The sequence below is a fragment of the Miscanthus floridulus genome, chromosome 15, assembly GCF_019320115.1.
Source record: "Miscanthus floridulus cultivar M001 chromosome 15, ASM1932011v1, whole genome shotgun sequence".
Lineage (NCBI taxonomy): Eukaryota > Viridiplantae > Streptophyta > Magnoliopsida > Poales > Poaceae > Miscanthus > Miscanthus floridulus.
This window is the reverse complement of record NC_089594.1, coordinates 41,207,723-41,279,811: the sequence shown is the minus strand read 5'-3', so window position 1 is coordinate 41,279,811 and position 72,089 is coordinate 41,207,723. Positions and strand designations below refer to the sequence as shown.

At 43.7% G+C, this 72,089-nt stretch overlaps 3 protein-coding genes and 1 pseudogene across 3 annotated transcripts in view; 2 read left to right on the top strand and 2 right to left on the bottom strand.

Moving 5' to 3' along the window:
• The first annotated feature begins 12,311 nt into the window (after nt 1-12,311).
• Nucleotides 12,312-12,838, top strand: LOC136509578 (histone H3.2-like; annotated as a pseudogene).
• An 854-nt stretch (nt 12,839-13,692) lies between these two features.
• Nucleotides 13,693-16,959, top strand: LOC136507403 (probable xyloglucan galactosyltransferase GT14). Its single transcript, XM_066502137.1, has 3 exons — nt 13,693-13,828; nt 15,332-15,758; nt 15,861-16,959. The coding sequence occupies exons 1-3, from the start codon at nt 13,693-13,695 to the stop codon at nt 16,957-16,959; spliced, it is 1,662 nt and encodes a 553-aa protein (XP_066358234.1).
• Nucleotides 16,960-35,481: 18,522 nt separating this feature from the next.
• On the bottom strand, nt 35,482-39,765 carry LOC136508774 (GDSL esterase/lipase APG-like). The gene is made up of 5 exons (XM_066503554.1): nt 39,353-39,765; nt 37,614-37,744; nt 37,141-37,365; nt 36,365-36,617; nt 35,482-36,210 (listed from the first exon to the last, which is right to left on the bottom strand). The coding sequence occupies exons 1-5, from the start codon at nt 39,627-39,629 to the stop codon at nt 35,942-35,944; spliced, it is 1,155 nt and encodes a 384-aa protein (XP_066359651.1). The 5' UTR covers nt 39,630-39,765; the 3' UTR covers nt 35,482-35,941.
• Nucleotides 39,766-70,810: 31,045 nt separating this feature from the next.
• The window catches only part of LOC136508655 (transcription initiation factor TFIID subunit 8-like), a 3,139-nt gene continuing 1,860 nt past the window's right edge, over nt 70,811-72,089 (bottom strand). The window contains exon 2 of the mRNA XM_066503395.1: nt 70,811-71,469. The gene's annotated coding sequence lies outside the window, so the exon portion shown is untranslated. The remainder of the gene's footprint in view (nt 71,470-72,089) is intronic.

Below are 72,089 nucleotides of genomic sequence, written 5' to 3'. Positions count from 1 at the left end.
CCTTGTCCTATGCTACCCTTTGGTAGGGCAATAGAAAAGGCCATGTGATACACTTTCTAGATCTGACTGGTCTGTACCTTCTTCTGAGGTGGTCTATACTTTAGAGCAGGTGGGCAGAACTGGAATCTCACAGCAATAGGAACTTTTGACTAAGATGCACCTGCTTCATAAGCTCTCTTATGACTTTTAGATGCTGAATAGATATTCTTCTGGTTCTCTTGAGTTAAAGCATTGCTAACAAACTCATTGAAAGTGGCACACTTGCTGTTAGCTAGAGTTTTCATCAGCTTTGGACTAAGCCCTCTCTTGAAACTAGCAATCTTCTTTGCATCAGTGTCAACAAACTCTATGGCATACCTTGATAGATTGTTAAAGGCTTGTAGATACTCAGTTAGGCTCTTGGTACCCTGTGTCAGCCTCATGAATTATGTATGCTTCATGCTCATAAGACCTAGGGGAATATAATATCCCCTAAATGCAGCCTTAAACTGGTTTAGGTAATTTGAGCATTCTTAGGCAAAGTGGATCAATGATGACTCCACCAAATGTATGCAGGCTCTTGCAACTGGTGTGATGTGTATTCTGCCTTCAGGTGCTCTATGACCCTTAAGAGATGAAACTTCTGTTCAATTGTATTCAGCCATTCATCTGCCGGTAATGGCTCCTCTGCTTCCTTAAAGGTAGGAGGCTTGGTGTCAAGAAAGTCCTTAAAAGTGCTAAACTGGTTAGGTTTAGTTCCTTGGTGTTGGTCCCTTCCTCGTCCATGGCCAGCATTCTGTGCAAGACCACACAACACTTCTCCCATGGAACGTTGGGTTTCCATGAGTAGGGCCATCATCTTCACTGGCGTGGGATGCGGTGCTGGTGGGAGGTCCTCATTACCATTGCCATGGGAATCACTACCACCTGCATCATCTCCACTAGCTCCCCTATGAGTGTGCATCATCTGTAGAATTGCAACCACAAGTAATTATTGATGATGCCAGAAAAATTGTAGAGGAATTATATAATTATGTCAAACTGAATTTACTGGAGAGAATTTACATTCATACAATAAAATAGAGGCATAATAATTCAATTCCACAACACAACATCACTAATTATATTACTTAGCGATCACGCAATGCATTCCCATACATGTCAATACTTGCTAGCACACAATTTGTACATTTATGAAGGTTCAACAACAACATAGATTAAACATGCAAGGTTCTGAGATTACATCAAAGGAGTACATCATGAGATCGAAACCTACATTACAAGTTCATTCCATAAAGGATCGAAGATAAGGAGCTAGCACATCTAGCTAGATACTATAGCTAAGCTACTCCTCGGGGTGGTCGCTATCGATGTCAGACACATCATCACCGTGGTCGTCCTCAAAAGGCTCGATCTCCTCCTTAGGCTCAGCCTCAGCGTCCACTTCCATGCCATCGTCCTTAGTAATCTACACATTGGGATCTTCTTCTACCGCTGGAGCTAGAGGAAGAATTGGGTTCACCAAGCTGTTTAGGCGATGAACATCCAGCTGAAGCTCCTCAATCTGGCATATGAGTTCCTGCTCTCTACGATCAAACTCCGTTGCCTACCTAGCAGCCTGAAACATAGTCTAGATTCTAGCTCCCTCCCTAGTTTTAGCAAGCCGAATGACCTTGTCCCTCTCAGCATGGACATCCTATAACTCTGCCCTAGCTGCATCTCTTTTTACAACAGCATTTACCAACTGCACCCGATGAGCTTCTAAAGTTGTAATAGCATTATTGGTTTCTCGCTGAGGCTCTTTAGCTGCCCTTCGATGCCTGCACACATGCCCTCGCAGCTGGTGTTGTGCGGCCTATGCTCGCTAGAGCTCTAGCATGCAGCTGACGTAGCTGTCTTGGCAGGAGTAGAACATCTTTAGGATGGTGAACATAGCGCTCATAGCAGCACTAGAGCTCTCTGCTCTCTCATCATGGTCCCTCACCAGTGCATTACCGCCCGGCTGCATCCAAGCGGTCACCGACGGATCCACCCGGTTAAAGGTTCTGGTGAGACTGTTGACAAGCTCGTCACTAAACTCCTAACATATCTCACTTAGTGCTTCAAAAGCTACCACTTGGACACCTTCCCAAGGAGACTGCCCATCTGACTCGATACTCCAACCCTGCCACTGTGGATTGTCTGCATGGGCTGGAATGGTCACCTGTACATCATACCACGACTGCCGCTTAGCTGCCACTTCCCTCCAGAAGTAGCAGGGCGGCTCAGCGTACCCAACTGAGTTTAGCACCCTCCACAGCAAGGTAGGAGTGCCAAACACAGCCAGGAACGTGTCACTGTGAGGCAAGGCTCCTGGTGCTGCCATATGTAGCAAAGTGTGTAACTCTTGTGAGAGGATATCATACGTGAGACAAAATTTAATGAATGGGGTAAGCAATTATAAGTAAGGGAGGGATGCAAAAATGTAAATGCATGAGTCAACATGATGCATGCACATTTCGTACATCCACACGAATCTTAGGAAAAAATTAAAATTCTAACAACATGCACGGTGGCATACATACGTTCTCTCAATATACGTAACTAATCGGTCTACACGTTTCGCTGTTAGTGTACCTGCACAAGAATTTCATTTCAGCCCATCCTAACAATTATATATGCAAAAATGTAAATCCGGGCTCTAGGTTGCAACTAAATACTTTCATATATGTATACCCATACATATACTTCCGTATCAAAGCTACCCGATGACAATTTATTACGCACAATTAAATACGCACCATACACACATGTAAGCATGCATATACAGCCATATCAAAGCTAGCTCTCCCCGACCACACGCTCACATCTTGCGGTCATGCCACTTATCAACTTACCTTCTTACCTAGGCGTAGAGGCATTCGATCCATTCATTACCACTCAAGTGAATGGCATCCATACAATAGCACGTCGTACGGACAATGAAAGTAAAAAAACCCCATGTTAGTACTTAATTACCCACCTGATAGTCCTTAACTGGGCATAAAGGATATGGGGTAATTAAGTACTAACATGGGGTTTTTTACTTAATTACCCACCTGATACAATAGCATGTCGTATGGACCACTATCACACTCTAAATTTAAAATTTAGGTTTTTAACACGCCTATATATATAGCTATAAGTTGTCAAATAGATTTTATAAAACAAAACCTTTGTTTTAAATACCATATGACAAGTTTAGTGTTGAATCTTGCTCCGATGCCAGCTGTAATAGAACCGTCCAATTTATAAGAGCACAAGTGCAACAGCAATCACTGAAGTGATCAAACTATCATACTTGAGCCCATATAAACCCGGTAGTCCGATGAAATCACAAAGGATCTCAAACAAACCAACATACAAACCAAGATCATACATGATTCAACACAACCAGTCACATATTACATCACAGTTCACAAATAGTTCACAAGTATCTCACATACATCGAAGTTCACATAGTTATTACAAACCAAGTTCAAATAGCGGAAGCAAAGTAGCTTGACATCAACAACACACTTAGATCAAATACATGTCAGTCCATGGTCATTTCCAGCAAAAGCAGAACAGAAGGGAATAACTCAAGAGTACCATGCCCTATGGTTTAGTCCTCATCCACAACAGGATGAAGGCAGTTCTTACAATACCCATGATACATCATGTCATCTGTAACAAGAGAGAATAAACCCTGAGTACGAGAATGTACTCAGCTAGACTTACCCATCATAAACCATAAATAATATGACACAAAGGAGTATGCAAGGCTTTATCAGTGGAGTTAGCTTGACAACATTTTGCATAAAAGCTTAAGTAACATAACTTGGAGATTTAATATCTCTAGCATCAATTTGAATACCTATTCAATTAAACATCTCTATATCAGCACCTGTACTTGAGCAATCACTTGATTAAGCTAACAAGCATTAGTCACCATATCCGATTATAATTATAATTTGAGTATCATCCTAACCATCAAGTTTCCATTAAGTTACTCTACGTTGCCGCTGCTCAGTCAAGTTCTCACTATCTAGGAGAGACGGCGATTCGAATCGATTCCTACCCAGCTGAGGAATTATTCCTAACATAAACCCATACTTTACCCGTTGGGGTCACATTGGGTCACCTTTGGTACAACTCAGGAACCAACTTTGTGGGTCCAATCAGCGCCGCACCCTTAGACATTCTACCAATCTGCCAGGAAGATTGGGACTCAAACCCGCCCTTGGACTCATGCCATTAGCTCTCCACACATCCTTACTGCCTCCAGTGTGCGCACTTTCACTTACCGGGGCCTGGCCTGAATTGAACTACTCGGCTTCGTGGTCAGAACGATTTATCCGGCCAACTAAGTGCTAGGCATGCGTTCAACATGACATGAGGAAGTACAATGAATCGGTCCTTAACCGACACAAACGGGGATAAATAGGCACCAAGACCTCCATGTCTTGTGCTTCTCTATCACAATCCCGTCCGATCTCCTTTTCATTCATCAATACATGGTTATTTCCACGATAGCAATTATAGCCAACCGTGATCAGATATCTACCTATATCTTGCAGGTGACAGGAAATCACCTGACTTCTACCGGACTAAGCAAGGCTAAGCATATATTCAATCCTAGACCTACAAAGGATTCAAGATATATTTATCTGGACAAGGTAATTCTATGCATCAAGTGGTTCCAATCAACTCCTATAACATAATGCATCAAACATAAAGGACGCAAGTGATATTTGTAAAAACATAGGAGGCCTATAATGCTCCAGGGCTTGCCTTTCAAGAATGAAGAAGGTTGGTGGTTAGGACACTTTAGGAGATTTTCTATGTTGACTCCTCCTTCCACCTAAACTTCTTGCTCCTAGGCTACCTGCTGCTCCTCCTGATGCTCGGGTTTGAACTCGAGAAGCATCACTCCTTTTGAGGAACCTATTGCATGCATATGCACAAATGAGTATCATGAATGCATAATAGATGAGATGATAAATTGCATATGCTGGATTAGGGTTATCCGCAAGGTGTATGATAAGTTTAACATTTGTTGACCAAGTAGATGTATGACTTTCTTCTAGTTGGTCTTCACTGAGTAGGTGCATATCTCTTCTATAATACAAGAAACATGCACTCACCAACTTCTAGCAACATAAGGTAAAGTTGTTCATCATATGTAAGAGGCCTAGAACCTGCAGCTAACAACTAATCTCAATTAGCCTAAGCATCTACACAAGCATCACATAAGACAAACAACTACAACTGACTTAGTCATTTCCTGCTATAAACAGCAGCTACTTATTTTGGCTATATACGAAGTTCTACTCAACCAAATACTATGATCTTAGACTTTCTAGAAAGCTTATGAAATTTCCTATAACTTTTATTTAATCACCAAAAGGTTATTCAACTATTATCCTAGTCCAAATAGGTAAACTTACCAGGTCTATCCAGAAATTTCCAGAGAATAAGCATTTCTAGAGACCAACTTCTAACAGCTATAACTCTCAAACCATTTAGCCTATTGCCATAAAATTTTGACACAATCAAGATAAGTAAGTTATCTACCACTTTATTATTGACAAGATTTACAGAAACATCGTTTTACCCATGCAATTTACTTCACAACCGAAACTGTCCAAACTGTCATTAAAATTGAATTATAGATCAATTAATATTTCACTGCATACAAGCAATCAAATTTGGGCACAACCAATGGTACCAAAAGTTCATAGGAATCATATACACTCTAGAAAACATGATGGTCAAGCCCAAATAAATTATTTAAATGCGTTTATTAATTTATTTGGACACTAAGGTGAAATAAGGAAAATATATCAAAAGTGGACCATAAATTCAAAGAAAATTATAGTAGCCTACTTATGTCCCCAAAAGTCTACTGTACAAATTTCATGTTATTTGGGTAAGTAAATCCATCTCTACAAAAATAAAAAGTTGCATAGGCTCATTTTTGCCAAAGATAGTTTAGCCTAGTGAAAAGTGTCAAACAATAGATTTTATATTTTTCTTACATGCATCCTAGTACCATAACACTGTGTAAAAATTTGCATGATCATTAGTTATGTATTTTTGCCCCATTTATTTTCACTAGAAACTAGCAATTATTTAAGATTAAATAGGAAGATCATATTCCAATTATGCTTACTGTAGGTTTAGTATTTTTCTTAGCTAGAGCATGTCAACATAAGATCAACAAAATTGGAATCATGATTTTATCACTTTCCTAGCTGAAGTTATGCATTTTACAAGATTGAAAACATTTAAAAGCATTTATCTAGCTCTATTTTATTCTCCTAGAAAAATATCAGATACAGTACATTTCATATTTTTATCAAATACTATACTTCATGAGGAATCCAACAAAATTTGGTTACACCAAAATTGGACACTCCTAGCTTGAGATATGAAATTTTGAATCATACATTCAAATCTAGAAAATAAATCAGAAAATCAAAACACACACAGGTTGATAGCTGGGGCCCACGATCAATGGGACCCACACATCAGCAAAACAGAATAGAGGACGACATTTGACTGGCGATAGCTCGACGATGGCGAGGTCTTCGGCAGTAGCGTCTTCACCGTTGCATTCCCCGTGATCCCCCGCACCCAATGGTACCCCTCGTTGGACCAGCGGTGCACTAGAGTACCCTCACCGGCGGCGATGGCGGATGGCGAAGGTAGTGTGGTGGTACACCGGCATTCTCTAGCCATGGCGTTCTCAGGCGAGGCGCGTTAAGGCTTCACGGTAACCTAACGAAGCTAACTAGGGTTGGTTAGGGTTCCAACGAGGCGGCGGTGAACTCCGACCTCGTGAAGGTCTCAGCGGTGGCAATGGCACGGCGGTGCGCTGCCGCGTGCCAACGAACACATGGTGGTAGAGGCTAATTGGTCACCGGCATGAGTTACTAGGGTTAGAGGGGAAGACAATACTAGAGAGAGAGCGGTGAGCCGAGAGCACGGCGGCGCTCCGATGATGGCACGGTAGCGGCGAGGCAAAATAGGGCCTTACCAAGGCGCGATGTGAGGTACTAGTGGTTCGGGGAGGTAGAGGTGGAGGTGGCGGAGCTATTGGTGCGAGGAATCGAGCGGTGGAGCGGCGACGACGGTGAGCAGGCACGGCGGAGCGACGGCGATGGTGTGGCGGTGCGGTGCTCCGCTTTGTTCTGGTGTGGGCGAGAGAGAGCGAGGTGCGAGAGCAAAATGGGGCGAGCAGTAGAGGTGCACGCCTTTTCTCCCTACGCTGGCCTGACCGGCCAGGCTGGCGCCGGTGTACGGCCACCACATAGCGTGCCTGGCCTGCCCCCAGTCGGCCACTGACGACGCGGTGTCCGCGGCCATCAGGCCCGCAATCAGTGACTGACAACGCAAGTTCATCCACCTCTATCTCTGAATCCGTTTGTTATTTGCAAAAACTTCATTAACAAGAATTGTAGAGCTACACAAGATCTACAACTTTGATTTAGAAAGTTTCCTATAATTCGCCATGGTTTTCAAGTTGCAAAGCTTCAAAGTAGGGTACATTGAAACCAAAACTCAGTTCATGACAGCAAATTTTTCTAAGTTGAAAACAATATTTTGTTGATTCTTGTGATCCCTATTTGACCATGTTAGGCACTGAATTAGCTCTTGACCCAAAACTAAAAGTTGTTACTCTAGTCAAGTACTACAACTTTGCTTAAGGGTGCACTACCATGCAAACATTCTATGCTATAGTTCAACTTTGGTCAAAGTGGTAACACGAAAATAGTAGCTTACACTATAATCATGACTTAGAGGCCAAAATGGTCCAAGTCATGAATACCAAAGTTGTTCCATGTGACATTCTAAACATGTTTAAGGTACTCCTAAGGTCCCACAAGCATTTTATCCATTGGTCACATGTAAACCCTAACATATGTAAAGCATTTAGTGACAAATACATGTGATATAAGCAATCATAGAGATAAAATTTGAGATGCTCATGCTCATGAATGATCAATGATGCTTGTGCTCATGCAATGCCAATGCCAAATGCATGCTTACCACCTAGGGTGTTACATTGTGTTCCACAAAAAGGAGAATGCCCCTTTGTGTATTGCAAGTTTACCTTGATTACTCGCATTTCGCATTGCTTGTTCAACATTGTCAAAGATTTTAACAAATATGTGGTCCGACATATGTAGGCACACTGAATGCTAAAAGAGTTTGAGGCCCTTACTCTTGATGGCCACAACTTCCCCAATTGGGCAATGGATCTCAAAGTGAGTCTATCGTTGTACGGAATGTACTAGGCATTTGCAACTCCCAAGAGGGTGTAGCTCCTTTGGATGAGCCTCTCAAGTACAATACATTATTTATAATAATGAACCACATCCATCCTGATCTCAAGGCTGACTATCTGATGGAAGAAGACCCATGCGCTCTGTGGCTGGTTCTTTAAAAATGGCATGAATAGTAGAAAGTAGTCATCCTACCGGAGGCTGTCAATGAGTGGAACCAACTTCATCTACTAGATTTTAAATATGTGGGAGAGTTCAACCATGTTGTTCATAAAATCAGTTCCAAAGTAAAGTTTTGCGAATAATGCCCTTTTGAAGCTCTGCATAGTATTTATGTATAGACATATCTCCCTACTCTAAGCGCAATAATTTCTTACACAAATCATGTTTATAAGGAGGACTAAGATCACACATTGCTTCTTTAAGTTTATCCCATGAATCAGGTTGTCGATGCAAATTAGCTAATTCTTGCCACCAGATTATAGCAAAATCTATAAATTCACTAGTAACTTGTCTAACCATATGGTGATCAGGTGATCAGGTACATGGTGGAAAGCAAATTTTTGTTCTACTGTTATCTTCTGGTCAAGATATTCCTGAGCATCATATGCACCATATCCTAGCTCCTGATGCAAGAAAAGGCACGCGCATTAAATCGGATTCTTGTAGGAGCACATAGGGCCTTGGTAGTCAGACCACCACATGGTCTGATGAAACCACTTGCCGCAATAAGCCAGGCCAAGGCCCAACACTATTTCCTAGATGCGTTCCGCATGACCAATGATCAGACTGACTGGAAGCCCACAGTTAGACCGCGCCCTAATTAGACTGGCCATCTCGGCCCTGCCCTAGTCCACAGTCACATGACAATCAGGCCTGGCCGAACTTGGGCCAGCAGTCCGACCAGCTGAGGAGAAAACAACCCACCAAACATGTCTCTCAAAGCACTTTCCAAATTTTTCAAAAGTTGCTAACTCCATATATCATCCCGCAGGATAATCATCACCATTAGCACTTGGTTAACATTTTCAAAAATGTTTCGAACGGTTTTTCACGTGCATTTCAAATCGCCACTCGACTCTAAATGCAATGCACAAGAATGATCTCACAAAGTGGCAAATAGTCAACAGTATTTGCAATAGAAAAATCCCCTGTTTATAGTACGGCTATATATCCTGAAACTTGGCCATTTTACTTATAACCACCGTAGGCTGGTGAAACGTATAAACTCTATGTTGTGTACCTTTGCCTTGAGCTCCTTTCATTTCATTCATGCCGTCTTCCACCATGACACCATGTTTTGCTCAAAGCATTCTTGTGGGCCTAACTTAAGACCTTTATTTCTTATATGAGTTGTAACAAGTATTGTCGTTAACTACCAAAACCCAAATAGGGGCTAGACGCTTTCTTCATGCAATCCTAGATATGAAAAAGCAAACTAGATGCTAATTAAAATACATGAATTTAAATCTAGTTACCTAACATGGGGTTAAAATTTAGGTCCATAATCTTCACTAGCTCATTTGGCTTTGACATGATCCAATGTGATGTATCCTCTTGATATACATTGTAAGTATGCTAAGTCTCTGAATTCTCCGAGTTCCATGGAATCTACTTCTTCTTTAGGATCCAAACCTTTTTAGTGCCTTTCATGGTTGATATAGAATCTTTGGGCACCCAAATTAGCTTGGTTTACTTCTTTTTTATCTTGCTTCTTGACATTGTGAGCCACTACCTTATTATTTTTCTTGTCGACACTGATTCCCCTAAACCCTATTACGAAACGGTGTGATAACTTATAAAAGGTCCATGGTGCTTATACACACTTTGATGCATGCAGGTCAACCAGCTACATTCAGCAAGAGGATCAGGAAAATCCAAGACATTGTGTCTTGAACTCTCGAGCATGGTCACATCCTGAGCCCATCGAATCCTCCACAGTATTCAGTCAAATAGCAGGCCCCTTATGTATGGAAACAAGAACTTTTAAGCAGTTTCTCTAATCTTCGTCCTAAGAGCCACTGGAATCTTGACACTGATCCTCGGGAGGCTCACTGGGAATCTCAATGACCAAATCTGATTGACAACTCACTACTGGTAATAGAGCCTTTGCCGAGTGTCAAAAATCGGGCACTCGGCAAAGACCTTTTTTGACGAGTGCTGCACTCGGCAAAGAGTTATTTGCCGAGTGCCGGACACTCGACAAAAAAAGGCACTCGACAAAGGACTTCTTTGCCAAGTAACAGACTCTCGACAAAATCGCGGCACTCGGCATAGGCTACCCCGCGTAACGGCCGAGTACCTGCTGTTAGGCACTCGGCAAAGTTTTTTTTGGAAAATACTTTGCCGAGTGCCCCTGACACGGCACTCGGCAAAGATTTAATTTTTTTTTGAAATGTCTTTACCGAGTGTTCCAGATCTGACGCTCGGCAAAGTATTTTTTTTTTTGAAAAATACTTTGCCGAGTGCCCCTGCCCCGGCACTTAGCAAAGATTTTTTTTTTGTGAAATGTCTTTGCCGAGTGCCCCTGTTGAGGCACTCGGCAAAGAGGAAATTTCTAAAAAAAATAAAAAAAATTTTTGCCGAGCGCCTTATTCTTGGCACTCGGCAAAGACCCCCTTTGCCAAGTTCCATGCCCCGGCACTCGGCAAAGTTTTTTTTTGTTTTTTGGCCTCCAAATTTTTTGTGCAGCCCTTTTAAAGTACCAGGAACTCCTAATTAGAATTTGGGGATTTTTTGTGGCTTTTTTATATATTTAGTTACTTTATTTCGTTTATTTGATTTTTTTTTAAAAATATAAATTTGAACTGCACGTGGTACGAATAATGGAATTTAATGATTCAAAAAATGATAGTCATGTTAGTGAGTGTAGTGTGAGGTCGTATTCAGGAACGGACCCGAAATTTCGGACATCTTGTTCACGAAACATGACCGCGAACTTGTGTGCAAAGTGTTTTTAAATTCTATAAAAAGCAAACGAAGTGCGAAAATCATGAAACTTGTTGAGATGTCGTGATATCATATGTGGAGGCTATGATAAAAATTTAAGAAGGTTTGGTGCACGTTGTCACGTACGATGCTTACAAACCAGAATATTTCTTCATATGATATCAGATATCACATGTGGAGATATCCTGGTTTGTAAGCAACGTACGTGATAACGTGCACCAAACCTTCTCAAATTTTTATCACATCTTCCACATACGATATCATGACATCTTAACAAGTTTCATGATTTTCGGACTTCGTTTGCATTTTATAGAATTTAAAAATGATTCGTCCGCAAGTTCGTGGTCATGTTTCGTGAACAAGATGTTCGAAATTTCAGATCCGTTCCTGGATACGACCACACATTATACTCAGTAACATGACTATCATTTTTTGAATCATTAAATTCCATTATTCGTACCACATGCAATTCAAATTTATATTTTTCGAAAAAAATTAAGTAAACGAAATAAAGTAACTAAATATAGCAAACAGTTCGGAAAATGTATCAAATTTCAACATGGAGTAACAAGTACTTAAGAGGACTACATAAAAAGTTTGGAGGTCAAAATACAAAAAAAATATTAGTTTGCCGAGTGTCATCTTTTGACACTCGGCAAACATGCTCTTTGCCGAGTGTCCACTGATTTGGCACTCGGCGAAGAGAGGAATTAAAAAAATTATATATAATTTTTTAAATACCTTTGCCGAGTAGCCTGGTTGGGCGTACTGTAGGCACGTGTACTGAAGGTTCCAGCTGTGCGGCCGCATGCAGCCGTGAACAACCAGCAAAACCAGTCCGATGCGGAGCTGCCAGATGGTGATCTCCCATTTGCTACCATTCACCACCCACGGATCGCGATCCGCGTGAGGCCTGACAAATCAATCGGAGCCCTCCATTCACACGCGATCCGACGGCGCCCGTCCCACCTCATTCCCCACTCGGCCCCAAAATTTTCCGCGCTCCGAGCGCCAAATTCTGCCCGGCTCCTATTGATACCACCTCGTCTCGCTCCAATTCCCCACAGCAAATCCAGAGTCCCATCTCCGTTTTAAACACCCGAGCAAACCCCCTTCTCCCCAGTCCCCCGCGATGGCCCGCACGAAGCAGACGGCGTGCAAGTCCATCGGCGGCAAGGCGCCGAGGAAGCAGCTGGCGACGAAGGCGGCGCGGAAGTCGGCCCCGGCTACCGGCGGCGTGGAGAAGCCGCACCGCTTCCGCCCGGGCACCGTCGCGCTGCGCGAGATCCGTAAGTACCAGAAGAGCACGGAGCTGCTCATCCGCAAGCTCCCGTTCCAGCGCCTGGTCCGCGGGACTTCAAGACGGACCTCCGGTTCCAGTCCTCCGCCGTCGCTGTGCTGCAGGAGGCCGCGGAGGCCTAACTCGTCGGGCTCTTTGAGGACACCAACCTCTGCGCCATCCACGCCAAGCGCGTCACCATCATGCCCAAGGACATCCAGCTCGCCCACCGCATCCATGGCGAGCGCGCCTAGGCGGCCGGCCGGATAGGTGGTGCCGCCGTCGTGACTCGGTAGCCTGTAGTTTGTGGTGTTGTGGAAAGAATGGTGTAGCAATCTGCATTCTACAATGTCTACACGTTAAAAATTTCAGAAGAATTTAAAAAAAAAAATCAAACTTTGTCGAGTGCCGGCCAGAGGGCACTCGGCAAAGAAAATTTTTTAAGAAAAAATTCAAACAAAGAATTTTTAGAAAAAAATAAAACATCTTAACCGAGGGTCGGATAGAAGGTACTCGGCAAAGAAATTTTTTAAAAAAGTAATAAAATTTTTTTGTTGAGTGTCTGCAGGGTTGACACTTGGCAAAGTGACCGTCAACGGGGTCGGCGTTGTAATGGTCGCTTTTCTTTGCCGAGTGTTCGATAAAAGACACTTGGCAAAGAGGGTTTTGCCGATCAATTTTTTGTCGTGTGTTCTTTGCCGAGTACCTCACTCTGCAAAGACTTTGCCGAGTACAATTTGCCCTTTGTGGGAACCCTGGACTTTACTCAAATCAACCAAGCCCGTAAATGTAACTTCGTGTGTCTGGCTATTTTACAAAGTGAACACGTTAAAAAGTTTCTATTTACGATCAGACCCTTCTTCTTCCTATTCACCGAGTCGGAGCAGAGGCTTGGCCGGCCGGCTCGGCCAGCGAGAGCCTGGCAGCGGCGGCGAGCGGCGGCGCTGCGCTCTGACCAAGGCCCGCACGCGCACAGCTTGGCCCACGGTGGCTTGAGACAGCACAGCCGCGTACTACAGTGGCAGCAACGACGGGCGCACCGGCGGTGGACGGCGACGGCGCTGCTCGCTTGGGCCTGACCAGCTGGCTGCGAAGGGGAGCTGTGGTCGTGCCGGGGCCCTGGCTCAGCCAGCCGCGTGTAGCAGCGGCCTAGCTACAGCCTAAGTGAGCAGCAGCAGGAGCTGGCCGGCGGCATCAATGGCAGCCGCGCCCTGGAGCTCAAGTGCGATGCCAGAGAGCGAGGAAGAGGCAGAGAGGGTGCGAGTGAGAGAGGGAACAAGCTCGGCATTCACTTCTGGAGGGCGCAGCGGTGCAAGGACGTGCATCGCACGTGGTAGCGAGTAGGGCACGCGACAGCAATGGCGAGCGCGCTCTATGCATGGCGGCCACGCCCTGGACACGCGCCGCCCATTGAGGCGTTTTACCGAGCACGTGGCGGGCAGCGGCGTGGGCAAGGTGGAACGCCGTTTTGGGCCGCTTCGAGGCCGAATTAGACATTGGGCCATAAACGAAGTTTGTTCACCTCGGCCTGCTCTACGTTTCTTATTTAAGGTGCCCGGCCATTTGAGCTCTGTAACAGCGGATAATTAAGCTCCAAGATGATAGTGTCAATATGTTAACAGCGATCACGGAAACTCGCTTTCGGAGGTCAAAACTCGATCAAACTTAGTGCAACTTTTTGCATTCTCTTCTCCATAACATAACCTTGAACTTTTATTTTTGGACCAACTCATGTTGCTTAACAAAATTTGGAGAACGTGGGATGTCAACGTCGATGTCGGTGAAATCCGGACTGCAAACACGGTCGGGTTGATTTCAGCTTTTCTCTTATACTTTGAGCACTGTTTTGATCTATTTCGAAGCTAAATCATGACTTGGTCCTTTAACAAAGTTTGTTATACTCAAACTTTTCTTCAACTTTCATTTTTGGTCAAACCTCATATCTGGTCCAGAAGTCAACTTTATTTCTCGATCAACGCAAAGTCCTTTCTGCTACAAAATATAGGGTTTTCATTATTTTCGGACATTTTCTCCACCTTCGCTCAACACGAACCCTTCATAACTTTTGTTGTAGAGTTAAATTAGAGTTGTTTGAGCAAGGTTACAAGGTTTGGTTGACTTCATATGTTTCCATTCACTTGATAAAGCAATTCAGGCAAAGATATGACTTATCATTTCATGTGACTTTTTGATTCCAAACTTCATGAAACTTTTCCAATGTTCAAGAGAGCTTGATACTAAGGTGATGCACATGAGAGAGGTATGTTTAACATTATTCTTGCATGAACTTAACAAGGGTTCACATGTAAGTAAGGGTGTGTCGTCCAAGTTTAAGTTGGAGCTCACTCTTGTAGATTTGATCTTTCATCTTCATCACCACTTAACATGTCATGTTTGTGCTCAAACCCATTGCTTAACTGGTGACAAACACCTGGGGTGTTACATTTTCCTTTGCCGAGTGTCCTAGATCTGGGCACTCGGCAAAGTTTTTTTTCATTTTTTGTCTTCTCCTTTTTTTCCAGAATTTTTTTTATTTCTTTGCCAAGTGTCATAGATCTGGGCACTCGGCAAAGTTTTTTTTTATTTTTTTTCTTCTCCTTCTTTCCCAGAAAAAAGATTTTATTTATTTGCCGAGTGCAAAAAAAAAAAAAACACTCGGCAAACCTCTTTTTACCGAGTATTTTTTTTGACACTCGGCACACCTCATCTTTGCCGAGTGTTTTTTTTCTGTCGAGTGTTTTTAGCGCAGCACTCAACAAATAGCTTATTTGTCGAGTGACTGAGAGAATACACTCGACAAACATAAAACACTCGGCAAATTTAACGTTTCCGGCAGTGCTCCTCGTACTCAGCTCATGGCTCCTCTCCTGTCTTCTCCACTTCCAGTACTTCCACCTGTCGCTCTCCTCCTTTATAGCACCCCGCTCCGCTGCTCTCGTCGTACTCCCCATCGCGCTGGATGCAAGCTTCCTTCCCTCCCCGACCGTCGAGGCTGACAACAGACGGCGGTCAGCATCGTCGTCGGTGGTGGCGGCGTCACCTTCGCCGTCGTCACCACCATCGTGCGAGGGACGGTATGTCTACATGCTGGACGTGCCATCACGGTTCGATATGCTCAGGGACTGCGTTGCCGGCTCGCCGTTGTTCGACGACATGTGGGGCTGGTGTGCAATCAAGGTCAATGCCGGGCTTGGCCCCAAGATTGGCCCCGCCGGCGGCCATGGCAGCGACGGTGACACAGATATCATCCCCAGCACCGGATGGTAAGCTAGCACACACATCAGTGTCCGGTGATATGTTGGTTTTAAGTTTGTGAGACCGGACAAAGTGGTTGTGCTCACGGATGTGTGTTGCCGGCGCCGCAGGTACAGCACGGACCAGTACTCGCTGGAGGTGATCTTCCGCAACTGGATGCGGCGGTACGAGTGCCTCACCGACGACCCCGCAGCGGCGACGGCGGTGTACGTGCAGTACTACCCCGCGCTGGAGCTGCAGCAGCACCTGTGCGGGTTCAACACCACGGTACGCGACGGCCGGTCGGAGGCGTTCCTGCGGTGGCTGTCTTCGCAGCGCACGTGGGCGGCGCTCGGCGGGCGCGACCACTTCATGGTGGCCGCCAAGACAACGTGGATGTTCCGGCGGGAGCCTGGCGGCAGCGACGAAGGGTGCGGCAACAACTTCCTCGGCCAGCCGGAGTCCCGGAACATGACGGTGCTCACGTACGAGTCCAACATCGCCGTGCCGTACCAGAGCTACTTCCACCCGTCGTCGGCCGGCGAGGTGGCCGCGTGGCAGGCGCACGCGGGGGCTGCTCCGCGCCCGTTCCTGTTGGCGTTCGCGGGCGCGCGGCGTATGAAGGGGCAGCTGGCCATCCGCGACCGCGTCTTCGACGTGTGCGAGGCCGCGGCGCGGCGCAGCCGGTGCGGGATGCTGGACTGCAGCCACGGCCTCGAGGGCAGCATCACCTGCCGGTCGCCGCGGAAGCTCGTCTCCCTCTTCACCTCCGCGCGCTTCTGCCTGCAGCCGCGTGGGGACTCCTTCGCGCGCCGCTCGTCCATTGACAGCGTCATGGCCGGTTGCATCCCCGTCTTCTTCCACCGGCCCTCCACGCTCAAGGCGCAGTACCGCTGGCACGAGCCAGAGCCGGGCAGAAGCAACGACGGCGACCGCCGGTACTACGTGCTCATCAACTCCAAAGACGTGCTGGAAGGGAGAGTCGACATCGAGGAGGAGCTGAGTAGGTACACGGATGAGGGGGTGGCCGCCATGAGGGAGGAGGTGATCAAGATGATCCCGAGGTTCCTGTACAAGGACCCCAGGGTGGGGTTCCAGGGGGAGATGAGGGACGCGTTCGACATCACTATTGACGAGATGATAGCCAGGATGAGGAGGATCGAGAATGGAGAGAATTTGATATGGAAGGGCGACGACAGGGATGAGGATTTCGCTGCGAACGATTCGTGACATTGGCTGAAACTTCTCTCTTTTGTGTTTATGTGACGGTACTAGACTAGTGGTTTTGTTGTTCTTGTTTTGTTGTTATGTGTTGGTATTAATCAAAGCGTACAGTTGCAGTGTAATAAGATAACAAAATTAGGAGAAGTTTAAAATGAATTCAAGTACTTGTTAATCAAGGAATGAACCAACAAGGTTAGAGCTAGGGATTTGGGGGTATGAGGCTAGGTTCTTATTGGAGTTCTCCCAACGGTTAGAGGGATGCCCAAGGAAAAGGCCAATTCAGACTTGACATGAATGCATTTCCTCCCCCATCTTGCTGCTTGTGTTGTATTCTAATTGCTCCCAATAATTTCTTCATAAGTGCTACACATTGAAAGATAATCTCTTGTTGCCTTGCCATGGCATAAAGTTGTCAATTCTCTCGGAATTTCTATCTTCAAAGAATAAATGGATCTCATATCACTTTAATTCCCAAGAAAGATGATGCAGCAAAGGTTTCAGATTTCAGACCCATCTCATTGCTCCACACCTCCATTAAAATAATCACCAAGATTGTGGCCAATAGACTTCACGTGGTAATGCCCGCCCTGATTCATAAGAACCAATATGGTTTTATAAAACATTGAACCATCCAAGATGAAAGAATTGATCATTCTTAAGCTTGATTTTGAAAAGACTTTTGACAAAGTTGAGCATGAACTAATACCGCAAATTATGCAAAGAAAGGGATTCCCACCTAAATTACTAACTTGGATGAAACTTATTTTTCGTTCAGGGACATTAGCTATCCTACTTAATGGGGTGCCGGGGTAAAGTTTTTCTTTGCCGTAGAGGATTTCGGCAAGGATATCCACTGCCACCTCTGTTTTTCATGTTGGTTGATGACTTCCTTCAAACTTTACTGAACTCATCCAACAACCATGGCCATCTGCATCTTCTAATTCCTTACTAGAGCGACCAGGACTTCCACATCCTGCAATACGCAGAGGACACCCTCATTTTTATGCAAGAGGATGTTGATCACACTATCCCAGATCTAGACATCACTGTCGGTTCAAAAAACCCCTTCACTACCGGATTTTGAACCGACAGTGGCATACCGGCAGTGATGGGGGTTGACATCACTATCGGTCCTTAAAAACCGACACTGATCTACAAGCAACAGTGTCGATTCCTGGCTCCACCCGGCAGTGTCCAGTTGAACAACACTGCCGGTTTATAGTCCCAACCGACAGTGAAGGTTGCTTCAAGAGTGTTAGTTCTTGGCTCAAGCTAGCAGTGTTGAGCAAGCCTACACTGCCGGTTCATGGATTAAACCGGTAGTGTTATCGTAACCATCACTGTCGGTTCATGGTTCAAGCCTGTAGTGTTGAGCAAGCCAACACTGTCAGTTTGTTTCTAACCGGCAGTGATGGTTACGACAACACTGTCGGTTTATTGCTAACCGGCAGTGATGGTTACGACACCACTGTCGGTTTGTTGCTAACCGGCACTGATGGCCTGTTCGTATTTTATTGTTTTATAATTTATTTTAATTTGTATTTTTTTGTGGAATCGAGTTTCACTTTATATACGCTACGTAGACGATAGGTCCATCAATATTAAACATTACAAATGTTACGGTTATAGTTCAAATGTTCTTATCAAGATCTCGATTCCTCAAAATAAAAAAAAATATTCGATAAGATGAAGCATGCTTTTCGGACTTCTTACAATAATCTAGCGAGCCGCTCTGGGCCATACTGGTCCTTGAACTTCACGGATTGTGTAATGGAAAATACTCCATCTTTTTCCAATACCTCGGCTAAGATGAATTTTGCCAGCTCCGATTGCAGTGCAATGATCTCCATGTCTAACAGTCTTTCGTGGTTATATTTCTTGCGCTGTCGTTCAAAATAGATGATATCCAAAGAGGAATCAGTAAATCATTTTGTTGAATTATTAACAGACATAAATGAAATAGGGATTATACACACCAACTTATCTGCTTCTTCCGATTTCCCGCCGATATAGCGAAGCATTGCCCACATTACATAAAACCCGCATTCATTGTTTCCCGCCGTCTATTTTAGGTACTTCCCCTCCATTTCGATAACCTTGAATGGGACCTGCGTCCCACCAATATATCTTCTTCGGACACTGTGCAACATTAAAAGGAGAAACATTAGAAAGTGGCATGTGTAACTAGAAAATAATATGTTATTATGATCGCTTACTAATTCAGCACTGCCACCGGTGACTCAAGATGATGAAATGGTTTTTTCTTCGAGTTCCACACCTCGATTAGATTTTTAGCAAGATTGACATAAATAAAGATGAAATAGTTGCTGCAATCATAGAATCCTAATTATCGAATAATCTTAACAAAAAACGAGGCATAAAATTAAAAGCCGAGAACACATACTCGCAGTTGTAGGCTAGAAGTATGTAGATTTTGTTCTTCATCTTGAATTCATCAAAAACAGCAATCAATCTATCTTTCAAGTCTTCCACATCACATCTACAGAGGCCTAAACATGTCTTCTCATTGACTCGCAAGGGGTCCAGGAAGCCTATGTTATCCTATTTGCTTTTTAGTATGCAAAATTTTGTTATACACCTACATAAAATCATGGGAATTAGTCAAAAGTTAACAATTTGTGTCTCGAGAGAGTAGTTAATTATAATATCATGTGTGTAGGGTACTTACATAGTCCACAACGTCAACATTTGTGAATCGAGAGAGCGTTTCTGGTATAGCTGGAACAAGCACTCCCACTCGACATCAAACTTCTCTTCTTCAGGATAATGAAAAACATATGGCAAACGGATAAGAACCACAAAACCAAAGTCGCTTGACCCATGTAATATTCATGCAACTGGTCCATATATGTTGTCAAATTTTTATACTCGTCATCGGGAACCAAAAGATTACCCCTTTCATACTTCATTGCCGGTGTTCCCATCCCTTGTACATCATAATAGATGTCCGCAACCTCTTCCATGGTTAATTCAGGGTTGTCTTTGACATACTTCTGTATCTTTCTTAAATCTTCATTGTGTATTTCATCGGCTCTTATTGTAGCGTACTAATTCTGTGTTTGCCTTTCGAATTCAGACTTCAACAAACACGGAGGCAGTGAGGCACAGAGATTGAAGAAACTAACATAATCTTCCTTCGAGATGTGTGCTGTAAATTTTCCTTCCATCAAGTTTGTAACGCTGCCACTGAACGGCCTTTTCTTTTTTGTTGGTCCACTTTGGGAGCATTAGCGACTAAATTGAAGGACCTTTTCTACGACTGCGAGGATACCTTTGATCTTGTTTTGGGCTGAGGTGGAGGAGGAGGATGACGACGAGAATTCTATTTTCCCGGGGCTGATGAAGATGGAGGAGGAGGAGTCTTCTCTTTTCTCGGGGCTGATGAAGATGGAGTCAGATAAGAAGGAATAGAAGGAGACCTCTATCTTCTCAGGGGTGATGGCAAGGGATGAGGAGGGGAGTGATCTCTGTTGGGAGATGGTGAGTGATCATCGTGGGTGGGCGAAGACTCACAGTCATCCTCATCATCAGAGGACAATTGGTGGTTAAGCTTAATGAAGCGCTTGCGCCATGCCACTTGAGAGCCCTTGTTATGACCAAGTTTTGGCATGTCTTCCACTACGGGGTACTTAATGTGTATCTTGTTATACTTCTTATCAAGTATTCTATCAATGGTGACGCGAGCGTACCCTAGTGGAATTGGGCGGCCATCAATGGTCCCATCTCCCGTAGGCTAGGCCTAGCCGAGCTCCACCTTGTCCTTTGTCCATTCCTGACGGATGTACAACTTGACATTGATGGGTTCAGTGATGCCGTCCACCGGATGAGGCACATTCGCATCTTCTTCGTTGAGCGGGGTCGATCCATAGCTGCTGCGACCCCTAAATTGTGGGCTAAAAGCAGTAGGAGTAGGGTTTTGGGGTACTCCTGACCCCTTGGACAGCAAAATTTGCTGGACTCGTGCTTTAACAGTCTCCTCAATCCATGCATCCATTCTGTCTTCCATCTCTTTTAGTTGCCTCAAACACTCTGCCTCCTGATCTGCTTTACCCCTCGAGCAGCTCTGGTAAGTGTGAGATTCTTCGGGGAATGCTAGTTTCTAAGGAACAACACTGGTTCCTCTAGTGCGACCAGGGTGCTCCTTGGTTCCGAGTGCTTGGGTGAGCACGTCTTTCTCCCTATTAGAAGTGTGAGTCCCTTGCCACACCTCCTCAGTTACCTGGGAGATCCTTTAGATGAGTTCGCTCATGGGTGGATTTGTGGAGCTAAAGCTCCCATCCTTGGCGTGGCATACATTCCTCCTCATACAGTATAATACCGATCTTGGCTCCCAATGGGCGGTCTCAACCTGAATGCCTTCCTTAGTAAGGCGATCCATCTTTTCAAGTTCTACTTCAAATTCTGGTATCTTTTTGGCGTAGCCACGAGAGCCGAGATGATGAGGATTCGTCGCTTTCTGTGAGTTCTCCTTATTCTTCCTGCTCAGTTCTAAGTACTCCTTGGATAACCTATATTCCTTGAAATCCTACCAGAAGTCCTTCTGCTTGCTAAACTGTCCACCATCAAAATCTGGCTCTTTATTTTGGAGGACAAAATTCTTGTACAATGTCCCCTTGAAATTCTTGAAGCATGTCCCCATGATTTCTTTTGCTTTTTTCTTGACTACCTCCTTATCATACTCCATTGGGAAAGTGAAATACTCTGGGATCTTGATATCCCATATGTAATCCTTCTCACTTTCGGGAACCCTCCATGGGTCATTATTTTTCCCATTCCACTTCCTGTACCTAATCGGGATGAAGTCCCTTACAAGTAACCTAAGGATGGTCTTGTATTTGGTCAAAGCTATAGGCGGTGAGAGTGGATCCCCGAATTCATCAAACTCAGTGATGTGCTAGTGTGCATTCCTACCAACAGGAATCTTTGACATGCCTCACTTGGATCTGGCCTTCCTGCTAACCGAACCCTCTGGCTCCTCGGCCGGCGGAGGCTCCTACTGGAAACACCAAGTAAGCTATGACCCTCTCAATTGATTAGAGTGTGTGGCTACATAGTCACATGATACCAAAGTTACCTGGCCATCTTGGTCATTTTTACCCAGCTCAAGCAGGCCGGACGGGGTCCATGGCTGCTCGTTCTCACCGTCCTGATTGACACTGTCACCATTTGTCGAATCATGCGGCTCTCCCATCCCAGCGATATCAGCCGCTTCTTGTTGCCGATCTGTTCTTCGGTGATGGGGTAACAGGCAACGGCGAGTCATGGCTGTGACACGATCATGGTTAGTTTTGACTGCGGACAACTAATAATATCATATGTTCATATTATATATATACATATAATATGTTTAATGCAAAGTCTAATAATAAGTCCACATACAACAAAGTCCAATAATATCATATGTTCACCTAGAACAAATTTATTGTTTGATTGACCACATACAACAAAGTCCACCTATTATTCTATGAAACTAAGCCTACATCAACTTCCAAATAAGAAAAGCAATGACCATAGCTACAAATAAAAGCATGACATCTTTCCAAGACCAAGGAGCAATTCTCCTAATCTTCACATCTCCGGCGGGTGGCTTCTCTTCAATCTCTAGTGCCAGCGGATGGCCATGGTTTGCATTCATTGGACCATAGTAGGCCAGTTGCCCATGGCTTACAAGGTAGGCCGGATGACTATAGTAGGCCCTCAAAGCTTTAGCTTCTGTGTTGTATTTTTTGTGCAAATTACCAGGGTAGTGATTGACTTGAGCATAGCAATCTTCCCAGGTTCGATAAATCCCAGGCACGTGACCAACATGCACTACATACCATACCATGGTTGCCTATATATTTAAGTAAATTAGGTTGTCATTCAAACATGATGTATAAGAATATTAAGTTCACATACAGCTAATGAACAAATATTATCTAGATAAAGAGGCATGGAGCAAGCTACATTGTGAGAGGAGGTACTTGTAGCATCTAACAAATTAAATTATTCTTCATGATTTTAGCATGAAAAAGCTTGTCCAACACCGGTTGAGATGGTTTGGACATGTCCAACGAAGACCTCTAGAGGCACTGGTGCGTAGTGGAATCCTAAGCTAGGATAGTAACGTGAAGAGAGGTAGAGGAAGACTGAAGTTGACTTGGGTAGAGGCAATAAAAGGAGACTTGAAAGGATGAAATATACCCAAAGACTTAGCCTTAGATAGGAGTTCTTCGAAAATAGCTATTCACGTGCCTGGACCTTGATAGCTTCTGCTGGGTTTCAACTCTAGCCTACCCCAACTTGTTTGGGACTTAAAGGCTTTGTTGTTGTTGTAACAAAGACTTTCTCGTCTAAAAAGTTAAAACAATTGTTTAAAATGCCAACATTCAACACAAAACCAAAATTATATAGGAACCATGGAGTGGACCAACATCTGGTTAAGCTCATTCTAATTGCAAGCCTTTATAGGCTGTATACTGATGCATAATACCAAAATTATATAGGAACCATGGAGGATCATGCAAGCCGAATGATTTTGATAGCCATGGTTATATAGCACACAGAACAGGTAGGATTTACACACCTATCGATTTTTGGTATAGTTGACCTTGAACAAAAACACACGATGTGCCTCAACAGTCAATATCATTTCATGGTGAATTAATTTAAAGAAAATCCCATATCATAGTGGACAGCAGCAGCTATAACCAAGAAGAATAATAGAATAGACATGTTCCTACATTGCACAATTGCGGTTTTTTGGGTGCTGCCACCTGACCCTATAAATGCAAAACACAAAGTAATGGCTATCCTCAATTCCTCATCATAGACAGAACTGATAGTTGCTAGAGGCAGCGAGCATGGTGCAGATACAATATCTAGTGCAGTCCTTATAGTTTGGTTTTAGTGACCTATCTTCAATTATGTGCAAGATTTAACTTACCTGAATGTATTTCTCAAGAGCGTACATTCATTTTCTAGAAAACAGGAGCTTCCATATAGCCTCTAGCCCATGCGTGAAGGCAAAGGCGGACGCAAGCATCATAAGCAAGTACAGAATCCAGGGCCCTTGCACTCACCATGGGGCATTTCATCAAACACATAGCGGACAGTGAGCCACGCACTCACCATCGGGGTGGGAAACCAGCTGTCAGCGCGCTCTTGAAGGCCTCAGCGGTGGGAGTGCAGGCGTGGAGGAGGAGGGGCACGGCTGTAATTGTGGACGAGGAACGAGGGCACATACTACATGGTGCTCCGACGTGGGGCGGTGGATGGTGAGGGGCGGTGCTCCGGTGTGGGGCGGTGCACGGGTGTCGACGTCAAAGAAGAGGAGCGCGGGGCTAGGAATGGCGACGCGGGGGCGGTGGATGGGTGCGCGGGGAACGGTGGTGCCCGTGGGCGTGGGGTGGTGCTCCGGTGGCGCGGGGGGAGGGGTTGGCGTGGGGTTGAAATGAATTTAAAAAATTTCAACCCGTGCCTTGCTTTTATACCAATGGTTCATCACTGCCGATTCTAATTATCAACCGACAGTGATGGGGAAACATCACTACCGGGCCATTCCTCGAACCGGCAGTGATGGGGGTGTAGCAGTTAGGGGTTAAGTAGGATATCTTTTCCCTTTCTTTTGAATTCCTCCGAGTGGCTCAATGGTTAAGACACCGCAATTTAGCCCCCGAGACCTGTGTTCGAGTCCCAGGCGGCCAAAATTTTTTGGTTTAATTTTATAAATTATTAAATGACTTTGGGAAATGGTTTATCACTGTCGGTTGTAAGACTAAACTAACAGTGATGAAGAAATATCACTGCCGGGCTATTCTTTGAACCGACAGTGATTGCGGTGTAGCAGTTACCACTTAAGTAGGATATCTTTTCCCTTTCTTTTTAATTTCTCCAACTGGTTTAATGGTTAAGACCTCGTAATTTAGCCCCCGAGACCCGTGTTCGAGTCCCAGGCGGCCCAAATTTTTTGGTTTAATTTTCTTATTTATTAAGCGCACTAAAAGGTCAAAAATAAAAAATAAATTAGCCTTGACACACATCATATTCTAGCGCAGTGGTTACGTCTCAGAACTCTGCTGCCTAAGACCCGAGCTCGAACCCGAGGGCTGGCATAATTTTTTATTTTTTTATATATCACTGCGGGTTTTCAAAATAAACCAATAGTGATAACCAGCATCGCTGTTAGTTTCGTCTCATCACTATCGGTTTTTTGAAACCGACGGTGATGTTTATATATATTAAAAAAATTTATATATTGAATAAATAGAAGCATGTGTATTCCTATGTTAAAATGACTTAAAATTTTTTTGGCAAGCATGTACACCCAAATTAAGACCCCACACAGTTTCTCAGGTTTTTCTGATCAGTTTTTTTATTTATTATATTTTTTTGTTTGCTGAATCAGACAAAAGAGGGTGATTTACATCTTGGATCCAATAGATTTTTTCATCAACCTCCATAAAATTCTTATCCCTAGGGCACATTAGATCTTGTATAAAAGTTTGGCACCATTCTAGATCTTTTCGTGGGTAGACTCAGTTCAACCTATAATTAATCGGTGTCGTCGTGCGGAAATTCAATTAAACCTCAGAAAGTAGCAAACCATCTCCGGAAAATCCCAAACTAGGTGTTTCCTTCACACATGGAACGTGCAAGCCTAAGAAAAAGTTTGAGACCAATATGACACCGGAATGCGTATGAACCACAGAAACCTTGATAACCTATGTGTATAGTCATGGTTCGATGAAAGGGCTCATGTACCTCTGTGAAGCATGTACTCCACCTATGTCGAAATGGCTTGAAATGTTTTTGGCAAACATGTACACCCAAATTAAGACCACACACATGATCTTAGGGTTTTCAGATCAGTTTTTTTATTTATTATATTTTTCTGTGTGCTGAATCAGACAAAAGAGGGTGAATTACATCTTAGACCCAATAGATTTTTTCATCGACCTCCAGAAAATTCTTATCCCTAGGGCACATTAGAGCCTATGTAAAAGTTTGACACTATTTCAGATCTTTTCGTGGGTAGACTCAGTTCAACCTATAATTAATCGGTGTCGTCGTGTGAAAATTTAATTAAACCTCAGAAAGTAGCAAACCATCTTCGGAAAATCCCAAACTAGGTGTTTCCTTCACACGTAGCACATGCAAGCCTAAAAAAAAGTTTGAGATCAATACAACACCAGAATGCGTATGAACCATAGAAACCTTAATAACCTATGTGTATAGTCATTGGTCGATGAAAGGGCTCATGTACCTCTATGAAGCATGTATACTCTGCCTATGTTGACATGGCTTGAAATTTGTTTGGCAAGCATGTATACCAAAATTAAGGCCCCAAACAAGATCTGAGGTTTTTCTAACATTTTTTTATTAATATATTTTTTCTGTGTGCTGAATCAGACAAAAGAGGGTGAATTACATCTTGGACCCAAAAGATTTTTTCATCGACCTCCATAAAATTCTTATCTCTTGGGCACATTAGAGCCTGTGTAAAAGTTTGGGACCATTCCGGATCTTTTCGTGGGTAGACTCAGTTCAACCTATAATTAATCGGTGTTGTCGCGCAGAAATTCAATTAAACCTCATAAAGTAGCAAACCATCTTCGAAAAATCCAAAACTAGGTGTTTCCTTCAAACGTGACACGTGCAAGTCTAAGAAAAAGTTTGAGACCAATATGACACCGGAATGCATATGAACCACAGAAACCTTGATAACCTATGTGTATAGTCATGGTTCGATGAAAGGGCTCATGTACCTCTGTGAAACATATATACTCCGCCTATGTCAAAATGACTTGAAATTTTTTGGCAAGCATGTATACAAAAATTAAGGCCCCAAACAAGATCTGAGGTTTTTCTGATCATTTTTTTATTAATATATTTTTCTCTGTGCTGAATGAGACAAAAGATGGTGAATCACATCTTGGACGCAATAGATGTTTTTATCGACCTCCACAAAATTCTTATCCCTAGGGCACATTAGAGCCTATGTAAAAGTTTGGCACCATTCTGGATCTTTTTATGGGTAGATTCAGTTCAACCTATAATTAATCGGTGTCATTGCGCGAAAATTTAATTAAACCTCAGAAAGTAGCAAACCATCTCCGGAAAATCTCAAACTTGGTGTTTCCTTCACCTGTGTCACGTGCAAGCCTGAGAATAATTTTGAGACTAATACGACCCAGAATTTATATTTCTAGTTGCCCAACAAATGTTACACGAATTACATGCATGACAATAATTAAATACACAAGCTGTACAAATTAAAATTAGAACTCAATTAAACTACGACCTTGAAAACCTAGCTAAATAAACATTAATTACTATCAGAATCACTGCCGGGATCGACCGAGACATGAACACTAACATGCCTCTGTAGCCATATATGGTAATTGATGTCATGGATTATGTATCCGCTTGTATCGATGAAGGTCAATGACCGTATGAGTGCACTCTCTCGTGCCTCACAATACCAAAAGAATGGTCGGCCATAGATGTAACCTACTAAATGACCATTGCCCCTGTTAGTAATCCTTATGCAATACTGGCGTCCTTCTATAGTGAGCTGGCCGAGGTTTCCATTGCAGAAGTCCCAATCGTACCCGAGTTGCTCCGTAGCTTGGTCTAGAACGGCCCACAATCCACATGCAGCATAGGTAAGGTCCTAGAGCGCAATCTGCATGCAGATAAAAAGAAAAAAATTAGAGAATGTTATTACAATAATAAACAATAAATAACCATGACTCAGGTATAAGTAACCATTTTACCACATTCGCACGGTTGTAGCTCGCAAACCATTCGCTTGCTTGCGGGACGGGGATATCACCAGCATTTAAAGCAAGTACCTTGAAGTGCGAGAAATCAGGCACATCATAGCAAACACGGTGAAGTGCCTCTAAGCAGATACACATGGCACTGAATTGGGCACTTATCACGTCCAGGCTCTGTCTGCCCATCTCATGGATATGGTTCCGATGATTTGCAGCCCTCAAAGGGATGGAAAAACTGAGTTCACACGTCCATAGCCGACCACTTGCATTAGATGCCATGTTCTCGATGATGTCCGAGATAAAGAACCAGCTAAGTGTTGTTCATAGCCAATCTATTGGGGATATAGTCTGCGACATATATGTATGCAACAATGACATTAAACTAATTACACTTATTTTTTAGCATCAAAAAACAAAAGATATTGGAAAATATTTCATACAATAGCTAGAACAGGGAATCGTGGAATGGCCACATTAGGAGCAAATGGCTCATCGCCAGGGTGGAAACCTGGTTCTTGTGGTGGGGGAGGTCCGTTGTTCATACCACCTGATCGATAAAATGCAAAAAAAATATGAACATAAAATATATGCACAAAAAATTCTTCCAAGTAAAATATGGCAACATAATTAAATATAGATCGAATGCAAGGAATAAGAATATATATAAATATAGAATGCAAAGAAAGATGAATATAAATATAGATCAAATGAATATAGATAGAATATTGGAGAAGACAACATGTCAATACCATTAAAAATGAAGGAGCCATGACCAAATCACGTAGAGAGAGAGTGGATTTCTTGAGAAGTGAGAGTGAAACGTGAGAAATGAGACTGTGAGAGTTCATGGGTGGGTGGGATCAATGTATGTGGCTGGCGGTTTGATTTATATAGGGGGGCATGGACATCACTGTCGGTATTTAAATAGAACCGATAGTGAAAGTTAATATCAATGCCGGTTTTTAAATAGAACCGACAGTGAAAGTGAATATCACTATCGGTTTGTAAATAGAACCGACAATGAATGTGCATATATGTAAAGGATATATTTATTTAAATAGTACAGTGGGAAAGTTTTAACAACAACGATATATTTATTTAGATAGTAATGAAATACATCAAAAAATAACAAAAATATTAGAAATAAATTACATATACAATAACAGAGACCTTACACTAAAATTCCATATATGATAACAAAGACCTATTTGCATATAGGTCAATGTTACAATTAATGTGTATCAACATATTATAATTTAACCACCTCAGTAGCATTCTTCTAGCACCAACTAGGGTCAAACAGCAGCACCGAGGTGGTCTACGAGCTATACCGGTTGGAGATGACAAGGTGGCATCGATGAATCCGCCTTGTCTGTACATGGCCTTTTTCTAGATGCGCACCGCAGTGGATGGCTCTGTGAATCTCGTGGCATCTCCAATCTTCGGCAATGCTCTATCTTCAATAGCATTCTTCTAGTACCTCTTGTGTGCACCATTTTGGTGGACTACAACGCATAACGATATCTGTGGTTTGTTGTGAGAGGAAAACACTGTATCATGGCTAATAAGCCCTGGCTGAAACCATGCATGGAGAGGCTCCCTAGCAGGGCGCCATTTTATACGCTAGCTATCGTGGTAGGTGGGAGCAGTGCTCTTGCTATGGTAATCAGAGGGAGCATTGCTGGTCCATGAGGGAATATTCATATCACTACCGGTTTTGTTAAAAAACCGGTAGTGATAGGGGATATTAGTGCTGATTTTTAGAACCTACAGTGATTCCATGTATCACTGTCACAATAGGCCTGACAAACTGACAGTTTTTTTTCTTTGAAATCAGAGCCACTGCCGTATCACTATTGGTTTTGTTAAAAAATTGGCAGTGATATGAGTCATTAGTGCCGGTTTTTAGAACCGGCAGTGATTCCATGTATCACTGTCGCGATGGACCTGACAAACCAATAGCTTTTTTTTTGAAATCAAAGCCACTGTCGTATCACTGTCGGTTTTGTTAAAAAATCGGCAGTGATAGTGGTCATTAGTGCCGGTTTTTAGAACCGGTAGTGATAGGCTTGACAAACCGACAGCTTTTATTTTTTTGAAATAAGAGCCACTGCTGTGGGCTCTAGATAAAAAAATTTTGTCCTGCCTGGGTTTCGAACTGAGGGAGCGAGAAAGATGGATTAGTGGCTTAACTGCTGCGTTCAAGGAGGATTTACGTTAGGAAACATTTTGTTATCATTTTTATAGTTTAAGTTGAGGTTCATTTAATTCTGTAAAAATATAAAAAAAGTTTGCCACACCTAGGATTCAAACCAAGGGCGCGGGCTTCACAGTAGCTGACTTTTACTGCTGCGCTATGATAGGGAGTATGTCAAGGTACGTTTTGTTTTTTGTTTTATCCTCTGAACGGGAGTAAATACATATAATTTATTGTAAAATAACACAAATATTTGTGTCTCAATTATTTAATTCCATGATAATTAATTAATGGTCTATAATTATCAAATAATAGTGTTTCTGAACATCATCTCAATATTTGATTACATAGTCAATTATTTAATTTTAGAGAAGCGCACAAAATATAAATTAGATTACATAGTTGGTGAACAACGTCCGAATAATGATTACATAGTTAATAATAATCTAACTATCTTTAGGTGCATCAACAATGAGGGCCTTATTGTGATCAAGCCATACGTAAGCAGGTTCATCACCCTCTTGAAGGATAGGTAGGGGTACGTTCGCCCCGAATGGAGGCATTTCCTGATAGCCCCTGTAGTCTTCTTCATCCGTCACTCCATCGACACCGATAATCTTCCTTTTCCCTTCTAGGACTACTTTTAGGCTTCCTTTTATCTTGTTGTCCCTTACATAGAAGACTTGCATAACATCTCTTGCAAGGGCGAAGGGGTCGTCTCTATATGCGGTCTTAGTGAGATCAATGTTAGTGAACCCTTCGCTATCAGTGTTGATTTCCTCGAGCCGGACCCACTGGCAGCGAAAAAGAGCTATCTTCAATGGACCATAGGCTAGCTCCCATATCTCCTCTATGAAACCATAGTATGTCGCCTGCACGTTGCCGTTTTTGTCGTGAGCATCAAAACGAACACCACAATTTTGGTATGTGCTCTTTCCATCTTGCTTTTTTGTGTAAAATGTGAATCCATTGATCTCATACCCTTGGTAATTAAGATATGTACTCGAAGGTCCCTTAGCTAAGGCATCCAGTTGATTACCCAACTTTATTCCAAGCAAGCGACGTCGCAACCAGTTGACAGATTCCTCCTTATGTTTTTTCTCTAGCCAAGCCTGTGACCTGCTCGGATACAGAGTTTGCAGCGATTGCCTGTGCTCGTTAATGTATGGCATCACACCCTCAGCTTGTTGGAGAACAGCAAATTGTGCCTGTCTGAAAGAAACAGGGATGTCTACTATAATAGATTTCTCCCCGATCGTTCCTTTACCACATAGTCTTCCCTCGTGACGAAATTCTAGAACTCCAACCCTTTTTATGTCCAGATAATATGTGCAGAACTCAATGGCCTCCTCCGTTGACCATCCTTCAACCATGCCCCCTTCTGTCCCGAATCTATTCCTAACATACCTCCTGAAAACTTTCATCAATCTTTTGAAAGGGAACATCTGATGCAGGTACATTGGGCCAAGGGCTCTAATTTGGTCAACAAGATGAATGAGCAGATGCAATGAGATATCAAAGTAAGTCGGAGGGAAATGCATCGCAAGCCTAATGAGAGTTTTGGCTATGTCCCACTGCAGCTATTCTAGCATGGACACATAAATGACCTTTTTTGAGATCGCGTTGAAGAACGAGCAAAGCTTTATGATTGGGGTGCAACCTTTGGGGGGAGGATACCACGTAGGGCAATAGGGAGCAGCTGAGTCATAATGACATGATAGTCATAGGCCTTCATAGGGCCATAGTTGAACTTGAGTTCTGTCATGTGCACTAGCCTCTTTGGGTTCGCACAGTAGCCCATTAGGACTTTGAGTTCATTGAAGAAAGAAATAAGCGCACGCTTTTCTTCCTTCTTCAATGTCCATGACACAACTGGAAGTTCAAACTGGCCATTCTCTAGCTCCATGGGATGCAACTCCTTCCTGATTCCCAAGTGTTGCATGTCCAGGTGTGTGGCTAGTGAATCTTTCAATGTCCCCCTGGTGTCCATCAAGGTATTAAGAGTGTTAGCGCACACGTTTTAGTGATGTGCATGGGATCAAGACAGTGGCGTACACTTAGAAATGGCCAATAAGGTAGTTTCTAGAAAACCAATTTTTTTCTTCCAAATGCTCCCATCAGGCGCTACTACTGCATTGTCCCCCTTCCTAAGGACAACCTCCAGTTTGTTGAGTTCTCGAAGTATCGTAGGCCTGTCTCGATATTTTGGAGCTAAGCGTTTCTCAATAGTACCGTTGAAATCTTTTCTATTCCTACGGTAAGGGTGATCCTTAGGTAGGAACCTATGGTGTCTCATATAAACTATCTTTGAGTTATTTGGCAGATTTACCGCATCGGTGTCGTCCAAGCACTCGACACATCCAGTATAGCCTTTTGTCTTCTCTCTGGACAATGAACCTCGACCTGGTAGGTCAGTGATTATAGCGATAAGTACTCCCTTGATCGTGACATGTTCCTTTTTGTACTTGTCCCAAACATCCGGCACACCCATTTCAAACATCTCCACTAGTTCATCGATCACTGGTTCCAGAAATATATCGATGCCATTCCTAGGTTGTCTTGGCCCTTGGATCAGTAGTGGCATCTGGATGTACGACCGCTTCATACAGACCCAAGGTGGAAGGTTGTATATACAGAGCGTCACTAGCCAGGTGCTATGATTGCTTCTAACCTAGTCGAAAGGATTCATCCCATCTGTGCTCAAAGCAAACCAAAGGTGCCTTACCTCTCCACCGATGTCCTTATAGAACATAGTATTGACAGTCCTCCAGTCATGCCCATCGGTGGGGTGCCTCATCATTGTATCTTTCTTACACTCTTCGCCATGCCAGCGCAACAGCTTGGCTGACTTTGCACATGCAAACAGCCTATGCACCTGGAGAGCTATAGGGAAATACCAAACGACCTTTACGGGACCTCCTTTGGTCTTGGTACCCTCATCTGATGGCCCTTCCTTGTACCATGGAGCTTCACACTTGGGGCACTTGTCTAAGTCTTTATATTTTTCTCCATGGTACAATATCCAATCATTGGAACATGCGTGGATTTTTTCAACCTCGAGGCCGATGGGGCAAATCGTTTGCTTGGCTAAGTATGTCTTTTCTGGCAACTCATTTTTTTATGGGAGCATTTTCCTTGTTATACCTAACAACTGATCGAATCCTTTATCGCTCAATCCGTTTGTCGATTTGAACTCTAACGGCATGATGTCGGCTTCCAGTTTGCTAATTGGATAATTCCTATACAATGGTGTTGTGCCATATTGTCTTATTTTCTCTAGCTTTCTCAGTTGTCTTTCACTAAGACATCCGGTCTCTACGTTATCCTCGGTGTCATCAGCTAGCGTGTTCCTAAACACATTATTAACTGTGGCCATAGGTTCCGTGTTGACACCGGATTCCTCGTCAGCATCATGGATGGCTACGTCAGGCATGTCCACATCATCATCGTTTTACTACAGAACATTCACACCAACCTCGCCATGCATAGTCCATATCGTATGGTTTGGCATGAACCCTCTGGTAATCAAGTGCGATCGTATAGACTCAATTTGACGAAAGTTCCTTTGATTCTTGCAATCTTTGCATGGGCAGAAGACAGGGTTCCTATTCCTAGCATGGGCTTTGGCATCGGTGATAAACTGGCTAACGCCATGCATGTACCGCTTGTCCGTTCAGGACAGATGCATCCACTCTTGATCCATCTCTGCATAAAAAAATACTAAGACAGTAATTACAAAGAATTAATAAGAAATCGAGCTTCATGAACAACAATTATAGCTCGAAAGTACCATTTTTGGAAAACATTATTGTACACTAATTATTGGAAAATTGAAATTGGTAGCCCCGACCCTGTAAATTGAAAATCATAGTAAAAAACAATTATTGCACAATAATAAAGAACATCTATTCTACTCTACTTCTAAGAACTAATTATAGCATCACATACTAACAATGATGATCTTGACCACCATGGAATAATTAGCTAGGAATTTAAATGTGTTCATAGACACCAACCTTTTGGATGATGGATTCACCATAATTTGAGCCTTGCACAAATGTCCAATTGGAAAAGTGCTCTCTAGAATGGAGAAAGAACTAGAATGAGAATCAAGCAATGTAGCCATCAAAACGAAGCTAATTAAGCAACAAAATCAAAGGAGTGGACGTTTGTTACTAACCTTAAAGCAAAAAGATCAAGCCATTCTTCAAAATCCAAGCGCTAGCTTCATGGTGAAGAGCAGCCGCAATAATGGAGGGAAGGGCCCAAACGCGTGCCTCTGTTCTCAGGATGGAAGAGAGGAGGAAGAAGAGGACAGCTGCAGCCTTTTTGTGCTGTAGGCTTATCACCGTCGGTTGTTAGCTAGAATCGACAGTGATAGATCAAAATCACTGTCGGCTCTTGGCTTAAACCGGCAGTGATAAGTGGCCGCCAAAACATTGTTGATTCAAGTCACAAACCGGCAGTGATGTGGTCTTTCACTGCCGGTTAGTGATGTGGTCTTTCACTGCCGGTTTTAGCCCAGCCCCAATCATTTTCTCATTTTCAAGCTCATAACCGATAGTGAAGGTACATCACTGCCGGTTGTCATAAATTCAGCAGTGATGAGGCCGGCAGTGATGTCCAAATCTGGGGTAGTGTCAGTTGAGATACCTAAAAGACTTGCTCATCTCCTTTGCTGAATTATTGGTCTTAAAGTGAATTTTGATAAATCAATTATGGATCAATGTCCCAGAAGATAAGTTCAATCATTTGGTGATCACTTTTGGATGTTCAAAGGGATCTTTGCCATTATATGTCTTAAAGTCATGTTTTTTATTTTGTTTGTGTTAATTAATTGTAGATTTTTAATTAATGTTAATTGTAGATTTTATACATGATGCCACCATCCATCTCATTTTGATGTGTCTTAATATATTTTTTCCGCTACGTACAAGGTTAATGGGTATAGAAAGGTTAGAATGGATGTACCAGATATTGAGGCGGATGTCATAGCGCGGCTGCCTCCGTTAAAGGTTTAACGGAGACGAGCGCCTTCTGACAACCGCCTCTGTTAAGAATATTAACGCAAGATGATGCCAAAATGTTTAGTCAATAGATGTTCAAAGAAAAATTAGAGCTCGATGCACAACTCTTAGAATAGAAAGACGAGGAACCACTCTACTTGACTCTCTTTGATCTAGGCTGGTTTAGTTGGAAGTCAAAGTTGAGTGGAGCTAAGCTGTGGTTTGTTTTTTAAAATTTATTTCTAGAGGTGTGCATTATATAACACCTCTGAAAATCCTGGTTAATATTGACCTTTAAATGGAGGCAGGAGAGCGCCCCCCTCTGGAAATCTCATTTGGCCGACTCTGAAAATGAATTTTGTAGTATTGTTATCTAAAATCCTTTTTATATAAGAACAACATATGAATTCTATACTATGAAAGTATTTCTCATACTAAATCTAAAAACATAAATTTTATGTCATGTACCTATATAATTTTTGTAAAAACATCGATGGTTAATGATACAAATATTTGACTTATGGTAAAGCTTATATGACATGTAAAAAATCCGAGGGGAGTATGTGGAATACAAAAGTCAAACTAGTTCAAGCTGCAAGCGGGTAGGGAGTCTACTTATAAGAACTAGAACATCCGGCTTCATCCTCGAAGAAGAGGAATCAGACCACTTTATTACAACAATAACTCCACGATGACTGCATGAACGAGTTTACAAAACAAAACCGACTCAAAACACAATTCTAGAAATAAAAAACCATCCATAAGACGCGAAGAAATACATTGCTGCAGTCTCCAGCTACTTTCCATGCATATGCAGCTAATTAACACTTGTTGGCCTGGTCCTTATTTTCCCACATATATATAGATAGAGACTGCCATCATACTGATGATACACACAACGTACATTATTTCAACTGAATTACTTCTTCTCAAATAATGCCTGCCAAAAGCTGATAGTATTCTGCTAGTGATACGTTGCAGTTGCAGGCCGAGATAGAAGTTTATTATATGGCAGAGACGCTGGGAGTCATAGTAGTATTTATATCTGTGGCGTTGTTGACTAATCCTGCAAAGTTGATGGGATCCGCATACTCCTGCAGGCCGTAGAAGATTGCGAGCACCCCTCGTTCATATGTAGCCTGTGTAGGATGCAACATATCCCAGAACATGTAGTCATCGCGATGCGAACAATAAGTCGTGTTTGGCTTGCTGCACATTACCACCGCGTTCAATTTTCCTGATCCGCAGCATGCCATCTCGACCACCGGGATCCCTGAATATGATCATAGAAATGCACAGCTAATTGTGTTAAGAACAGTTCATTAGTTACTGCAAAATACTAGCTAGTACTAAATAATTGATCTTGATGAATTAATCAACCTAAAGATAAGATTTTTGCACAAATTAAACGATGGCCTTGAACATACCAGCCACGAGATGATTGTCCATCAAGTCAGTGAGAAAATTGTAGGTGCTTGCTATGGAGTATTTCATGTCGGGCATGGAGGTTGCGACGGCTGTTGCCACCTCAAGCCTTAGGAGTTTGTTGAAGTTCTGTGCCATAGAGTTAGCGGCGTCGTTGCAGCCGCCGTTGGCCATGGGGACTCTCGAACCTGGAGTACAACCGATTGCTGGCACGTCTAGGATCCCCAACCTCCGTGCTCCCAACTTGTACAACGCCTGCATTCACGAAGTATGTGCGTGGCGGTTTATTTAGAAAGAATGTAGCCACCATGTCATTGTTGCATTCTTTTTGTGAAAACTTTTTTCATGGGGTGTTCTTCTGTTATATTTTTCCCTACACATATATTGTACAACAAAATTGAGTTATACTTGGAGTTGTTCTGGATAAAGAAATTTTGTAATGATGTCTATGTAAGAAATAATGTCACAGGCTACATTAAAAGTGTGCAACAATAGATGGATGTGGTAAACGTATCTAAACTTTGACCATCAATTACTTTGCTTTACATTGAGATTGAACATTTCAAAGTGTAATCCACAGAGTTAGTCTCTTAATCATACATTTTCTACGGTCTGTCAATGTGTTCTAATAGAAAGTAATAGTAACAAAATATTTGATAGACCTTGCCAATGTCCAAAATAATAACCCCATTGTGACATATTATATTTTTTTGGTTGCATTCTTTTGATGCGCAATAATGAACTTGTATCATAGATATATGGTCCCTCACGTACGTACGTTGATATGCTCGACATAGGTTGAGACCATGCTACTGATGTAGGCTGGGGCATCTTCTTCGCCCATGCCCATTTCACTGAAGGCAGAGAAGTCATTGCCTCCGGCGCTAATAAGGAAGAACGACTTTGATATCATATAGTTGAGCTTCCGGCCACACCGCCACATTCTTGCTTTAGTTTTGGAGAATAACATGATCTGTTTTTGCAGCGTGAGTGTCCCATTTCCCTGCATATACATATTTGCCGACAGCCATAGATATGAAATTAGTTTATCAAATATATGTAATGTAATTCTCCTTGTCCACTTTTACACAATATATGATTGAATTTAATTACCAGTAATTATTAGCTAGTGTGGTGATCGGGATATATTTGTGTACTCATCGTGAGAAGCAATAATATGTATGTGTAATGTATACACAGGTTATGAGCAGCATCTCTCAATCTAAAAAAACAGCTTATATATGAGCATACCGTGGTGTTAAGAATGCCGGATCCGCCAGACGCGTAATTGGCACCAACTCGGCACTTCAATAGGTCAAGGTTTGTTAACGGTGTCAACGAGAGGTAAGCAGGTGGACTCTTCATGAACCCCAGACGTCGCGCTGTACATATAATAAACTTTGATGAATTGCTATACTATACCTGTTTATTGCTCATGGGCTCATGCATGGCAACTGTATAGCAGTATAGGAGCTAACCATGTGTATACCCACAAATATCCAAATTGTTGTTGTAATAGCCATCAACATTGCAATAATTTATATATGTTTCACTACTATAGGGAGTATTTTCAGCGATGAGCAAGGCGGACAGTCCGACCGCCTTTGTATCGCACAAAGAAAAATGTGCTTCTCAATACTCAAACTTGCAACCTTCAACTCACACAACGACGTCCCTACCATTGCACCTTTTGTAAGGATATATACGATGCTATATTTTGTATCAACATTTCATAATCTTTGAATATTTTAGCTACTAAAAAACTCAAATAAAAAGTTTTAACTACAAAGTTTTAAATCTTGGCATACAACAACTTTGGTATAGGACATGTCTCCATCAGATATTGTTTGAAAAATTCAAAAATTTGAATCTCAAAATATGTGAATTTAAAACAGATATTTGAAACTCTAAACAACTTCGAATCAAAAAATTATCAACAGTAAACTTGTAGATCTGGTCGGCCACCACAACTTTAGTATTAGCTATGTGAACATTCAAAGTTGTTTTGAAATTCTAAAATTGGATTTCAAAATCTAAGAACGTCCGAAAAAATTTGTGACTTTAAACAACATCAAATTAAAAAAATCAACTACAAATTTGTAGATTGTATTGAGAACTAGAACTTTGTTATAGACCATGTCAACATTGAGGTTGTTTAAAATTTTTAATTGTAACATTTAAGAACTTAAAACAACATTTTAGCACTTTAAACAGTTTCAAATAAAAAACTTATTTCCAACTACGAAGTTGTAGATTGGATCAAGAACTATAATTTCCGTATAATGTTTGTCTTCATCAGATTTAATATGAAAAGGTTGTGAATTATTTTTTGATGTAACTATTTCTAGAGACGAGTCTCTTAATAAGATGTATGTCTCTGTTAATACTTAATCGATTTCTAGAGACAAGTTTAGAATGCTCATCTGTGTTAGTAGTTACTTTCAACCACCTCTATTAACCAATTCAATTAACAGAGGCAGACGTTTTAAGACACTCGCCTCTGTTAATAGTCTCTGAACAGATGTGGTGGTCACCTTAAAATTCTTGCCTTTGAAAACGATTAAGTGAGGCAGACGTTTGTCTAGAGACTATGTAACAATTTACAAATGCGATCTCTAGATGTATCCATCTCTATTAATTAATTAGGGAATATAAATGTGATTCTTTACTGTGCTGTGTCTTGGATCTGTGAAGTCTCAAATGTACTATAGTATTACCTAAACATCCCTACATATGAAAATAACAATCAAGATACATGTATGGAAGCTATATATATTGCATGATCGATGTGCTGAAAAAGTAATGTTGCTACATATAATTTTATAGTTACACACGAAATATAAAAACAATATATGATTGAGGACTTGAAAGTCACGATTTGAAAAGCCATTAGAGTGGAGTTTCTTTAGCCTCTGTAAAGAATATCCACATATAACAAAATACAAGCATGCATATATATATATATATATATATAGTAAATAAATATATACCGACTAAATCGGCAAGGTTGTAGCCATTCGTGAACCGCCCTGTCATGCCGGTGCCGGCGAAGTCGATGCCGTATGGAAATCGCGCACGGGGCGCAGGTGGCGGCAGGAAATCATTATTTCCCACATCGACAATGGAATCACCAAACACATAGATGGATGGGACTAATGAGCGGCTCTGCTCAACCACGGCTTCAGTTTCAGTGGTACCCAAGGAGCGGCTAGCCATGCACACAAGGAACAATACTAGAGAAATGACCGCTCTATCATTAGTACCCATGGGAACGAAAATGATGCTATATATCTTAAATGCTTTCTTTTTCCCTCCAAAGCAAATACACGTAGCTAGTAGTAGCTTGCTGCTAAGGGATGCTTTTAGAAATGGAGCTCGGTTTGATGGATTTGGAGTGAGGAGAGATGTTTGTAGCCTGGTGGTATTTATAGTGTTTAGATCCAACGTGATACACGCTGCTTCACATACACGTAGGATGATTGGAATGTATTACTGCGTTCCATTCGGTGCGTGGTAGGTAGCATGGTAGTTGGGAGAGTACTGAGCATGGTAGTTGGGAGAGTACGTGCCAGTTAATGCATGATAACAACGTGCACATAGTGTGGGAGTGGACACCATGGAATAGAATTATTCTACCTTCTATATGTATTTATTTTGAAGTTAAAAGATAAGTTGAAAAGTGGATTGATCTCATCTATGTGTGATGACTGATGAATGATTGACACAAGAGCTGACATGCTTGAGGTTTTTCTGGTTGAGTTCATATTGATACATGTTCGATTATGCTAATGGCAAACCAGATGTGCCGTGCCGAGTTATGTCGTGTGTGTTGCACAACATGTCTATTCGCTTGTGAATGTGAAAGTATTCGGTGCCCACAAGACGATCGACAGTGAAGAAAAAGGTTAAAGCCCCGTTTGGCACAGCTTAGCTTCACTAGTGAAGCTATTTTTTAAGATGGTTTAGCTTCACGAGCAGCTTACTCGGTGAAGCTGAGCTGTTTTTAGCCCCGTTTAGCAAAACAACTTCACAAAGTAGACTAAAAATTAAATGCCCAGAATGCCCTTAACTTTTTGTCTCCTCTCATGTTTCTCTCACCTCTTTCCTTCTTCCCGGCGCGTCCTCCTTGATTCTCCGCACATCCGATGGCCCCCGACGCGTCCTTCTTCCCTGCACGTCTGATGGCTCCCGGTGTCCGGCCCTGTAACACCCCAGCCCGTAGAAGCCTATAGTAGTTGTGTTGTTGGCCCATGTGGCCCATATGGCACATGAGGAGTTGTAGTTGGTGGGTTTAGTACAACCTTGAAAGTTTAGAAGGGTGAGGGCCAACTTATAATCTTTATCGCTCCAAATGTAGCACCTCCGGGCTAACCCTTTTACATGAAGCAAGGACGAAAATGTAAGCTAGGGCGTATGCAGGCTTGTTCTATGTGAGGAACTGGGCCATATAAGCAGATTTTGGACAGGGGTGTTACAGATGGTATTCAGAGCGTCAACCCTTACTGCATGTGCTCGTGGAGGGTTGTACCAAGGGGTGATCCTAGACATCTGCTTCGTATGGGGTGAATGTAACACCCCATCCCGCTAGAACCCTATAGTAGTTGTGTTGTTGGCCCATGTAGCCCATGTGGTACATGAGGAGTTCTGCACTACTATAGGAACTTTAATCACCCTCGGGGCTTTCACCAACGATTTTAAGACAACTGGTGGTGATAAGTATCACCGCCAGCCCATGACCTGAGGGCCCCTTTCTAGTTGATTAACCGACAGTGATAAAAGTTTTTACCGCCGTCTTGCCGTATGATCTGGTAGCGAACAAATTGCTAGACCTCTCCACTGTATCGTACGCCGAACCGGCAATAGAACGTTTAGCACCGCCGGTTGTTCATCTGATGCATGAAGCGCTAAGAAATCAGCATAGGTAAGAAGTTTTCACCAATAGTTTGAAGATGGATGGATGCACCACCATTACATACGGTGGTGAAAGAATCTAGCACCATCAGTTGGTCTTATGATTCGGTAGAGGAAATCACAATAATTTGCGATGTCTTCCCGCCTGCCATGCCAGCGGTGATAAGAAATTTTACCGCCGGTTTGTTCGGACATCGAATACCATAGGTTGTGATCCGGCGGTAAAAATGGGTATTGCCATCGGCTGTCGAGTTAACCCGGCGGTGGTAAATGGCTGTAAGAGCAATGAAAACCCCATTTCCCTCCTCTTCTTCTTCACTCGGTCAACTTTTCTTCAGCCATGGCTCCCTCCACCATTTTTGGCGACCGTTTGCTAGTAAAGGCTGTCAATTTTTAAGGATGTTCTATGGTTGGTAAGTAACAACCCTTTTCGTGTAGCTACCTTAGTTCTTGTGGTTAAATTGTGACAAAAAAACATCCTTCTTCATTTTAGAGTGCTTCTTGATTTCAGAGGCAGCTAGCTTCTAATTCTTCATTGTTGCATGCACACCAAATTACCCTACAGTCAATATGTGTCATATAGTTTGATTGTATTAAATTGAATGACACATTAGTTAGTTGACCTATGTTGATCACTAAAGTTGCATTGTGTTATTCATAGATGGATCGTGGATGGATGTACTTGGAAACTATGTTTGCCCCATTCATGGAAGGCATTGACTCTTTTGTGAATGCGGCCCCTGTGGTTAAATTATGACAGAAAATCATCCTTCTTCCTTTTAAAGCGCTTCTTGATTTTGGATGCGGCTTCTTATTCTTGATTGTTGCATGCCCACCAAATTACCCTATGCCCAGTGTGTATCCTATAGTTTGATTGTTTCAAATTGAATGACTAGTTGACCTATGTCACTAAAGTTGTGTTATTCACAGATGGATCGTGGGTGGATGTACTTGGACACTATGTATGCCCCGTTCATGGAAGGCACTGACTCTTTTATGAAAGCCGCCAAGGTGTATGTAGCAAATAATGTTCGAAGTAAAGGATACATACATGGCCCATGTGTTGATTGCAAGAATGAAAAGACATATAGGAGCATCGAGCATAGACGATTTCATCTAATACATAGGGGTTCCATGGAAAACTATAAGGTTTGGAACATGCATGGCGAGGAGGGTGAGATCTTACCTGAGGAAACCATCTAGGCACCCTTGCAGGAGACAGCGGTGAATGAAACTTTACAGGAAACCATCCATGAAACAATCAGTGAAATCATGCAGGAAACCATCCATGAAACGGTGAGTGAAACCATGCAGGAAACCATCAATGAAACAGGCCATGACACTTTGCTGGATACTAAAGTCTTGATGCTACGTGATGGGGAGCCAAAGTTCCTTGATGAAATTTTTTTGAAGAAGTTGGAGCAAATGAGAAAGGATGCAAAAACATCGTTGTACAATGGTTCTACTATGACCAAGTTAGAAGCCGACCTTTTGCTACTTGAGGTCAAATCAAGTAATGGTCTATCCAACAAAGGATTGGATGATTTGCTAACTCATTTGAGGAAGATGATTCCATGGTCAAATGAGCTGCCGGAGAACACATATCAAGCGAAGCAAATGATCTGTCCAATAGCGATGGAAGTACAAAAAATCCATGCTTTCTTCAATGATTGCATATTGTACGTGGCAAATATGTAGAGTTGGATCAGTGTCCGATGTGCGAAACCTCATGCTACAAGTCTGACTCTACTGAGGCGATGATAGGTGACCGGATCAAAAGACCATCAAGAAGGTTGTGTGGAATTTTCCTATAATTCCACGCTTGAAGAGATTATTTGCGAATGGAAAGACAACATAGCTGATGAGGTGGCATGCCAAAAAACGCATGAATGATGGAAAGGTCAAACACCTAGCAGATGGATCACAGTGGAGGGCTAGTGATTCAAGAATCAAGGTACAAGTCATTTAAAAGGGAAATAAGGAACATAAGGTTCGGGTTGAGTACTGACGGGATGAATCCTTTCAACATGGTCAGCAGCAATCACAGCACCTGGCCCGTGACTCTGTGTATATACAACCTACTGCCTTGGTTGTGCATGAAGCGCACCTACATTATGATATCGTTACTAATCCAAGGGCCAAAGCAACCTGGCAACAATATTGATGTGTACCTAGAACCAGTGGTGGACAAGCTAATGGAAATGTTGTCATCAAAGGAGGTCAAGGTGTGGGACGAGTACAAGCAAAAACACTTATATCTGAGAGTCGTAACAATCACTGACCTACCAGGCCTTGGTTCCTTGTCTGGACAAGTTATGAAAGGATACAAAGGATGTGTGGTTTGCTCAGAGGACACTGATGCTAAATGGCTGAGCAATAGTAAGAAGATGATGTATCTAGGTTGTAGCAGAACCAACCAATTTATAAGAGCACAAGTACAATGGCAGCCCGCAAGCGGTCGCATTGTCATACTTGAGCCCATATAAACCCGGTAGTCCGTCGAGTACCGTGAAGGGTCTCGATTCAACCAACATACAACCAAGATCATACATGATTCAACATACATGTCACACATTACATAAAGTTTACAAATACAGTTCATCCATCAGAGTACAAATTAAAGTTATTACAAACCACGTTCAGGTAAGATAGTAGTGGAAGCAAATTAAAAGTTTGAAACCAACATCTGCAACATTGTTTAAATATAGTACCAGCTCATGATCACACTTCCACAAAAGCATAAGAGAGGGATTAATAAGAGATGCCTGTCCAGGGCTTATTCCTCGTCCATGGCGGGACAGAAGCAGATCTTGCAATAGCCATGATAAACTGTACCACCTACAACAATGGGAATAAAACCCTGAGTATGAGAAGGTACTCAGCTAGACTTACCCGTCATAAACCAAAAATAAAGTAACTCCAAGGATTATGCAAGGCTTTATAAGTGGAGCTAGCTTGACAATATTTGGCATAAAAAGCGACTAATTCAGTTGTACATTCATAATTCGGTCACCAAGTTAATTATAGCTATTCATCTCTAGATTAGCAACTAACATATACCAAACATGTGGTATATCATTTAATAGCATAACAATAGTAACCATAGCCAGTATAATAATTTCATGTTCATCATAACCATCATTCCATAATACAGTTACTACGATGTTGGTACTAGCCAAATTTCTCACTGTTTGGGAGAGATGGCAATTCGAATCGATTTCAGCCAGCTGGGAATTTATTCCTAACACAAACCTAGGCAGACCAGATCAACGGTCACCTTAGGTCACCTTTGGTACAACTCAGGTCCATATTTTATGGGTTCGACCAGTGCTGCACAATTAGGGACAACCAACTGCTAGGACGTTCAGGCCTGGCCTACCCTTGGGCTCACGTTTGGCTCCCCGCACATCTTTACTACCATCCAGAGTGCGCACTCTAACAGAATAGGGCCTGGCCTAAGTTGAGCTACTCGACTTCGCTATCAGAACTATTTATCCGGCTAGCTAAGTGAGAGGTATGCTTTCAATCTTATCAGAAGCGCCCAACAACGGTACGATCCTTAATTGGCATAGACGGATTCACATGAGTCAACCTACACATAGACTCCACCCGACCTCCATTTATATCACCCCATGGTTCTTTTCCATGATAGCAAATATAGCCAACCGTGCTTCAGTATCCACCTATATCTCGCAGGTGATAGGAAATCACCTGACTTCTACCGGTCTAAGCAAGGCTAAGCATGTATTCGATCCTGGACCTACACAGGATAAAAGGTGTATATATCTAGACAAGGTAGTTCTATGCATCAAGTGGTTTCAACTCAACTATTATCACCTAATGCATCAAACATAAAAGGACTCAAGTGATATGTTGTAAAACATGGGAGACTTAGAATGCTTCGGGGCTTGCCTTTGAGAAAAGTGGTTGGCCAATGATCCGAGCACTCAGGGAGGTCATGAGGTGTCTCTTGTTGTTCCTCCTCTTCTTCTTCGTTGAACTCCAAAAGAGTTATCCCCTCAGACGATCCTATATGCATGATCATGGAATAAGATATCGTGGATGCATATATAACGACATGTATAATGTGATATGATGTGATAAATGCATCCTCATAAGTGTTCTCAGCAGCATTGTATTAAGGTGATAGCAAGTTACATTTTCTTTTACTAAGTAGGTGCATATCTCTTCTCTAGTAACTTAAACAAACACTTATGTAAATTATTTTCTGGACTACAAGACAACAACCACTTGTTTTGATCATAATTGGAGTTATACACATCAAAATAACATGGTTGTGGACTTTATGGAAATCTTACGAAATTGCCTACAACTTTATTTTAATCATCCTATTATGACTCAGCAGTTATCTAGGTCAAACAATTCAATCTTTCAGATCTGTCTAGAGAGCATGCATTTCTGGCAGTAGATTTCTAATAGCTATAATTCTTAAACCATAAGGCCTATGACTATGAAAATTTAATAACAGGTAGATAAGTAAGTTATCTACAACTTTGTTATTAACAAGTTTTACAGAAAAGACAATTATCATCATGAAATTATCACCACAACAGAAACTATACATGCAGCCATCTAGTTGAATTATAAAGCAATAATTAACTAGTTGCATACAATCAATTACTTCCAAGCCTAACTAATAACATCAACAGATCATATGCATCACAAGCACCACAAAAAACATCATGGTTAAACATAACTAATTTATTTATATTCATTTATTAATTTCTTTAGATAATAAGGTGGTTTAAAGGATAACTATTTCCAGTGCTCAATAAATTCCTAGAAAATTACAGTAGGTAAACATGACCCCAATAGTCTACTGTACATATTTTATGTCATTTAGATAAGTATAGCTACCCCTACAAAAATAACAAGTTACATATGCTTATTTTAGCAAAAAATAGTTTAGCATAGTGAAACGTGTCAAGCAATAGATTTAATATTTTTCTCACTTTCCTCCTAGTATGAAAATACTGTGTAAAAATTTGTATGATCATATGTTATGTATTTTTATCCCAATTAATTTTACTAGAAACTAGCAATTAATTAGGATTAAATATGAAGACCATATTTCAAGTATGCCTACTATAGATTTAGTATTTTTCCTAGCTAGAGCATGTCAACACAAGACCCGCAAAATAGGAATCACAATCTTATCACCTTCCTAGCTGAAGTTATGAAATTTAAAAGATAGAAACTATTTTAAAAGCACTTATCTTGATTAATTTAATTCTCCCAAAAAATACCCTAAACAGTATATTTCATATTTTTATCAAATAGTGCACTTCAAGATGAATCCAACAAAATTTGGTTCACCCCATTTGGATATTCCCAGCTCCAGTTATAAATTTTTGAAGTTTGCATTCAAATTTGTGAGAATAAATCAGGAAAAACATTTCAAATACTGACTGACAGCTGGGACCCATGGGTCAACGGGACCCACATGTCAGCGACACATAGAGCAGGGGCGCGGCTTGACCAGTGACAAACTCGTTGACGGTGAGGTCACCGATGGTGAGGTCACCGGAGTCATGTTCCCCTCACTCTTGCGCACCTACTGGCAAACTCGTTGGCGGTGAGCTCCAACCACGTGCATGGCGGCACGGTGGCGCGTAGAGCACATCGGTGGTGTCACTGTTCTAACGAGATGGTGGTTGAAGGTAGGTCTTCATCATCGGGGAATGTGCTACATCTCTAGGCGACATGGTAATGGGTACTAGAGCGGGCTAAGGGTGGCCGGTGAAGTCGGCGACGACGAGCGCGTGCTTGCAGCCATGGCGGACGTGCACAGCGGCGTCGCGCATTCCCACGTGATGGTGGCAGTAGCAGTTAAATAAATGACAACATGAGCATCTGTTACCTAAGATGATGACAGAACTAGGGATAAAGAGGTAGGAGGAGCGGTGGATAGGGCAGACCATGGTAGCTCAGAGCTCGGTGGCGCTCTGTGGCCATGGCGGCGACGACAACGTCACGTAGGCCTTTACCTTGGCTCGAGCTAAGGCAATGGCGGGTCAGCGAGGTGGAGGAGGTGATGTCCGAGCGATGTGCATGAGCAATCGCACAATGGTATGGTGGCGGTGGCATGCGAGCTTGGCGAAGGTCGGTGGTAATGGCACAGCGCGCTACGGCTTCGCTCGGGCGTGGCGAGGGCGAGAGAGAGGCAGAGAGAGGCTAGTGAGAGCGAGTGAGGAGGGAGGGTGTGTCGCTACCGTTTTGCTGCCAGCATCGGCCTAATGCGTGGGCCTGATGCCTGCAAATAGCCTCCGCGTGGCGGCCACGACGCGCGCGCGCGGCGTCGATTCAGCCCACCCTGAACCCGACTAACAGCGCATCTTCAAGCGATTAGTACTCCTAATCCATGGCGATTTTGCAAAAACTTACTTAATAAAAATTGTAGAGATATGTGAGTACTACAAGATTTCTTAAAGGAGTTTTGTCTAATTCACAATGGTTTTTAGACTACAAAGCTCTAAAGTGAGCTACATTGAAACTAGAAACAGCTTCAAGACTTAGCGAAATTTCAAGTTCTAAAAACAGCATTTTATTGATACTTGTGAGCTCTATTTGACCATGTTAGACACTGAATTAGCTCATGACCCTTAAATAAAGTTTGTTACCCTTGATGTGAACTACACCTTTTATTTAGGTCACATAGCCATGCAAACAATCTAAGCTATTGTTCAACTTTGGTCAAACTAGTATCATGAAAATGACATTTCAAAGTACACCAACACTTAGAAGCAAAATTGGTCCATGGCATGAATACAAAAGTTGTTCCATTCATCATTCTAGATGTGTCTAAGGTATATTGGTGCCCTTACTACCATTTCATACATTGGTCACATGTGATTTCAAGCATAAGCATATATATAAAATCAACATTTCATGTGATAAGGTATAAGAATGAAATGAAATTTTATATGCTCATGCTCATGAATGCCTGGATGATGATTATGATCATGAAATGCAAATGCCAAATGCAATGCTTAACACTAGGGTGTTACATCCCCTCCCCCTTATAGGAATCTCATCCCAAGATTTGAAAGACCTACCATTCCTCATAAAAGGCGGGATAAACCTCACGTAAATAATCCTCCCGTTTCCACATGGCATCTTGTTCACTGTGGTTATTCCACACCACCTTATAGAACTTAATGACCTCGCTCCGTGTTACTCTTTCCAATTCTTCTAGCACTCAGATTGGTTTCTCTTCATATGTCAAATCTGATTAGATCTTAATGTTGGTGGGTGCAATGGCTTCCTCAGGTATGCGAATGTTGTAGAACCGCCCAAAATAGCACACTTCCAGGGGCGCTCGCCTTCGACCAGACACTAAGCACCCCAAAAATGAGATACTTCGAGCAGTTCTGTCGAGCACACACCAAGGGAGAACTCGAATAATCCACAATTTTCCTCTAGGATTCAATAATGAGAACGAGTTTACAATACTTAGTCCATTTCATACAATCAGAGTTCTTAGAAATACATTATTACAGTACCAAGTTCAGAATGCGGAAATTAAACAGTGGAATTAAAATAAACATCTAACGGTAGAATACAAGGATCCGTCTGTGTCCACCAGAAGAATCCTCCACACAACAGCTACTCTTCAAGCTGCACCTACAATAGGGGTAAATAAACCCTGAGTACACAATGTACTCGCAAGACTTACCTGACTAGTGGGAATAACTTTCCGACTCCAAAGGATATGATAAGGTTTTTGGGTTGCTGGTTTTCCTTTTTGCGGAAAGCAATACTAGTAGTGAATCCTTATGTATGTTTCATATTAGCAGTCATGATTAGTTCATTATCTAACCATTCAAGGTAAGCATCTTTTCTACTTTCAAGTAAGAGTTGAGCAAACAGATCCATGTCACCATCTTTCATCTCTCAGTTCTTACTATGGTGCTAGAGTGTAGACAAGTCATACCGAATTACCCAGTGATTCGCGAATCAATGTGCCCAGCTGGGTACCCCGAAACACACGCCCCACTTGTACCCCAGGCACAAGCAGGACCAACCCACCACTCTCCTATTAAGGGGTACATGTCCCCATCCAAACTTGGACTCCAAGCCCCCACACCTGAGTCTTGGACTCAGTGTGGTGCTTAGACCTCCACGATCCCCACCTCTAATCAGTTGGTCTGGAAAGAGCCAGAACCCATGACAAGACAACAACGAGCCTCCCCTGCTCCCATAAACAAGTATGTGCTTAGGATAATAAGTTTGTGACTCGACTATAACCCAATGCAACGGCATGTCATTAACCAACACGGACAGGGAAAATAGTGTAACCAAGCTATGCCCCGTTGGCCGTGGGACACAACATCTTACACCCACCAATACCCATACCACATCCCTACCCGATCTCCATTTTCCTTTCACCATTTTATCATAAGGGTGATAATAATAATCATCTATTGTGAGTAACGGCAGGTTACTCACGCTACCAAAAATCCTAAGCATAGCAGCTACTCGCACCTGTACTAGTAGGACTCATAGGATAGATATATTTATGCAGGTGGTTTCCATAAAATGCCTGTAACATAAATGCACATCACATATATATATATTCAGTGCTTATTCAAAATAAGGGCTATGCACATCATAGACATAAATGCACGAACTCCACCAACTCGTTCTCTACATGCATGCAATGACGATGCAACACTCAATAGTATGGCAACAACAGTTCTTAAAATAAGAATACATCTACTAAGCCACTAAGCTAGCTCTAATGACTAAGTTACCGAGCTAATCATCATTCCCATCAAACCAGCAGGGTTTCACCTACAAGTGCTACTTAGCAACTAAAATATATTCTTACTCTTATTAACGATTTCCTATATACTACAACAAGGAGTACTTAGCTATCATATTTCTCAACCTATTCTAAGGCTACAAAAATTATAGTAAGCACATAATAATACAATGAATCTACTATAAAAATTTCAAGGTCAAAGCTATTACCAATTTGCCACAAAAATTCCTACAAATACTAACCTAAATAATACTAAACACTCACAAATGATTTAATAGCCACTGGTATCAACAAATATATATATGAACTAAATATAGTAATAGATAGAGCACAATTTTAGGAACCTAATAAAATTGGTTTCACAATTTTTGGACATCTACAGAATTTGCTATAATTTTCTAAAGATCAGCTCAAAACTAAATTAGAAAAACATTTGCTAATTCGCTGGAAAAAGGAAAACCAATTTTCGCGCGGCCCATCCACGTGGCCCACATGCGCGCAGCGCGTGCACGCGTAGCCCACAGGCATGGCCCACGTGAAGCAGGCCCACGCGTGAGGTGGCCCACGGCGGGGAGGCCCGCGTGGGCTGGTACTCTTGCAAAAACACCCCTCAACTCTGGGCAAACTAACCCGCAGTCCATGTCACTATTCCTAGAGAGAGCAACTATGTAACGAAACCCTCGAAAACTCCCTCCTTTACAATGACATGGTCCTCGGCCACCCACACGCGCGCCACGCAGCGGTGTTGGCATTGGACGGCCACGTCGGCCAGCTAGTATCCACGCTGGCTCCACTAATGGGATGACCCCCGTCTACAACCCTAGCGCCTACACTAGCCTAGGTTACCAAAGCGGCGGAGCTCGCGAAAGTGGTGACCATGGTGTGCGCCCATGCGCGACAGTGGCGCAACCATACTGGCCACCCTAGGCCACCATGGGGTGAACTAGCTAGCGCTATAGCATCACTATCTTACCTTGGTTATGGCTGCGGTGGTGGTTTGGCCGGAGGTTCCCCAAACAGGGTTGGCCACGTGCGGGTGGTAGGATGCGGCGGCGCTCCGAGATGGCGTGGCCATGTCAGTGGCTATGATGAGGTGGTAGAGGTGCAAGTGAGGTGCACATGGTGAAGTGGAGGTGGAGACGGAGTTCATGGTGTAGATGGATTGACGAGGGGTGGAGCAGTGGGTGGCTACCCTCGGCCACGGCCGGTCCTGGCCTTAATGGCATGGCGGGGGGGACTTCCAAATTGGAGTTCGTCATGGCTCAATTCAAGGTGGGGTGGGGATAGTTGGCACACGGACATCAATGCGCATACACAGGCACATGAAATTGAAGGCAAGTGCCTGTGCCTAGGCTCACCATGGCCACAATGTGATGGCGGAAACAGAGGCGGTCGGGCGCATAGAGGCGGGCAGGGGAGAAACAAGAGGATGGGAGGCAGTAAGGACGCGGTCGGTTGCTGGCGAGTGCACCCTGGCGCGATGCGGCTGGCGCAACCAGTATGACCCATGGCCAGCACTAGCCGATGGCATGCGCTAGAGGTCGGCGTGGCCCGTGCGCCGCAGTGCCATAAAAGGCATGGTGATGGTGGTCCAGCCCTGCGCGCATAGTTGCTAGCCACACCAGTGGCGTAGCGCAGTGCAGCGACAGGCGAGAGTGAGACGGTGACATGACGACAGCGATAGCGGCAGCATCGTGACGTGCGGTGGGAGCAGTGCGTGGGGTAGGTGGCCGCGGCACTCGGTTGTGCGAGCAAAAGTAACATGCGGCAACGGCAGCAGGCGATGGGGCAGCGCGACGGGATGAGTCGGGCAGCCATGGCTCGACGTGGCGGCAGCCCAAGGTGGCCAGTGATACGGCTAGAGCAGCAGTGCAGTAGCGGAACGGGACGTCCGCGCTATAGGGTGGCAACGGTGGCCAGGACACCGGGCCCGCATGGCAGCAGCACCGCATAGCCAGGTCGACCGGCCCACGGTGGACAACTGAGTGCACCAATGCGCGTGTGCGCAGAACGCCCGACGCTGGTGATCGCGCTCAACCGGCAAAACAGCCCGAGAACACGCTAAGCATGGATTTTAAAGCGCTCACGAAACCTAAACCATTGATGCAATTCCCAAACCACCTTTGCTATACCTTAGAGGGTATATTACGCTACTAAAACAAGCCATAATACAAGACCACTCCATAACCCAATTTCTCTACAAAAATTACCAAACATAGCTTGGTCAATCTATTTTTAGACTTAAGAAATTGACTAAGTCTTGAGTTGGATTTTCTTCAAATTCGATTTCCAAGCTATTAGAAATGTTATCTGGCGTTACTATCTTGCTAAAACAAAAGTTGCACTATCGTCTACAAAATGTGTACTTCAAACTTTATTAAGGTGTCACATATATGTTTTATAGTACTTTTGCTTAATAAAAATTGGTTTCCAACCTTAAGTGATATAACATGCCTATTGAATTCTCTTTATGTATCATTTGTGTTAATCATTTTTCATGCCAAGAAATTTATCTTTGCTCATTCTCACATGCACTAACACATAATCATGATGCTCATGAAGTGTTATTAGTAGAAAACTTGCAGTGTAACACCGAGGGTGTTACAACTCCCCCCCTTAAACAAAATCTTGTCCCGAGATTCCATGTGCCTAGTGTGGAAAAGAGATAAGGAATAAATTTCGATTTAAATAATTACCATGGCGAACTAGAGAGAAGATGGGGATAATGCTTTGAGATATAACTTTCTTGCTCCCAAGTTGCTTTGTCCTCCGAGTGATTTTGCCACTGAACTTTATAGAACTTTACCACCTTGTTTCTAGTCACTCTTTCTTTCTCATCTAAGATTTTAATGGGATGCTCATTATAGGACAAGTCGGGCTGGAGGAAAAGTCCTTCAATTTCCATTACTTCCTCGGGAACTCTCAAACATTTCTACAACTGAGAAACATGGAAAACATTGTGTACTATTGACAAAATGTCTGGAAGTTGGAGACGGTAAGCAACCGGACCACATCACTCCAAAATCTTATAAGGACCCACATAGCGAGGAGCTAACTTCCCACAGACACCAAATTGATGTACACCTCTCATGGCAGATACCTTGAGATACACATGATCACCAACTTCAAATTGCAAGGGCCTTCTTCGCTTGTCCGCATAAGCTTTCTGACGACTTTGAGCTGCCTTCAAATGGCTCTAAATAATACAAACTTTCTCCCTAGCTTCTTTGATAAAATTAGGCCCAAAATATCCATGATCACCCACTTCAACCCAGTTAAGCGGGGTCCTACACTTCTTTCCATACAGAGCTTCAAAAGGTGCCATACGGATGCTTTCTTGATAGCTATTGTTGTAAGAAAACTCAGCTAAGTTCAAGCATTCGTCCCACTTTTCAGGAAAAGAGATGGCACAAGCCCTCAACATATCCTCAAGTACCTGATTGACTCTTTCTGTTTGCCCATCCGTCTATGGATGATAAGCTAAACTTTAGAGGAGATTAGTACCAAGACATTCCTGGAGTTGCTCCCAAAAATGAGAGACAAAGACTGATGCTCTATCAGAGACGATAGCAAGAGGAACTCCATGCTGGGTCACAATCCGGTCAAAATACAACTTGGCATACTTCTTGGCTAGATATCTAGTATCCACCGGGAGAAAATGAGAGGAATTGGTAAGGCGATCCACAATGACCCAAATAGAGTTATAGCTCTTGGACGTGCAGGGTGAACCCACAATGAAATCCATGGAAATCTCCTCCCATTTCCAAACAGGGATAGGCAAGGGATGCAAAAATCCTAGGGTACGCATATGGTCTGCCTTAACTCTACCATAAGTATCGCACTCCACGACATACTTGGTGAAATCCTACTTCATATTGGACCACCAATATGAGTGGCGCAAATCATGGTACATCTTGTTAATTCCCGGGTGGATGGACAACTTGAAATGGTGAGCTTCATCCAAAATCTTTCTTCTAAGCTCCTCACTTGATGGAACAACCAATCTATTCTTGAACCTCACTATAGCATGACCATTAATACTAAAATGAGGACCACGCCCTTCAGCAATTAACTTCTTGATGTGAGAAATTTCTGAAGTGTCTTGTCTTTGCTCTATAATAATTTGCTCAAGTAAATCCGAGACTAAAGCAATATGGGTTAGCACCACAGCATGGTTGAGAGACAAATGTGCTTCTTCAACTTGATATGACTTCCGGCTCAAAGCATCAGCTACCACATTAGCTTTTCCAGGATGGTAATGAACCTACAAATTATAATCCTTGATTAGCACCAACCATTTCCGTTGCCTCATATTTAACTCGGACTGAGTGAAAATATATTTGAGGCTCTTGTGATCCGTAAAAATGTGTACTTTATTTCCTAACAAATAATGCCTCCAAATTTTTAGAGCGTGCACCACAGCAGCCAGCTTTAAATCATGGGTGGGATAATTCACCTCATGCTTTTTCAGCTAACGTGAAGCATAAGCTATCACACGCCCATCCTGCATAAACACACATCCCAACCCCATCTTCGAGGTGTCATAATATACATCAAAAGGTCAATCAATATCTGGTTAGGCAAGAATAGGAGCAGAGGTAAGAAACTTCTTCAGACCTTAGAAAGCTTCTTTACAAGCCGGACTCCATACAAACTTGACATCTTTCTGGAGCAGCTTGGTCATCAGCTGAGCTATTTTGGAGAAGTCAGGAATGAAGCACTGATAATAACCAGCAAGACCAAGGAACTGACAAATCTGATGCACTGACTTGGGAGATTTCCAATTTAACACATCCTGCACCTTGCTTAGGTCTACAGAGATACCTTTAGGTGTTAGAAGATGTCCCAAAAACTGCACTCGATCTAACCAAAACTCACACTTGCTGAATTTGGCATACAACTTGTGTTCCCTTAATCGAGTCAGTACTATCTGAAGATGCAGTGCATGCTCTTCTTGGTTCTCGGAGTATATCAAAATATCATCAATGAACACCACTACAAACTTATCCAACTCTGGCATAAAGACTGAATTCATGAGATACATGAAGAATGCAGGAGCATTAGTGAGACCAAAAGACATGACTAGGTATTCATATAGCCCATACCTAGTAGAGAAAGTTGTCTTCGGTATATCTTGAGGTCTAATCTCGATTTGATGATAGCCTAAACAGAGATCAATCTTTGAAAACACTTTGGCACCCACCAACTGATCGAACAAAGTATCAATACAAGGTAAAGGATACTTGTTCTTAATGGTTATCGCATTGAGAGGGCGGTAATCCATGCACATCCACAAGGTACCGTCCTTCTTCTTCACAAAAATAGCTGGACAACCCCATGGTGAAGAGCTAGGACGGATCAATCCTTTCTCCAATAATTCCTCTTACTGCTTCTTCATTTTAGCTATTCTTTAGGAGCCATGTGGTAGGGACACCGAGAAATAGGAGTAGTGCTAGGTTCTAACTCAATGGAAAACTCCACATCTCTATCCGGTGGCAACCCAGGTAGATCTTTAGGGAAGACATCCGAAAACTCACAGACCATAAGAATAGAGGCTAGATTAGGAGAAACTTCAACATGAGCAGCAACTGGTAAGGCTAGAGCTGAGGGCATAAGAAGAGACATCCTATCCTCGGAAGAAGGAAGCCGTAACTCAACAACTCTTTGTTTAAGGTCCAAGACTACCCCATAAACTCACAACCAGTTCATGCCCAGAATTGCATCTATGCCTTGCCCAGGCAGCACCATGAACTGGAGGCGGTAAGTGTGAGTGGCTAGCACTAATCTGACTATGTCCATTCGAGTATTAACGCACAACTGCGCACCTGAAGTACTGATTTTATAGGCAATAGGAATGGCCATAAGAGATATATTGTGCCTCTGTGCAAACCCCATGCTCATGAATAAATGTGATGCACCAAAATCAAACAACACATATGCTGGGTGGGAATCAATGGTAAACATACCAGCCATCACAGGTTCATTCTGCAAAATCTCCTCAGCCTTAGTGAAGTTGACTTGTCCAGAGTGGCTTACAGGAACCTTCTTCTTGATAATCGTCCTCTTGACCAGATGAGAGTTGGCTGAAGGCTGGGAAGACTGCGTAGGCTGGTTCGGTGGGCACTCCCGAGCATAGTGGCCTTCCTTGCCACACTTGAAACAAGCACTAGGCTTGTTCCCCTGTCCCTAATGAGGTAGAACCTACTGTCCCTGAGGCTATTGTTGCACCTGCTGAGTAGGTGCATGGTACTGAGTGGGAGGTGCCTGGTAGGTCTATTAAGGCTGACAGAATGGCTGCCCACCCGAAGACTGATAGGGCATTCGCCTGACAACCTACACCTTCTAAGCCTAGGGGTGACTAGAAGACACAGTAATCACCCGCTTGCGCTTCCACTCCGCCTGAGAGTCACGCTGAAGTCCTTCCATGGCAATAGCAGCATTCATCATAGCACCAAAAGTCTAGTAGTTCCCTATGTATAGCTCCTTCTATAGGCTGCAAGAGAGGCCACGACAGAAATTGTCCCTCTTCTTCTCATCAGTATCGACGTGGGTCCCAGCATACTACGACAGATGGTTAAACTTGTTCATGTAATCCATCACAGACATGTTGTCTTGCCTTAGGTCCAGGAACTCTATCAACTTCTAGTTCAGCACACCAGTAGGAATGTAGTACTCTCTGAAAGCGGCAGTAAACTCCTACCAAGTCACATGGTGATTCACTAGTTGCATGGCATTGAACGTGTCCCACCATGCACTGGCAGAACCCAATAGTTGTTGCGCTACAAAGTGCACCTTCTGTTCTTCAGTTATAGTGAGCAGCTAAAACTTCTGCTCTAGAAAATGAAGCCAATGCTCCACATCCAGAGGCTCCGTGGTCGACGTGAACGTGGATGGGTGCGTCTTCAAGAAATCCTAGTAAGAATGAGGTCCCTCGAGACCACAGGCCCCACCCCCCGTTCTTGCCATTGCCTCCGTGGCCCCCATGGGCGAAGCCACCAATCGCCCAGGCTAGCGTCTCCAAGACATGGGCTGACTCACGCCGAACAGCCAGCATCTCCACCATCATCTCCGCATGGTTCATTGGACGTGGTCGTGGCGGAGGAGGAGGAGATAGAAGTGGGGCCTCGTGGCTCTCCCCATTGGTGTTGCCAATGCCCTCACTGCAACCGTTATCACCCAGGTTTGCCCCTGCGCTGGTACTCCCGCGACCAGACCTCAAGTTCATCTATAAACAGATAAGAACCAACCATTAGGGACAACCCTCAAGATTAGGAACATGAGACTTAGAGAAATGATAAGACTTTTATTAAAGCATTCTTTTAGATTATCCTATCAATTTACTAATCCATATTGTACGTGTGGGGGAAGTCTAGTTTAAGCAAGATTCTGTTTTCATGATGCATGCATCTGCCTACCCATTCACTCAAGCTAGAATATAGCGGCATTAGCAAAAAATTTTGGCACATTGCACACTCACTTTCCGTATGCTAAACGATTCTTACGTAGCGTAAGTTAGTGTACCTACAGAAGATTGATTAGATAAAACCAGTGCCGCTATCCTAGATAGACCATATTACTAGGGCTTATAAATAATTTTATCGCATCCTACTTCTCACAAAACTTTTGTTGGTCAAATTTTAGGTTTTGAAAAGAGTTATGAAACTCGTAGACTCATTATTGGCTCCGATACCACCTGTGGCAGAACCGCCCAACATAGCACAATTTTGGAGGCTCTCGCCTTCCACCAGACACTAAGCACCCTGAAAACGAGATACTTCGAGCAGTTCCATCGAGCACACCCCAAGGGAGAACTCAAATAATCCATGATTTTCCTCTAGGATTCAATAATGAGAACGAGTTTACAATACTTAGTCCATTTCATACAACCAGAGTTCTTAGAAATACATTATTACAGTATCAAGTTTAGAATGTGAAAATTAAACAGCGAAATTAAAATAAACATCTAACAATAGAATACAAGGATTCGTCTATGCCCACCATAAGAATCCTCCACACAACAGCTACTCTTCAAGCTACACCTGCAACAGGGGTAAATAAACCCTGAGTACATAATGTACTCGCAAGAGTTACCCAACTAGTGAGAATAACTTCCCGACTCCAAAGGATATGATAAGGTTTTTGGGTTGCTGGGTTTCCTTTTTGCCGAAAGCAATACTAGTAGTGAATCCTTATGTATTTTTCTTATTAGCAGTCATAATTAGTTCATTATCTAACCATTCTAGGTAAGCACCTATTCTACTTTCAAGCAAGAGTTGAGCAAACAGATCCATTTCATCATCTTTCATCTTCCAGTTCTTACTACGGTGCTAGAGTGTAGACAAGTCGTACCGGATTACCCAGCGTTTCATGAATCAATGTGCCCAGCTAGGTACCCTGAAACACATGCCCTGCTTGTACCCTAGGCACAAGCAGGACCAACCCACCACTCTCTTGTCAAGGGGTCTAGGTCCCCGTCCAAACATGGACTCCAAGCCCCCACACCTAAGACCTGGACTCAGTGTGGTGCTTAGACCTCCACCATCCTTGCCTCCAATCAGTCGGTCCGAAAAGAGCCGGAACCCGCGACAAGAGAGCAACGAGCCTTCCCTGCTCCCATAAACAAGCATGTGCATAGGATAATAAGTCTATGACTCGACTAGAACCCAATGCAACGGCATGTCCTTAACCAACGCGGATAGGGGAAATAGTGTAACCAAGCTATGCCCCATTGGCCACAGGACACAACCTGTTACACCCACCAATACCCATACCACATCCATGCTCGATCTCCATTTTCCTTTCACCATTTTATCATAAGGGTGATAATAATAATCATCTATTATGAGTAACTGCAGGTTACTCAAGCTACCAAAAATCTTAAGCATAGCAGCTACTCGCACCTATACTAGTAGGACTCATAGGATAGATATATTTATGCAGATGGTTTCCATAAAATGCATGTAACGTAAATGCACATCATAGATATATATATTCAGTGTTATGCACCGGGGCTTGTCTTGGGCAGGTGGGGTGTCAGCAAAGTCAGTCACTGGTGGATCCTGGGCTCCCTCTTGTACGAGAACCTACTCCTCGTACTCCTGCTCGCCCGCGGTCACGAACTCCACCAACTCGTTCTCTACATGCATGCAATGACGATGCAACACTCAATATTAAGGCAACAACAGTTCTTAAAATAAGAATACATCTACTAAGCCACTAAGCTAGCTCTAATGACTAAGATACCAAGCTAATCATCATTCCCATCAAACCAGCAAGGTTTCACCTACAAGTGCTACTTAGCAACTAAAATATATTCTAACTCTTATTAATGATTTTCTATATACTACAACAAGGAGTACTTAGCTATCATATTTCTCAACATATTCTAAGGCTACAAAAATTACAGTAAGCATATAATAATACAATGAATCTACTATAAAAATTTCATGGTCAAAGCTATTACCAATTTGCCACAAAAATTCCTACAAATACTAACCTAAATAATACTAAACACTCGCAAATGATTTAATAGCCGCTGGTATCAACAAATATGTATATGAACTAAATACACTAACAGATAGAGCACAATTTTAGAAACCTAACAAAATTGGTTTCATAATTTTTGGACATCTACAGAATTTGCTATAATTTTCCAAAGATCAGCTCAAAACTAAATTAGAAAAACATTTGCTAATTCGCTGGAAAAAGGAAAACCAATTCTCGCGCGGCCCATCCATGTGGCCCACGCAAAGCAGGCCCATGCGCGAGGCAGCCCATGGTGAGGAGGCTGGCATGCACTGGTACTCTTGCAAAAACACCCCTAAACTCTGGGCAAACTAACCCGCAGTCCATGTCACTATTCCTAGAGAGAGCAACTATGCAACGATACCCTCGGAAACTCCCTCCTTTACAACGGCATGGTCCTCGGCCACCCGTGCGCACGCCGGCATGGCGGTGATGGCATTGGATGGCCACGCCGGCCAGCTGGTACCTGCACTGGCTCCACTAACAGGACGACACCTGTCTACAACCCTAGCGCCTACACTAGCCTAGGTTACCGAAGCGGCGGAGCTCGCGGAAGTGGTGACCATGCCGGCCACCCTAAGCCACCGTGGCCTGAACTAGCTAGCGCTATAGCATCGCTATCTTACCCTGGTTGCAGCTATGGTGGTGGTTTGGCTGGAGGTTCCCCGAACATGGCTGGCCACATGCAGGCGCTCCGAGACGGCGTGGCCACGTCAGTGGCTACGGTGAGGTGGTTGACGTGCAAGTGAGGTGCGCAAGGTGAAGTAGAGGTGGAGATAGAGTTCATGGTGTAGATGGATTGACGAGGGGTGGAGCGGTGGGTGGCTGCCCTCGACCACGGCCGGTCCCGGCTTTAATGGCATGGCGGGGGGGGGGACTTCCAAATTGGAGTTCGTCGTAGCTTGATTCAAGGCAGGGTGGGGATGGTTGGCATGCGGACATCAATGCACATACACGGGCACACAAAATTGAAGGCAAGTGCCTGCGCCCAGGCTCACCGTGGCTGTGACATGACGGTGGAAACTGACATGGTCGGGCGCATAGAGGCAGGCAGGGGAGAAATGAGAGGATGGGAGGCGATGAGGACATGGTCGGTAGCTGGCGAGTGCACCCTAGTGCGATGCCATGGCCGGCGCTAGCCGATGGCACGCGCTCAAGGACGGCGTGGCCCGCGCACCGCAGTGCCATAAATGGCATGGCGACGGCAGTCTAGCCCCACGCGCACAGTGCCCAAGCGGACCAGTGGCGTAGCGCGGTGCAGCGGCAGGTGAGAGTGAGACGATGATGCGATGGTAGCGGAAGCGTCATGACATGCGGTGAGAGCAGCACGTGGGGTAGGTGGCTGCGGTGCATGGTTGTGTGAGCAGCAGCAATGCGCGGCAACGGCAGCAGGCGGTGGGGCAACGCGACAGGATGAGTTGGGCAGCCATGACTTCATGTGGTGGTCGCCCGAGGTGGCCAGTGATGCCGCCAGAGCAGCAGCGCGACATCAGAATAGGATGTCCGTGCGATAGGGCGGCAACGGCGGCCAGGACGCTGGGCCCGCATGGCAGTAGCACCGCATAGCCAGGCCGACCGGCCACGATGGACAGCCGAGCGCGCCAACGCGCGCGTGCAGAACGCCCGACCTGGCGATGTCGTGCCCCCGATGCTGGTGATCGCGCTCAACCAGGAAAATAGCCCGAGAACACGCTAAGCACGGATTTTATAGCGCTCGAGAAACCTAAACCGTTGATCCAATTCCCAAACCACCTTTGCTATACCTTAGAGGGTATATTAGGCCACTAAAACAAGCCATAATACAACACCACTCCATAACCCAATTTTTCTACAAAAATTACCAAACATAGGTTTGTCAATCTGTTTTTAGACTTAAGAAATTGAATGTCTTGAGTTGGATTTGCTTCAAAATCGATTTCCAAGCTATTAGAAATGTTATCTAGCGTTACTATCTTGTTAAAACAAAAGTTGCACTATCGTTTACAAAATGTGTACTTCAAACTTTATTAAGGTGTCACATATATGTTTTATAGCACTTTTGCTTAATAAAAATTGGTTTCCAACCTTAAGTGATATAACATGCCTATTGAATTCTCTTTATGTATCATTTGTGTTAATCATTTTTCATGCCAAGAAATTTATCTTTGCTCATTCTCACATGCACTAACACATCATGATGCTCATGAAGTGTTATTAGTAGAAAACTTGAAGTGTAACACCGAGGGTGTTATAGCGAAGGCATCTTTTCAACTGAGAAACATGGAAGACATCGAATATCGCACTCATCTCAGGAGGAAGTTGTAACTTGTAGGCAACATTTCCTTTCCATTCAATAATCTGGTATGGCCCTACATATCTAGGCGCAAGCTTCCTTTTTACTCCATATCTCTGCACTCCCTTCATGAGTGAAACTTTTAAGTACACATAATCTCCTACTTCAAAAGTTAGTGGTCTTCTTCTCTTATCAGCATAACTCTTTTGTCTAGACTAAGCTACTTTCATATGCTGTTGGATAATGCGTACCTGCTCTTCATCTTTGGCGACAAAGTCAATGCCATAATATCTTCTTTCTTCGGGCTCAATCCAATTCAAGGGAGTTCTACATTTCTGACCGTACAACGCCTCAAAAGGAGCCATCTTGATGCTCGCTTGATAACTGTTGTTGTAGGAAAACTTGGCTAAAGGTAGCCATTTCTCCCATGAACCCTTAGAAGATATTATACACGCTTTCAATATGTCTTCTAAGAATTGATTCACTAGCTCGATCTATCTAGATGTTTGTGGGTGATATGCTAAACTTCTAATTAGTTTAGTTCCCAAGGCCTGGTGCAAGTGTTCCCAAAAACGAGCTATAAATTGTGGTCTCCGATCTGAGATTATGGTCCTTGGTACTCCATGTAGCCTCATGATCTAGGAAACATATAGTTCAGCGTACTTCCCAGCTAGATATGTTGTGTTAACTGGTACAAAATGTGCTAACTTGGTAAGGCGATCTACAAAGACCCATATAGAATCATGACCTTGCTGTGTCATCGGAAGGCCTGTAATAAAGTCCATACTTATTTCCTCCAATTTCCAGCCTAGAATAGGCAACGGCTGAAGTAATCCAGTAGATTTCAAATGAATGGCCATGACTCTACTGCAATTATCACACCTAGCTACATAGGCGGTGATCTCTTTCTTCATCTTGGTCCACCAAAAACAGCTCTTCAAATCTTGGTACATTTTGCTACTACATGGATGGATAGATAACTTGGATGAATGAGCTTCATCTAAAATTTGATTTCTAAGTTCTCGATCTTTTGGTACCACGAGTCGGTCCTCGAACCACAACACACCTCTTTCATCTAACCTAAAATGTTTGGTTTCTTGTTCTTTCATCTTTCTCTTGATGTGAAACACACCTACATCCGTCTTCTGTAGTTCGATGATTTTGCTCTCAAGTGAACAACTAACGGTGATATTGTGTAGCACCACAGGATGTAACAAATTAAATCCATCTTCCAACAAGGCTTCCAAGGTGTTACAATGAGATTTCTGACTGAGTGCATCTGCTACAACATTAGCTTTCCTTGGATGGTAGTGCATTTCCAAATTATAGTCCTTGATCAGCTCTAACCACCTACGTTGTCTCATGTTCAGCTCAGGTTGAGTGAAGATATATTTGACACTCTTGTGATCGGTGTATATATGACATATGTTTCCCAACAAGCAATGTCTCCATATCTTCAATGTGTGAACAACTGCGGCGAGCTCTAAATCATGGGTGGGATAGTTGACTTCATGCTTTCTCAGTTGCCGAGAAGCATAGGCAATAACTCGTCCTTCTTGCATGAGCACACACCCCAAACCCATACCTGATGCATCACCAAACACATCAAAAAGCTTTTTAATGTCGGGTTGTGCTAGAAAAATAGTTGCAGTTAGCAAAGTCCGTAGGGTGTGAAAAGCGGCTTCACACTCCGGAGTCGAATTGAACTTTTCATCCTTCTGGAGTAGTCTGGTCATGGGCTTAGCTATCTTGGAGAAATCTGGAATGAAACGATGATAGTAGCCTGCCAGCCCTAGAAAACTCCGAACTTCATGAATCAAAGTCAGGGCTTTCCAATCCATGACTTCCTATACTTTAGATGCATCTACAGATATTCCATCTTCAGATAAGATGTGACCCAAGAAAGGTACTTTGCTCAACCAGAATTCACACTTGCTGAACTTGGCATATAACTTATGTTCCCTCAATCTGGACAAAACAACCTTCAGATGCTTTGCATGGTCTGCCTCATTCTCTGAATAAATCAAGATATCATCGATAAACACGACCACGACCTTGTCAACCTTAGGCATGAATACTGAATTCATCAAATACATGAAGTAGGTAGGAGCATTTGTCAGCCCAAAGGACATGACCAAATACTCATACAAGCTGTACCTAGTGGAGAAAGCTGTTTTAGGTACATCCTCTGGCCTGATTTTAATCTGATGATAGCCAGACCTCAAGTCAATCTTAGAGAATACCTTTGCTTTTGCTAGTTGATCAAACAAGATATCGATACGAGGCAAAGGATACTTGTTCTTAATGGTCACAGCATTAAGTGACCTATAATCCACACACATTCTCTAGGACTTGTCTTTCTTCTTTACAAATAAAGCTGGACATCCCCATGGAGACAAACTAGGTCGAATGAGACCTTTGTCAAAAAGTTCTTGTAACTGGATTTTAAGTTTGGCTAACTCGTTTGGTGGCATTCTATAGGGTCTTCTTGAGATAGGTGCCGTACCTGGCACTAACTCAATCTTAAATTCCACATCCCTATTAGGCGGTAAACCCAGCAATTCATCTGGAAATGCATCAGGAAATTCACAAACCACTAGAATATCACAGAGGGTAGTGGCTTGGATAGCACAAGACAAGTTTTAAAGATCAAAACTTCTGGGAAGTGGCACTAGAAAACACCCTCCCCCTTAGGTTCCCTCAACATGATTGTTCGAGTGGATGTGTCAATGAGAACTCCATGGTCACTCATCCAACTCATGCCTAAGATCACATCTATGGCTAATCCGGGCAATACTAACAGATCCATTGTGTACTCCTTCTCTTGTAACGAGATGAGCACATTTCTGACTATCTGATTTGTAGAGATAGTAGCCCCAGCTGAACTTATACTATAACCACCCTTGTTTACCTCAATTATTTTCTGATCATACTTAGATGCAAATGCTTGGCTCATAAATGAATGAGAAGCTCTAGAATCAAATAAAATAACGGCGAGATGTTTGTTAACAAGAAACATACCAGCGGTGACAACTTCTCCCATAGGGATTTCTTCAACAGCTGTGTAATACATGTATCCAGGACGTGCCTTTGGATTTGCCTATTTCTGATTACACTAGTTTTGATTGGCACCCTTCTTGGGATGGGGGCATTCCTTGGCCCAATGGCCCAACTGGTTATAGTTGAAGCATGGCTGATTGCTCCTTGGTCCTGCTGAGCTTCCTTGCCCTTTGTTTCCCTTGGGTAGGGCAATGGTGAACACCCTGTGGAATGTCTTCTAGGGGCGATTGGCCTGAGCTTTGGGTGGAGGAGGCCCAAACTTAAGCGCTGGTGGACGAAATTGTGGCCTAGCCACCACTGGAGATCTGGACTGGGAAGATCCTGAGATGCCTACCTTAGCTGCCCTTTTGCGGCCCTTCGTTGCTGAGTGCAAATTGTTCTGGTTCTCCTGGGTCAAGGCATCACTGACGAACTCATTGTATGTGGTACACCTCGAGTTGGCCATGGTCTTCATTAGCCTGGTACCAAGGCCTCTCTTGAAACTCTCTATTTTCTTCTCTTCTGTGTTGACAAACTCTAGGGCATATTGGGAAAGATTGTTAAAAGTATGCATGTACTCAGTGAGGGTCTTAGTCCCTTGAATAAGTCGCATGAACTCGGTGGCTTTCATGCGCATTAGCCTCGGAGGAATGTGATATCCCCTAAAGGCTAACTTGAACTGCTCCCATGTGACCCATGCGTTGTCAGGTAAAGAGGACAGGAAATGGGTCCACCATATCCCAGCCGGTCCCTGCAGTTGATGGGACGCATATTCAGCCTTTAGATGCTTAGTAACCCTCAACAGACAGAAATTCTGCTCTATCATGTTAAGCCATTCATCCACCCAGAGTGGTTCTTCGGCCTCTTTGAAGATAGGAGGCTTGGTGTCTTGGAAATCCTTAAAAGAGCTATATTGATTTGGCTCAGGCCCTTGATGTTGCTAACGGGCATGAGCGGTGTTCTGTGCAATGAGGCGCAGTGTATCCTCCATGGCTCTCTGATTACCTAGGAACTGTGCAAAGAATTCATTCACAGACAGTGTTGGCGGTGGTGGTAAGTCACCGTCGTTGCCACCCTGGCTGGTGCCTGCCCCAGCGCGAGTGCGAGTCATCTACAAAGTTGCAACAATAAGTGATTGGATGATGTCAAGAGATTGCAGATGTATTGTGTAATCATGCCAAACTAAAATTACTGGAGAGAATCTTAAATTCATACAATAAAATAGAGGCATAATCATCCATTCTCACAAGATGACATCACCAATTAGATCACTTATCATACTCGCAACGCGTTAATATAAATGTCATAATCCACCAGTAAAACAAAACTAGAATTTCATCAAAGCTCAATCCATAGTGAGACAACATGCAAAGTGCCAATATTACACCGAAGTTAAATCATGAATATTGAACTTCAAGCTACAAGTCCATTACATGAATAACAGGGATACATCTAGCGCTTTAACTAGTCACTAGGTGACTCTAATCTTTAGCATGCTCGTTGTGGAGATAGCATCGTCCTCATCCTCTAGCTCCACTTCTTCTTCCTTCCAACTGTCATCTTCGACCATCATTTCTGGATCTTCTTCCTCATCAAGGATCGGGTGCAGTTGGTTGTTCAGATGATGCACTTCATGCTGAAGATCAACCACCATGTTCTGGGTCTGCGCAAGCTACTGGTGCAACTCCCTCTCAACATGGTCCTGCTGCACGGTTAAGGCTTCGGCTTGATTTCATGTTGCTTCTGCTAGGGCTGCATGGTTGTTTGCTTGGATCCGCTGGAGCGTAGCTGTGAGTGCCTCGGCATGAGCGATCGCTGGCATTTGGATGGAGAACGCCATGCACCTCCATGTCTATGTCCACGACCATCGTCTATTGGCACTCCTCGACTCTGGCTCCATGCATAACTTCATCAACACTGACCTCATGCGCCGCCTTCGCCTGTCCACATCACCGCATCCCACCATGCGGGTTTTGGTGGCCAACGGGGACCGTGTTAATTGTGAAGGGGTAGCCCATGATGTGGCGCTGGCCATCGGCATGGAAGAGTTCTCCATCAGCTGCTTCGGCATCAACCTCGGCGACTTTGATGTCATCCTTGGCGTTGACTTCCTTCGCACGCTCGGTCCTATCCTCTGGGATTTTGAGGACCTCTGCATGACCTTCATTAGATGATCTCGGTGCATCCTATGGAAGGGTCTAGGCTCCCCCCGTGACGACATCAGGGAGCCGGCTGCTCGAGTGGTCATGGCTGCTCCCACGCAGCCCCTGCTGGACCGCCAACTTCTATAGTACACAACGGTCTTCGAAGAGCTCCGCGGGCTACCGCTGGCCCGGCCGTACGACCACCACATCCACCTACTGCCAGGAATAGCACCGGTAGTCGTCCGCCCTTACCGCTACCCACAGCTACAAAAGGATGAACTTGAGCGCCAGTGTACCACCATGCTCGCCCAAGGCATCATCCGGCCGAGCACATCACCGTTTTCCACCCAGGTTCTCTTGGTGCGAAAGGCGGACACATCGTGGCATTTCTGTTTCAACTATCAGGCTCTCAATGCCAAGACCGCCAAAGACAAGTTCCGGTCCCAGTGAGGACATCGCCAAGACGGCGTTCCACACACATCAAGGGCACTTCGAGTTCCTAGTGATGCCCTTCGGCCTCTCCAATGCTCCAGCGACATTCTAGGCCTTGATTAACGATGTGCTTCGCCCCTTCCTACGTAGGTTCGTCTTTATATTCTTCGACGACATACTCATCTACAGTTCGTCGTGGGTTGAACACTTGCAGCACCTCAACATCGTCCTCGACACGCTGCGGGCGCACACTCTCCACCTCAAGCGCTCCAAGTGTTCATTCGAGGCATCGTTGGTCGCCTACCTCGGCGATGTGATCTCCACAAATGGCATCGCTATGGACAGCGACAAGGTGGCTGCAGTAGCATCATGGCCGGCGCCACGCTCTGTCCACTGCCTACGCGGCTTCCTAGGGCTTGCTGGCTACTATCAGAAGTTTATCCATGACTTCATTGTGGACTGCGACACGTTCAGTGTGGGGTTCGGCGCCGTCCTCCACCAGGATGCTGGACCCCTCGCTTTCTTTAGTCGGCCCTTCGCTGCTCGTCATCTCAAGCTCATAGCCTTTGAACACGAGCTCATCGGCCTTGTCCAGGCCGTACCTCACTGGCGCCTGTACTTGTGGGGGTGCCACTTCATCATGCGGATGGATCACTACAGCCAAAAGTTTTTGTTGGATCAGCGCCTCTCCACAGTGCCTCAACATCAATGGATCAACAAGCTTTTTGGCTTTGATTTCGCTGTGGAGTACTGCCCGGGTCACCGCAACACGGTGGCAGATGCTCTTTTGTGTCGGGACACAGACGACAGCCTCGCTCATGCTCTCTCTGGGCCTTCATTCGGCCTCCTCGACGACATTCGCAGCGCCACTGCAAGCCCCGACGATGACAGCCGCCTCCTCCAGCAGCTGTAGGCCGGTGACCTCGACCCCCCGTGGCGCCTTGAGGACGGCCTGCTCCTTCACGGCTCCCACGTCTTTGTGCCGGTGCACAGTGATCTGCGCCACCAGGTGCTCCTCCTAGACCATACAGCCGACCATGAGGGGATTCAGAAGATGTTGCATAGGCTACGGGGCGACTTCTACATTCCCAACGACACCACATTGGTGTGTGACTTCGTGCGTTCCTGCAGCACGTGTCAGCGCAACAAGAAGGAGATGCTGCAGCCGGCCGGTCTTCTATAGCCTCTCGATGTTCCGTCTCAGGTGTGGGCAGACATCCCGATGGGTTTCGTTGAAGGCCTGCCCAAAGTTCATGGGAAGTCGATCATCCTCACCGTTGTGGATCCCTTCTCTAAGTACGCGCATTTCATCGCCCTGGGCCACCCATATACTACCACATCCGTCGCCAGGGCCTTCTTGGACAGAATAGTTCGTCTCCATGGGTTCCCCACTTCCATCATCGATGACCGTGACCCTGTCTTCACCGGGCATGTGTGGCGCGACTTGTTCAAGATGGTCGATGTCACTCTTCGCATGAGCACGGCTTTCCATCCACAGACGGATCGCCAGTCGGAGGTGGTGAACAAGGTACTAGCCATGTACCTACGATGTGTCACCGATGATTGTTTGCGTGCTTGGGTGGATTGGCTGCCATGGGCGGAATACTGCTACAACACCTCCTTCCACACCGCCTTTCACATGACGCCGTTCTAGGTGGTCTACGGGTGGCCACCTCCGCCCTGCTGCCCTACACAGTAGGCGCCACCCATAGAGAGGCCGTTGACAACCTCCTGTGGGAGCGTGATGAGTTCCTGGCTGAAGTCCGGAAACGTCTGCTTCAGGCGCAGCAAATCTCCAAGCGCTATTGCGACGCCAACCATCACGACTTGGAGTTTGCTATGGGTGACTAGGTTTGGCTGCGCTTGCTCCACCGCCCGACGCGTACACTGGATCCTCGCACCAAAGGCAAGCTTGGCCCTCGCTACGCCGACCCGTTTCAGGTTCTGGAACGCAATGGCAAGGTGGCTTATCGCCTCCAGCTCCCGGAGGGCGCCCGTCTGCATGATGTCTTCCACGTGGGTTTGCTGAAGCCCCACCACGGCGACACACCGCCAGCTCCAAGGGCAATGCCGCCCACCCTGGATGGGTGCCTCCTTCCTGCTCCGGCCAAGGTCCTGCTTGCCCAGCTCCGTCATGATGTGTGGCACATCCTCATTTAGTGGCAGGGCATGACCGCTGAAGATGCTACTTGGGAGCCGCTCTAGGAGTTCCAAGACCTCTACCCCAAGTTCCAGCTCGAGGACAAGCTGGGACAAGCTGTTTGTCCAGGCGGGGAGAGATGTTATAACCGACGTCCAGTATACCAGGCGCCGGCGCACAACAGAAGGCTAGGTGGCGCCCCAGGGCTTCATGGCGCCTAGATTAGTTGGGCTAACAACCCAGTTATCGCTATTATCCTATTATTTGTGATTTTAGTTACTATTTGTTATTTATATTTATCCCAGATAGGTTATTTAGCAAAATAGGTTGCATAGAAGGGGATATAAATATCTGTAAACTCTATTGATAGAATTAAGCAGAAGCAACAATTAAAGTTGCCGGCTTTCCTTGGGAGCCCTAGCTACTCCTTCCTCTCGCACTTAGCCCTAGCACCATGATGGCGTGACCCATCACAATGCCAACACACCGCCACCGCTTCCCAGGCCCTCGCCCTCCGCTCTCCCATCCTTACAACCTTCGCAGTAACTCCGGTAGGACCTCACGTTCTATCAATATATGTCTCTAAATAAATTTATTATAAAAATATATTATATAACTAATCTAACGGTACTTACTTTGTATCATAAATGTTTACACTTTTTATAGAAATTTAGTCAAAGTTAAGCTGTTTGACTTATCGAAAAACAAAAATTGCATTTTTTATGGACGGAGAGAGTATATGCTAGTTCTGTACGTGTGAGTATAAAAAAAAAGTTGGTACCTGTGCTCTCGACGATAGTAACAATACCGTTAAGGACTTCACACATCTGTGCCCGCCGCGAAGCGATACACCTTAATTATTGACAATCATCAAGGTCCACCATTTCTGTAGACGACAACCAATACCATGCAGATTTCAAAAGAACACAAGATCTACAGCTCATCCTGAACACGAAACAAACAATTTATTACATCAGGTACCTCTTTCTTGTGCTCTCTATTTTCACTGACCTAGCTGTGTTTACTGACAGACAGACAAGTGCACAAGATCCAGAAACACATCAGCAGTTCAGCACGCTGTCATTCAAGATCTTCACACAAACATCCACGGAAATGCACAAACTCCAAACACATACAAGCATGCTACCTCCCAACATCTTCACAGTTCACACAAACAGCCAGACAAATGTACAAGCTCCAGACACATTTCAACATGCTTCCTTCTAAAATATTTGCAAGTTCAATCAGGGATGCTCAGCTTAGACTAAAAAAAAGCGAATGAATCATATGGTACACTGTTGTTACAGTCCCAGTCTCCAACTATGAAGCATTACATCAACTCACCAACTAGAATCAATCAATCCTCGTAAAAGTGTCCTTCATCAGGTATCTGGAAAGTGTTTTTGTCCTAACACAGCAGTGGTGTGGAGGGCCATACTGCCCTATTAGGCCAACATACTGCATATAGAAGCTGGCTCTTGAGAGTAACCCACTAAGTACATCAACCCTGTCTATGGCGAGTCTTGGTCAGAAGAATCAGGTTAGCTTTTATACAAACATCCCTCCCCAATTCTACCAGGGAATACAGCTACAGAAAGTTACTCGGGAGCATCATTCTTTTGGATGCCATGTCTGGGGAGAACAACCACGGCCTCACAAATCAGCTCCCTTTGAACCAACCCACTTACAGTTAAAGGTGAAATACCAGCAGAAGCAAGTTCAATGCAGTGAAATAGTGGAACTTCAGTTACAGCGCTGCAGAATTATCAGCGCCTGGTGATTCAAGGAAAATGGTAGGTGGAGTCCGGGGATGGGTGCAGGTTAAGCTTCTGAGGAAGGTCGTATCACGGAAACATGGCCTGCAGAAATCACCAAACCACACGTCAGAATAATAATTTATTTGACATGCTAATTTACCACAATATTAAAGAACAGAATGTCATAAAAAATAAATAATTCCTACTAGAACGTAGATCCATTCAGTGAAGTAAACTTCGGGTCTTGACTCTGGACACATGAAAAGGCAATAACAGTATGATGGTGTATTGATATGGTGTGCCTAACTATTACTAAATCTGTTGTGAACTACTTAGCTTTGGGCTTTTTTACTACTGCAGTAGAACTATTAAATGTTGCACCAGGTGCTATATCTACTTTGAAAAAACATGGCACCCATATAGAGTTATAGACTATAGTTGCTAGTGATCAATATGATGTGTTACTTTTGCATCTGAGAGAATTTTACTTTTAAGGAATGATGCTACATTAGCTATATTATCTTGTCTTCATGGAAAGTTATATTATTCTCTAAAAATTCAGCACATAAGTGCGTAGCACAATGTAACTATATGTTTGGAAACGCCCTGGAGGCATTACATCTCAACTGGTAGCATGGATTCTTGAATCCTGCACCTTATGAAACTATATCTCGTTTCTGCTATAATGAAAGAAAAGATACCTATGTCATGTCCCAGTATGG

Coding starts and splice junctions, on each gene's coding strand:
- LOC136507403 (XM_066502137.1), top strand. CDS start 13,693: ATGGCAGCCGCGCCCTGGAGCTCAAGTGCGATGCCAGAGAGCGAGGAA. Junction 13,829..15,331: donor AAGGACGTGCATCGCACGTG/GTAGCGAGTAGG, acceptor CGTTTCCGGCAG/TGCTCCTCGTACTCAGCTCA. Junction 15,759..15,860: donor ATCATCCCCAGCACCGGATG/GTAAGCTAGCAC, acceptor CCGGCGCCGCAG/GTACAGCACGGACCAGTACT.
- LOC136508774 (XM_066503554.1), bottom strand. CDS start 39,629: ATGGGTACTAATGATAGAGCGGTCATTTCTCTAGTATTGTTCCTTGTG. Junction 37,745..39,352: donor CAACCTTGCCGATTTAGTCG/GTATATATTTAT, acceptor TTATATGTACAG/CGCGACGTCTGGGGTTCATG. Junction 37,366..37,613: donor CCGGCATTCTTAACACCACG/GTATGCTCATAT, acceptor ATGTATATGCAG/GGAAATGGGACACTCACGCT.